The following is a 72,089-nucleotide window of genomic DNA, read 5'->3' as shown; positions in this document are numbered from 1 at the left end:
TGTCTTCAATGTTGGAACCGGTCCTTGAGAAATAGCAACATACGGTTTTGGTTTTTGCTAGTTCTACCGGTTTCTGGTTCCAAAAATCCACAAGAATATCGTCTCGTTCCCGACCCGACCGATTCCATCGGGTTCCGGTTCCAGCCAGTTCCTCGGTCCATATGTTCATCCCTAGTTAAAATCAAACGAATATTTAACTCACCACACGTATTGCCTCAGAAAACTCATTTACAATTAAAGAAAATAAAAACTATAAAAAAATTATGTAAGGATCAAAACCGTAACTTTAATGTGCGGAGTAACTCTTTTGTAATTCGTATATAAAATGTGATTTACAAATAACAACAGTTAACATATAGAGGATGTTTGGCTAAGCTTATTTTTAGCTTATTACCAGTTCCACACCGGTATAAGCTAAAAAGAGTGTTTGTATAAAATAGTTTATACCGATGTCATACCGACAATAAATCAAAATCCATAAATAAGACACAACTAACTTATCAGCTTATAAGCTATAAAGTATAAGTTGAAAAGTGTTTATAATTTTTCATAAGCTTATCCTAAAACCCTCATAGCATGATGACGTGACCACAAAGTATTAAAATAAAGTTTCAATTAAAACAATTATATATGGAAGAAGTGGACGAAAATAAGGTTTGATAATATATCTAAAGAAAATTAATAAAAACGAAAACTATTAAAAATATTATACAATGAACAAAAAACATAACTTAAAAATATAGTAAATGACTAAAATCATAATTAATAGTTTAACTTTAAAATTATGAATGATAAAAACTATTATATAAAATAATTAATGGAAGAAAATGTAAATGTGAAAATTTGTTATTACCAGAATCAGAATTTTCAAAAAGACTATTCTTTTGCATTTTGTATTTTATGTGTAATGTGGTCTGCTTCCGGCAAATGTTAATTGTTTGAAAGTTATATAGGTAAAAACGAAAGAGAGAAAAGAAAAAAAAAATCCCTTCAAGCTTCCTATTTTTTATCTTTATCACATGTCAAGCCCTTATTTTGTGGGGTTTTTTTTTCCACCAACATCGTTTTTTGGCCATATTTTTTTTTATTACCAAAGTTCTTAAAATTTAATTATCTACAAAATGAGTACAATCATAAAATTTGAAAAAAAAAATATTTTTTTATCTTTTACTTTATAAAAGAACCTAAAAAAATCTCTAAAAATCATAAAAATATTTTATAAAACCTTATTTAATAGTTTTTTTTGATAATTTTAACTAATTTATCTTTATCTTTTTAAAATATTGTATAAAATTTTATCATTTAATTAGTCTATTTTTAAACAAAATTAATCATCTAATACAAATATATAAATACTAATATATTGATTCATTATTTATGTAAATAAAATAAGAGAAATTATTATGTTATAGTTACAAAAATAAAATATAAACATTGAAAATATTATCTTATCATCATAAAAACTATATTTTATAAATGAGATGTTATTAAATATTTAATAAAAATAATTAATTAGTAAAAAAATAAAAAAATATTTAAAACTAGATTATAGCGAAAAGGCTAAATTGGAAATTATTAAAATAGAAGGGGTTACATGTTGAAGTTGTGAAAGTATATTGACTGCTTAATATTTATTGAATGGTCAAAATAAAAAAAGAAAAAAAAATTTCATCTCTAATGATATTAAGTGCTCATTTTAAAAATTATAAACAAACATTGAGCTCTAAGCCTGTCCGGAGTGGTAAGGAGAAGACACATGGGAGGCCGTGTCAGCTCCCCAAGACGCGTGAACAACCACTACAATTCATTCAACCCTAATTTCAAGCCTTTCAACAACAACATTCTCCGCAATTTCAACCCCAAACTTCCCACCATCACCAAACTTCACGACTATCTTAAGTTTCATTATCTCAGTCTAAACCTATAAACCTCAACAATGACGGCGACAACGAGCAGGTTGAAACCAAGTCGTAGAAGACAAAAAAAATCAAAAGATCCAAGGAAAAAGAAAAGTATGTAATGGACCGAAGAGGGGGAGGAAACTTTAGCTAAAACTTGGATTTTTCATATCACAAGACGAAGATGTCGGCAACGTGCAAACGAGTCAAAGCTTTTAGAATCGTGTTTTAGACCACTTCCACGCGTTATTAGGAAGACAAACGAGTCGAACATACGACTCAATCAATGCAAAACGGTGTGACCTTCGAGCGGCTTGCACCAAATTTAACGGCGTATTTGACAATATTAAAAATATACATAGAAGTGGTAGCAACGATTTCAACATTCTATTAACCGCGTTGTACCAATACAAAATTACCAAAATGGTAAACCATTTGCCAACCAAAAAACGTGGGAAGTTTGTCACAATGGTCCAAAATGGGTCATTTATCCGCATACGGCGCATTCGGGATCTACTATCGGCTCCAACAAAAGGTCGAGAACGGCCGAGTCGGATATTGGTGTTAACCTCGATCTCAACGATGAGTTTGATGCCACCCATGGGGAGGGTCCACCGGACGTCCAACTTCGTCAACCACTGGGAATGGACAAAGCGAGAAAGAGGGCATCTTTCAAGCGGAAAATCAACCAACGAGGACGTACTAGCAGAGACAATAGACAAAACTCTAAATTTTATAGACAAAAAAAATTGAATCAACGGAGGAAGCTCGTTGGCGACAATTGACACTCACTGCTCTTTAAATTATAAATACAGTGCCACAATTGAATATTGACCGGGAAAATTCAAGGGTGTTTTTAAAAAGGGTAAATTCACCAATTGTCCCTCGTGTATATGTCAAAAAGCGTGTTCAGTCCCTATTTTTAAAAATTAACTCAGACCGTTCGGCAGGTCGTAAAAAGTTGCATGTTTCGTCCCTGGTGTCATAAAAAGACTATTTTACCCTTATCATTTTCTTTTTTTCATTTATTTGTTATGTATTTCTAATTAATATATTAAAAATTTTATATAATAAATTATTTTGGCCCACCCATTTTAGAATACCAGTTGACCATCTCTTTCGTATATTTAAAATCTATACTCAACCACCGCCCACTACTTATCACCGCCGCTCCGCCGGAAAACACGACAATGTCGACGGACTTCCAACCACCTCTATAGACTCGAACAACCCTCTATCTCCATTTACCATCCTCACTCCACCAGAAACAACCAACATGTTAAATGATTTGACACGATCTACACAGTTGATGATGATGATGGTGTAGATCTGAAGCAACATCGTAGAATGAGACGATGGCGTGGATCTGAGACGATAAACATTTTCAAGCGAATAAGTGGCAATGATGGCTCTAGGGTTTCATGCGAACATGTAGTGGCGGCGGCGCACAAGGTGTGAGACTTTAGGAGGCAGTGACTTTGACGATCACGGAGGCGGAGTAGTTCCCGACGATGGCTTTCACGATCCACACCCGTTAAAACCCTCCTCTGGGACACATATGCAAGAATGTTGTATGAAGATCTTCTTTGGATGTTATTCTAGAGATCGTGTTAGGGGTTTTGTTAGTTGGGGTACCATATTCGTTTTTTCCAGCGGCAAGGATGTCACTAGATTCGTTTTCCGGCGACAAAGATTCACCACATTTGTTTCTGTTCATCGAGGTTCCCACCACCATCAATAGTTCCATTAATGCCCTTCTTCTTTATCCGTCTATCTTCTTCTCATCCCATTCTCTACATCCAGATGGTAGGTTTGATTTCCAGGTATGATTTATGGGTTTGATTTCGGGTTAGATTGTGGGTTTGGAAATATGAACTATTTGGGTTTCAGGTTGAATCTTCGTTTGATTTTGTCACACCCCAAACCTAAATGGCGGAAACGTCTGGGGGTGGATGACTTCATGTACAATATCATAACATAATGAATAATAGTGATCAAAGCCATACAACCATCATATTGATAATTAAGAAGTTGACATTGTATCCAAAACATTGTTTAGTTGATACCAAATACATATGACAAAAGTAAATAACGTGACGATGCGACGCCCCATCCTCAAAACCTTTTTTGTTACCTGTCTACTGATTTCCTGAGAATACAAGTGGTTTTGAAAAAGTGTCAACAATTAAGTTGGTGAGTTCATAAGAGTTTTGTATGAGAGAAATCAGTAAATTTTCCTTGTAAAAGTGATAGAGTGTGCTTTCAAAAAATCCAATCTTTTCTTTAAAAATGAGTGGTAAGTCTTAAACCCAAAGACCCAAAAATGTAAGTAGTGTTGTACTGGAAAATATTATTATGAAGTTTTATCATTATATAAACTTAATTGAATGTATGTTAACCCCGTAAACCAAATGTATTGTTAATACCCCATGTGAGTTACTATAACCGTGCTAGCGACTAGTGGCCTGCTACGGCGTTCTTCAGGCGTCAGAATGTTAGACATTTGTCCCCTAGACCTGCCGATCTAACTGTAGCTAACAACTTGGGTGCGAGGTTGATGGTCCCGTATAGATCTATACACAAGTGTCACGCTCTCTTACCGAGACTCTGGTTATAATTCAGGAACTTTAGTATATACTCAAGTAGGTACGGTGAAGGTTATGTCTCACAAAATTGTATTAATATGTTTACATCTAGTGTAATGAAAACCCTTTTCGCAAGTGAAAGTATTACCCTTCCATAGTGGTTACATAGTGTAAAAATAATTTTACCTTTAAATAATTATATGGTTCGTGCAAAATGATAAAGTAGTATTTGTGGCCCATAAACAATTCCAATTAAAGTTTATTATGAATGTTTTGTTAAGTCCATTTGTATAATCTAATGTATAAATACATGTAAGTTATCATATCTAGATGTTATAATCTTCATATCTAGATGTTTTAAAAGATTATAACATCTAAACACAAGTATAAAAACATTTAGTATGAGAAAGACAATTTCTAGTTTTTGACTTTTCTTTCCATATTTTTAGAAAAATCATTGTAAGTCGAAATTTAGATCTATAAACTCTCAGAGCTTAGAAAATGAGTCTACTTTGTCCATAATATTTTTCCCTGACCTTAAGTGGTTCCTAACGAGAGTGAAAACGTTCATTTTTACAGAATGGTCCGAAAATATTCTGAAATGATTGGCAGTTTTGTAAAAATCACCATAAATTGTTGAAAAATCGTATGAACGCGTGCGAGTAGTCCTTAAAAAAGGTATAGACCTGAACTATTTGCATATTGAATAGTTTTGAAATATATGAAGTTTAAACAGGGTAAAACAGTCCGTGAATAGACCACAACTTTTCTGTAAAAAGTTGATTTTTAAGCTTAGATATGTTTTAGTGACATAACTTGTATTTTTAGTTTGCAAAGTCTTTAGATCATCCAAATAGGATTAATTTGTTTACTTGTATCCCCCCCCCCCCACCCAACGCCCTACAACTTGGAAAAATCGAAAATGAAGGGGTATGAACTCACCTTCAGTGGATTTCTTAGTGGATAAAGAGATGAAGATGAAGATCCTCAAGCTTAGAACACTTGAAGATGGTATTACCCTATGGATAATAACACATATAAATGTGTGTAAATGTAACAAAACTAGTATTTTTATGTGTAAAATCACTAGATTTGTAACATCCCAATTTTCGAGTCCAAAAATTTTTGTTTGTAATTAAGTAAATTATATATTCGTTTACTAAAAACATTGTCAGTGCGAAAAATCAAATGTGTGTGTGATGCGCTGCTACGCCGCCGGCTCCTTTCCCTTGGATGAAGAGGTATCTAAAACCAAAACTGAAACTGTAAGCACAAAGCTTAGTGAGTTCCCCCATCATAACACGTACCATACAATCACATAGCATACATACTGTCGGGCAGTTCTGGGGTGCCCGACCTACCCATGTCAAGCCATTATGGGGTGCTGACCTACCCATGTCAAGCCATTTTGGGGTGTTTACCTACCGATGTCAGGTCGTTATGGGGTGCCGAATACCCTCCGGCCTATCTCAACCGGCATCGGGGACTTTTCGCCCATACCTCTATCATACAATAACCAAATATAATCATACGGCCAGGCATATCTAGGGTACTGACCTAACCTTCGGTCCTAACGACCAAGTCAGGGAAAATCTATTCCCTACTACTACCACTAACTCACATAGCATATCTCATAAGCATATCACATAAGCATATCACATAAGCATATGACATATGCATACCAAGATAATTATCACAAAGACAATTATCTACCAATTACTCTTGTTGGCGGGCCGACATTGTGGCCTTAGACCCACCCCTACTGGAAGGCAACTCACCTCGATGTCGTGTAGCGGCTGCACTGTCTTCGGTGTGAAAGTCGGCTCTCCTCGACTCCTCAATCCCTACACGACAACCCTTCTAAGTTATCAATTTGTACCCATAACCCCTTCAAGGGCCAAATTAAATCCAAGTTAAAGTCAAACCCTTGTGAAGTCAACTCTTTGGTTGACCAGACTCGCCGAGTTGGTCTGCCAACTCGCCGAGTCCCTTCGTCCACATAATACTACAAACTCGTACCCACTCGTAAAGTCTAGCAAGAGATCGACGAGTTCACCTTCAACAACACTTCAGTCAATCTTCAACCGACTCGGCGAGTTCTTCCTTGAACTCGTCGAGTTCATCTTCAGCATATGAATGCGTCCAGTCTATGACTCGCCATGTAACACCCAAGATCAGAAAGGCCAAGAAAAGGGAAGAAACCCTAAGTCAAGGAGTGGACGCGTCGAGCCCAGGAAGGAACTCGACGAGTCTGAGCGAGATCCGGGGGATCGAGTAAGTGATCAAATCGGCGAGTCGGCTCGTGAACTCAGCGAGTTGGGTCTGAACGAGGAAACCCTAAATTCGGGACTTGGTACCCTATTTAAGCATCTTATTCTCTTCCCTAGGGCTCATTTGCGGCCCCAATAGTTCAGGACCCCAAACCCTAGCCACCAAAATCATTTTTGGAGCAAGATCTACCCTTGGTGAAGTAATTTGGAGCTTGGAAGAGAAGAGATTCATAGTGGTGCAAGAGGAGGCCTTGGATCCAGAGTTGGTGGAACTTTTTAGAGCATTTGGAGGTAATGAATCGTTATCCTTGGCTTTCTCCTTTCTAGATCCATCTTTCATGAAGTTTTAGGGTTCCTTTGAGAGTATGTGATGAGAAATTGGTGCATAAGCTAGATCTGGAATTGAAACTCCAGATCTGAGCTCTTTTTGGATCGAAAATGCAGAAAGCCATGTTAGTTGCTATGAAAAAGCCTTTCCCCATGAGTGGAGTTCCTCTCTAGCTTGGTTTTTGGTATTATGAGGCAAGAAGCACGTAAAGTTAGCAACTTTATGTTGCTAATGGACTCTAGGAACCCAGATCTATTGTTTGGAGCAAAGGAGAAGCTCTGTGACTCGAAATTATGGAAATGCACATATGGACTCGGCGAGTCAGGCTAGATATCAGACTTAAATCACATAGCAACTCGGCGAGTCACATGGGTGGACTCGGCGAGTTGGATGAAGATAGGCAGGAACTCGACGAGTTGGAAGAACAACTCGGCGAGTCTGTTGAAGATTGCCTTGAACTCGGCGAGCTTGTTTTTGGACTCGGCGAGTCAAGTCGCGAAACCCCAAACCCTTCGAGTTAAGACTCGAATCAGTGAGTTGAGTGGGGACCCAGTGAGTTGGCCAGGTCAAGACTCGGAAATCAGTAGACTCGGCGAGTCATGGTCTGACTCAACGAGTCGAGTCGAGAAGGGAGGAGGTTTCTGAGCTCATGAACTCAGCGAGTCAGTAGGCTGACTCGGCGAGTAGGGTCAACCTGGAAGGATGACTTTGACCAGGACTTTGACTTTGACCAGAGTTGACTTAGTTGAATTTTGGAGGACTGTCAAACTAAGCGTCATGATTGATATTGGTAGTTCGGAGAGCTAGAGGAGTAGCGTCTCAGAGGGTTGTCGGTTGGCAGCCAGAGGGTTATCAACAGAGCTCAGCAGTTAAGGTGAGTTTCCTTCCAGTAGGAACGGGTCTAAGGCCACAATGTCGGCCCGTTTAGCTAGCAGTAGTTTCCAGATTTTGATCCGATGCAGTAGTTAGTATGTTTGATGCCTTCGTGGCTCAGACAGGATTTATGTGTTATGTGTTTCGGGCTACGACCCGATGCAGTATGCAGTATATGTGTTTTCATGCTAGTTGATATGTTTATGTTATGTGATGTTCAGTTAGTTTCGGACTTCGGTCCGATGCAGGGGCAAGGCCCCAGTTAGTCCGGACTTCGGTCCGATGCAGGGGCAAGGCCCCAGTTAGTCCGGACTTCGGTCCGATGCAGGGGACAAGGTCCCAGTCAGTTTCTGGACTTCGGTCCGATGTAGGGGCAAGGCCCCAGTTAGTCCGGACTTCGGTCCGATGCAGGGGACAAGGTCCCAGTCAGTTTCCAGACTTTGGTCTGATGCAGGGGGCAAGGCCCCAGTTAGTTCGGACTTCGGTCCGATGCAGGGGACAAGGTCCCAGTCAGTTTCCGGACTTCGGTCCGATGCAGGGGGCAAGGCCCCAGTTAGTCCGGACTTCGGTCCGATGCAGTGGGCAAGGCCCAGTATGTGCTTTATATGTTATTGTATGGTATGTGGTAGTTTGGGGGAGCTCACTAAGCTTTGTGCTTACGGTTTTCAGTTTTGGTTTCAGGTACTCAGTTTTTAAAGGAGGAGCTCGGGAAGATTGCAGTGCACACACCATAGTCAGTTAGCCTGGGAATGTTTTACTCTGATAATGAGATTATGTTTGGAATTAATACTCTAAAAATTATGTTATGACTTATGATACTCTTTTATAAATATGGTTTTAGTTATGTTTTAAAAGAAATTTTTAGTCGTGATTTTTGGGTCGTTACACGCCAAGTTGTATGAAAAACTCGTCGAGTCCATCTTCAAAGAATGGGAGATTGCCTTGGACTCGCCGAGTGTGTTCTAGAACTCGTCGAGTCCCATGATTCCCAGGTCCCTTAAGAGCCTAAACAACTGGGGAACCTTCCGCACTATCATTTGGTCCTTTGACAGAAGGGATTTGGTTATCATTACACCCCGACTCGCCGAGTCCAAAGAACGAATCGTCGAGTCCATCCTTGACCATTACTATACAGTCGATTTAAATGGGTTTTAACACATCAAAACTATAGATCTGGCCTCCTAATGTCCATTTTACTCGTAATGTCTCAAGATTGGTGCACATGCATGGGATCTTTGGCTCAAAAATCCATAAAAGATGGTCTACAAGATGCATAGGGGTGTTTATGGTAACAAAGTTGGCATCTTTATGCCATAAAGACCCCCAATGGCCCCGGATCTGAAGTCATAACTTTGTATTACACTTCACAACCTGAAAATGGCTTAGAAAGCCCTAAATATACCAAGATCCAAGCCCTAAAGATGATTATTTACATGGAAGATCAAGATAGGAGCTTTTTACCATAAATGAGCTGGAAATGGAACATAATCTCTGGATCTCCAAGCTCCTATTGGAACTCCCAAGCTCCTTTCCTCTTATCAAGCTTCATAAATCACCAAAATGCATAAAATGACCTTAGAACACTCAAACAAGGCTAGGGTTTCGATTTAGGGTTTGCTTTGGACGATGGGGGCTGAGTTGAGGGGTTATAATGTGTTTAAATAGGGTGCAAACCCTCAATTTAGGGTTTCACTCAAACATCGTCTACTCGCCGAGTCGGTCTCTCGACTCGTCGAGTAGACTACTTAAACTTCCCGCAAATCACGACTCTACTCGACGAGTTGGAGCCCAACTCGTCGAGTCCCAGAGAAAAACATAATAAATACTTGAATTAAAGACATACTAGGAATCGGGTGTTACAAGATTTATGGAGGAAATCTTACCAACTCAGACGTCTGAATAACCGGTGCAGGGGCAGTACAATCCCTGCTGAAATGCCCCGTCTTGCCGCACTTGTAGCAGCCCGATGATCCCAGTCTACACGCCCCCTCATGTGGCCTGTCGTATTTCCTGCAGCGTCCCGATCCTGACTGGCCTTTCGGCCTACCATATGATCCCTTGGGCTTCTTCCTCGAAGCCCCAAGCGACTTCCCCTCCTCTACTTTCCTCTTCCGGACATGCTCTAGATCGATCTCCCTCTCCCTCGCCCTGGCAATAATGGACTCCAGGGTAAGGAAAGCTGGAAAACTAACATGATCCCGAATGTCGGCTCGCAACATGTCATGATAGTGGGTCCTCCTCATATCCTCGTCTCCTGTATACTGGGGCACCAACAATGCCCTCTCTCGAAACTTGGCAGTGATCTCCGCCACAGTCTCCGTAGTCTGTCTCATGTCCAAAAACTCTCTGGCCAGCTGTTGAAGCTCTACCGCTGGCGTAAACTCTGCTCGGAACCGGGTCACAAATCCGACCATGACATAGCCTCAACAGCCGAGGCTCCCAATGAGTCACCAACAGACTCCCACCAGTCTCTAGCCCTGTCTCTCAAACACCCTGCTACATATCTCACCTTCAACCCCTCGGGGTAGAAGCTGGTCAGCTGTGCAGACTTAATGTCCGCAATCCATCATCTGGCAACAATGGGGTCCTTCGCCCCATGGAAATTCGGCGCACCACTATCCCTGAAGTCCTTAAAGGACAGTGTGCGAGATCCTGACTGACCAGATGTCATGTCACTCCTGAACGCCCTGAGGCGGTCCTCCATCAGCTCAACTATCCCTTCCTTGATCGACCCGAAAATGATGGTGGTCGACTCAAGGATGCCTCTGGTGATCTCTGACGCGATGAACTCGTGTAGCCTCTCATCTACTGGCTCGGAACCTGATCCCGAACCCGATCCCTCTCCAACACTACCAAATGTTGGCCTCTGACGTAGTACCATCATTCTACAATACATATAGGCAACCATTAGTGATACTGATACTTCTAAAGGGATCACATCTATTACAAGTTCCCTGGTCTTGCCTGAGTCCCCCTTAATTCGGGTACGGATCCTCTGCTTTCAGGAGTACAGACCCATACTACCTTCCATATCTATCCGTACCTTCCTCAAGGACTAACTTTGACTCCACCAGATCCCTTTCACCACTGATGATCCTCTGTTATTTCCATTCTAGGCTTGCCCTAGGGAAAATCTCTGACTCCACCCAAACCGGTCCTCAACTGCTGAGGGCCTCCTTGTAATGCTAGTTAGCCATTACCTGAATACCATCACATGTGATGAGGCTCAGATAATCCTTCGAGTGACATACTTGTCCCTACAACGATTAGACTCAAACAAGAGCTGCGTCATAGGGCCTAATCCAACACTCTGAGATTATTCAACCCTGATCACATGTAATGTGACTTATTCACCTAATGACTAACTCCCATCAGTCAGAGTCCCACATAACACAAAGCAAGCAACATTCGGACGCATGAAAACTACTCAAGCAAATCTGTCCTCATAATGAGAAGCTGAACTAGCATATAAGGCTAAGCTCATACTACCAGGCATAACCTAAATAGGCTATCCTACTACTGTCTACTCAATACTAGCATGTAATTCTCATAAGTTGAAGCACATAAAGCAGACACATAAGGCATCATTCCTAGATCCTTAGTCCTATTCTAGCATGTTGTTCTATTGAATCTGACAAACATAATATAACATTGTATGGGTACTTTGGGGAATACTTACTTAAGCTCGGCCGGTCGCGCACATCACACACTTGTTCTTTCTAAAAAAACTCTTCTGTTTTATTCTTTAGAAAACCACTTTCTTATAAAATCTTTTAATCCCTCAGTTTGAGTCCAGACGCCCCCGAAGGTGTGTCCGAATCCCTCAAACCAGGGTTCTGATACCAACTTGTAACGACCTAATTTTCACGCCCAAAAATTTCATTTAAATTAAGTGGTTTGTAAAACAATTGTAGTAAGACATCATCCAATCATATCATTTCATAAAACATATCTCGTGTCTGAAAACCAAAACATGAAAATAATAATAATGCCAGAGTACAATCCCAGAACATCTCATAATGCGGAAAACCAATGTGTGTGTGTATGATGTGCCGCTACCGCGCCAGCTCCTTCCCTTTCGCTGAAGAGGTACCTGAAAACAAAAATGTAAACTGTAAGCACAAAGCTTAGTGAGTTCCCCCATCGTACCACATACCATACAATCACATCACATATATACTGCCAGGCATTTCTGGGGTGCCCGACCTACCCGGTACGGCCATTCTGGGGTGCCGACCTACCCATGCAGCCATTTTGGGGTGCCGTCCTACCCGTGTCAAGCCATTCTGGGGCGCTGACCTACCCAAGTCGAACTATTCTAAGGTGCTGACTACCCTTTAGTCCTAACAACCGAACCTTGGGGACTATTTCACCCCCTACTACTACTGCCACATATATCATAGCATAATCTATTGTCAGACATATCTGGGGTGTCCGACCTACCCTTCGGTCCTAACAACCGAATCTCGGGGACTTTCCCCCCCTCCTACTACCTCTATCTCATGTAACATATCATGCTAGCAGCTAAACATATCATAACATACTGTTAGGCATATCTGGGGTGCCTAACCTACCCTTCGGTCCTATCAACCGAACTCTACCACTATCACATACCATATCACGCTAGCATATAACATATCAGGTAGTAACAACACAGATGAATATCACAAAGACAAACATCTAGCATACGATCCCTACTGGTGGGCCGACATTGTGGCCATAGACCCACCGCTACTGGAAGATAACTCACCTCGTAGTAGCTGCTGAACTGTACGGGAATCCTCTTACTGCTGCTGCTGCTGCTCTGGAAATCCTCCGGCTAAAAATTGTTGGATAAGGTGTCTAAGTCCATAACTTATTTGGTACATACTTGACCCGGCCCGGCATGGTCCATTTGGGTTGCACTTCACCCAAACGATTTATGGATAATTTTATGAGAATTGTATACTTACGATTTATTAATATATTATAAGTTATAGTATATTAATATGAAGTCATGTTATTTAATTAGTTTTAGTCTTAAATTAATTATGAATTAATTTAGAGATTAAAAAGAAGACTGATTAAATTATGGGCTATTATATTTTATATAGTGTGGGCTAATACTCATTTGTTAATGGGCTAAGCTAATATGAAAGTCCATGGATGATCCATGGAGCTTTTAACCCATGGATCCTTGGAAAGGAAAAGACATGGGCTATTAGGGTTTCACCCTAACCATGCACACTATATAAAGAAGCATATGATGCATGAAATGGGACACTAGGAGTGTGTGACTTAGTGGTGGCCGATTCCACAAGAAAGTATAATACTCTCTCAAAGTTTTCCAAGTGTTTGTGATGATTTGTGATTCCATTTGAGGCATTCACACTATTGGTGCTTGTCTCTCAAACTCCAAACAATCAACCATCATCAAAAGGTATGTATTTCTACTAGTACTTTTATGATTCATAATCCTTATGCTATGCTAGTTAGGAAGAAGCCTTGGAAGTTATTATTTTCATGTATTTTAGAAGAAAACATAGATCCAAGGTTTATTAGGGTTGCATGCACACTTAGGAAGTGTTAGATTGCTCAAAACCCAACAGTGGTATCAGAGCCTAGGCTTGTTTTCTTGAATACTTGATGCAGATTGCTGAAAATCGAAGTTTATGTGCTGTCTGCACAGCAGAATCGCCGAGCCCATGAAGGGACTCGACGAGTCCAAGACAAAATTCATCCAACTCGGCGAGTTGGTTCATGCACTCGACGAGTTGGAACCCCAGACAGCATATCTTCGAGTTTTGGTGCTGGAATTGGTCTAGAATCATTACCTTAAACTGTTTGGGACTCATAAAACCTGTTTTTGATGTGGTAATGATGATGGTGGACCAATTTCAAAGTTATAATCAAAATTTCAAGTTTATATGTGTTCATATGATTCTTGAAATTGTTGATGTGGATGTTCATGTTCATATGAGTTTTGTTAGATCATAGGAATTATTTGCAAATTGTTTGTTAGTTAATTCTTGATCTTAATGTGTTTTAATGGAATTCATAATTTGTCCTCAAGTTATGGAATTCCAAAAGGTTTTTTCTTTTAAATGTTTTTTTAAGAAGTCATAAGTTACACTTTAGAAGAGTTTTTCTAATAAATGCTTTTATGGACTTCATAACTTGTCCTCAAGTTATGGATTTCCAAGAGACTCTTCATTAAAAGTATTAAACACTTAATTAAAACTCATAAGTTATGAATATCCAAAAGTTTATGAATTGTTCAAAACTTGCCCTCAAGTTTTGGAATTTGTAAAGTCTCACACAAACTTTAATTCCATACCCTAGAAGATTTAAAAGTTAAAATTCTACCCTTATACTATTATAAGATTAATGGTTAATTATTATATATATATGTATAAGAACAAGTCGCTTTACCGTTAGTAGGCCTCATTCACGAAGTCGGTCTATAAGGTGGGTATAAGGTTGTTGCCTATAAAATGGCGACTTAATGGGTGTCCACTCTCACCCACCGCTTGCTTGATCGGTGGAGGGTCGTTAGCCGAACGGGTAGGACAATGACTTTAAATTCTCATTAAAAGTATAATGATTATTATAAAGTAACTAAATGTTTTATTTAATTCCCAGTCTTAGTTACTTTAGGAAAAATGTGAATTTGGTGCTAGCCCATGGAATTCACACTTTGTACCTTACCAAGTCGTTGGTGGAGCGTGTGTGGTTAACCGGCACACTAACTTGGACTAGTAAGGATCACGAAGGGTGACTTAATGTTTGTCATAGATCAATGGAGTGTGTGTGGTTAACCGGCACATTGATTGGGTGATAATATTAAGGGTACCAAGTGAATTGGTATGGTTATTCACACCTTGTTTTGTGATCCTCGGCATCCCAGTCACAAAATTTGAGAGGGCACACTCGAGATTGAAACATGCCATTGAAAAGTTCAATGAATCTCAAAAGATCTAGGAATTTCAAATCCAATTAAAACCTAATAAATTATTTCGTTTTTCATGGTGGAAATTGGTGAATCGTCATTCGCCTACCTTCAAATATTTTATAGCTTGGATTACGGTATCCCTCTTCCAAATTATAAAATATTGTGTTGGGTCCCAGCCTTAATACTTCATATTGGTTGTTATATTAAGGACTTTGAATCAACTAACTTGATTTTCTCCCATTATAGATGTCTGGTTCAGACAACTATGATCTTCCCAAATCTCTTGAAGATGGTGTCCCTCAACATCATGCTTCACTTCCTCCACCTCCTCCAATTATTCTCCCTCACCCACAAGTTCTTGAAAAGTTTAAAGTCACTCAATCCCTATTGGCAAGCATAGTCTATGTGTGCTCACATCTTGGAGATAAAGTCACATATTGACAAGCCGGGAGAGTTGGGTGTCAAAGTCCCGTGAAAGTTGGATGTTCAATCACTTTCTTAGTAACATAGTGAGTCTCTTTGGGACTACTATGAGACGGACTATGACATGACCCTTAATGATGTAATCTATTTGCTTGGTGTTGTGGAATCAGCAATGATTTGGAACACCAGTAAAGCAAATTTGATTAAAAGAACAACTTCCCAAGTCTACATGGACATTGACAATGGTAGCGTTGGATATCTAGAAAATGATTTCTCTTCCCAATGGAAAGGGGTCGGCTATAGTCAACTCGGTTGACCAAATAGTAAAGAGAAAGGCAAATTCTGAGATAGTCTCATGTGTCATTACCAAAGGGTCCATGTGTTTTGTTGCCAAAGGAAGGGGCATTGGTTGCGAAGCTGCCCTATTCACCTGAAAGGTCATAAGGTTGATCAAGTCAAGAGGTTTGACTCTACTTCAGTTAAAGTCCACTACTAACTCTATTAAGTTCCTATTTGGAGATTCATATTACATAATGTGAATGGATCACATGCTGATGTTTTTAAGAATCAAAGAAAAGATAGGAAGCTTAAAGTAAGTATATGTTGATTCTGATTGCAAAGGTGGGTTTCGATCGCATGGTTCGGCAATCAGAATTTTGAGCTGTTGCTTAAGAGTTATAATATATTGCTTATGAATAGATAACAACAAGGTTTTCATGTGGATTGTAAGGATAAGTTTTTCCGCAAAGTTTTAAAATAAAAGGAAAAAAAAGGGTTTTAATTTTATTTATTTTAAAAATATCCTTACAATGGCATCTGTGGAAAATTGTTGCTTATATGTTTCCAGTAATAGCAATATTGGAAAGTGGATTTGATTCTTTCATTTGTGGTAGTGTCTGAATTTACCAAATGAAGAAAGTTTTTCATCACCCAAGTTTCAATTGGACAGAAACTTGGAATCATACAAGTTGTATTGTATGATGAATGAGAATTTTCATCTTTGAAAATTAAGACTAATTCTTTGATCACATGTATATGTGAGTCAATTGAAGGACTAAGGAATTAGGTACACTGGGTGTGTGCTGGTCAAGGTCCACCACAAAGATTGATTTGTCATGATTTACTGAAGATTAGTAAATATGATTATACTTATAAGGTTAAATATAATTCTGTAACATTGGAAAGGTTACAATGTATGACAAAACAAATGAGAAGAATCAAATTAGACAGAAAGATAAAACTTTCTCAAATTTGAAAGGATGGGAGAGTACTTTAGTATCGTATTTCATGATCATCTTAATGATTATGAAACCATATCACAAATTCATACTCTAAGGACGTCTTAGTGCATTGTTATGGCTAAGAAGAGAGGTCATGAATTGTTGGATTGGTTAAGATCGAGAAGATGAGTCATACTTCATTCCAAAACAATTCTTAGAGTCATACTCCAAGATTGTAACATTGAGTGACATAAAGTAAGGTTTAAAACACTTATCAAATGTAGTGTAAAATGTTTCTACCCTTGTACACTAACATGGACTTGTGAGAAATGGCAAAGGTCTAAGAAATTGAGACTATGATTACGGCATCCCTTTTCATAGTTCTTGAAATTGCTTAGACACACATGTGAGCTATCTAATAAAGGGTGTATGAATCTAAATTTCAGAAGTCCAGCAGATTTCTGGAAATATGTCAGAGCTAGTGGGAGCATAAGTGTTTTGCTGATAATCATCATGTTAGTGGGAGCATGATTATTACGTTTAGTGTTGCAAGTTAGCAATGTTAATTATAGAAAACAAAGTTTCAATTCATGAAGTTGCAGGGGTTGAAAATTTGTTTTGCTATAATTAAGGGAGAGGAAATTATACTTCGTTTCAATTCTAAAGCTTAGATTGAGATTTTAATCATCTTTAGTCAAGAATATATATATGTATGAATTTTATGTTGGAATGGTTCAACTTGAAGAAATTCTATATATATTGCGTTTTCAAAATTCGATTATGATTACGGCATCCCTCTTCATAGTTAAATTTTGAAAAACATGGCAAATAAAAAATATTGTAGCAAAAGACTGGTCTAGTATCATGTCTTTATGTCAAACATCATGAATCGTGTCCCATATGCTTCGGATATAAGATCGATTGCATGTGCTATAATATTCATCTTTTCTAAATTTTCCAAATGCTTAAGGCATTGAGAAGGGAAAAGTCTAGAACTGGATATGACTAAAGTGATTAAGCAATTGTCGAGGACAAATCTGAGGTTCGCCAAAGATTGGTTGCTCAGGGACAGTTGGAAGTATGATGTAAGTTGTCGGAAAGGACCATATTGACATATTCTGAAAAGAAGTAACTCTTGTTCGGAAGTGATAGTCAAAATGGGACTATGGAAATGTCTCCATAGGTGGAACTTATTCAATCTATGTAAGATTAGAAAACCTTAATGCAAGAAGGATGTTCAAAGCAATGTACTTTGAATATGAGACTTCCGTTCCATAGAAGTTGACCTTCTTTGGAATACTCTGTAATGACTGGTGACAAGGTTTTGGTGACTTTGTGCATAATCATTACAAGAGGAACATTGCATAAAAGTTTAAAATCTAACGTTTTTTTTGTTAAATGGTAGGAATCGGGGATTCTCACATTTACAATAAGGATTTGGGATTGTGAAATGAGTATCATTGGAATCATGTTTAATTGATCTACATCACAATGTAAGGATCATAGACAAACATAGTGTGCATACTTGGAGTATGGCATAACTATTGTTTAGAAAAACAAAGTGTACATGCTAGGAGCATGGGACGACTGTTGTTTTATTCAAGTCGTAAGTTGATTGTTTGAGACATTATACAATGAATAATGTGTAATCAATATGGTGATAAATAAAAGGTGGTTCTATTTATATTCAAAAGGGTTCTGAGACCATATTGGATTCGATTATTATTGTGTTTCACTTTGCATGTTTTGACTTCCAAAATATCTAGGTTATTCTTTCCGAATGACTAAGTTATTTAAACAATCCACAGTCGTTCATATGTTGGAAGTAGGTATGAATCAAGACTATCATGAATCGAGTTTATAGATGGCTAAATGGGTTTAGTCATAGCAATGGTTGCTACAACATTCATGAGTGCTCATAAGTTATGAGTATTGGAATAAACCCACGCTCACTTGTATCACTTCATGGAATTTATCTCGAGTGATCGTGAGACGGTAATATCATATAAATCTTCAAACCTAGAGATATGAGTTGTTACCTATGAGTTGGTTGTGCATTGATTGCACGTAAACGCATCAGTAACTTGATGTTATAAAACGTGCCTTTGTGTACAATTCAACAAGTAGTAGAACAAGCATATGAGTCGAAGTTTATCTGTTCCTTCTAGAAATAGAAGCGATATCTGGGCCCCTCGATGATTTTGTTGTGACCTATGTACCAGCCGGTCAGAACTAAATTGATGTGTTCGATTAGGTTCTTTGTCAAACAAATCGAAAATCGGGAAACAAACTGCTGGACAATAAGTACGACGTTGTTCCATGTATTTGTTCGGCTGATATCATGAGAACAGAGGATTATATGATCACTTATCTAAAATGGCGCTTCATAGTTCAACAGAGTTTTCGAGAGCTACGATTGCTGGTTGGTTCCTGAAGTAACATACGCAAATATAGTTATTAGACTTATCCAAGTGGGAGTCTGTTGGATAAGGTGTCTAAGTCCATAACTTATTTGGTACATACTTGACCCGGCCCGGCATGGTCCATTTGGGTTGCACTTCACCCAAACGATTTATGGATAATTTTATGAGAATTGTATACTTACGATTTATTAATATATTATAAGTTATAATATATTAATATGAAGTCATGTTATTTAATTAGTTTTAGTCTTAAATTAATTATGAATTAATTTAGAGATTAAAAAGAAGACTGATTAAATTATGGGCTATTATATTTTATATAGTGTGGGCTAATACTCATTTGTTAATGGGCTAAGCTAATATGAAATTCCATGGATGATCCATGGAGCTTTTAACCCATGGATCCTTGGAAAGGAAAAGACATGGGTTATTAGTGTTTCACCCTAACCATGCACACTATATAAAGAAGCATATGATGCAAGAAATGGGACACTAGGAGTGTGTGACTTAATGGTGGCCGATTCCACAAGAAAGTATACTACTCTCTCAAAGTTTTCCAAGTGTCTGTGGTGATTTGTGATTCCATTTGAGGCATTCACACTATTGGTGCTTGGTTCTCAAACTCCAAACAATCAACCATCATCAAAAGGTATGTATTTCTACTAGTACTTTTATGATTCATAATCCTTATGCTATGCTAGTTAGGAAGAAGCCTTGGAAGTTATTATTTGCATGTATTTTAGAAGAAAACATAGATCCAAGGTTTATTAGGGTTGCATGCACACTTAGGAAGTGTTAGATTGCTCAAAACCCAACAAAAATTCCCACAAAACACTTAGTCAGAAACTGACATCTACTCTTAAGGTAACATGACCATTTTACCCCTGACCAAGTCAAAGTCAAAGTCAACTTGTAGTTCCTAGTTCCTGGTACCTAAAATTTATCTTAGTGTTTTTCATTTTTAGCCTTGGACTCGGCGAGTTGTAGATCCGACTCGCCGAGTAGAGACGGGATCTGGAACACGTTTAAGTTGGCGACTCGGCGAGTCCCCACTATCTGATGAAACCCTAAATTTCAAGGGTTTGCACCCTATTTAAACCCTCTTATCCGCCCCCAAGCTCGCCCCCTTCACCCTCAGAGCTCTATACTTCGTTCAAGCCTTGTTGCTTGTGAGTTTGAAGCATTTTGGTGTGTTTTCTTGAAGATTTGGAGAGGGAAGGAGAGTAGATCAAGAACAGAAGAAGGAGGCCAGGCATTCTTGTGTTATCTCAGTGATTTCCTTGAGGTATAACTCAGTTTCCCTCTGTTTTCATGTTTATTGTCTCTTGTAGCTCCATGAAAGTGCTTCTTGAGCCTTTCCCAAGCTTGTTTGTGTTTTAGGGTTGGTAATAAGTTGTTTAGCCTCTAGATCTAGGCATGATTGAGCTCCAAGAGCTTGGATCTACTGCCTTTATGGAGCCATATTGCATGAAAACCCTAGATCTACTCTTTTGGTGCATTTTGAGCCCTAAAACCCTCATGGGTGTTTATTTACACGTAAAGTTGGAAACTTTACGTGTTAATCAGGCCCTAGAAACCCATATCTATGAATGACATGAGCTGGATTCAAGCAAAATTGCGTGTATAGTATTTGCATGTGGCCGACTCGGCGAGTCGTTCATCTGACTCGGTGAGTCGAGTCGCGAGTCCCCGAGTTTTCCCCCTTTTCGTATTTGCGGGTTATAGTAGTGAGTCATTGGGTGTGACTCGGTGGGTCGGAAGCCAGACTCACTCATGAAGTAACTCGGCGAGTCAATGCCATGACTCAGCGAGTTCAAGGCAATCTTCTTGCCTCAAGAACAGACTCGGCGAGTTGTTTATACAGCTCAGCGAGTCTCAACATAGAGTGTTCTTCGGATGAAGATGAACTCGGCGAGTTGTTCATACAACTCAGCGAGTAGGATGAAGGACTATTGGCCTTTGGTTTAGAAGGAAAACTCGTCGATTCAATGCCTAACTCGACGAGTAGAGACGGGTTTATGGTCAGACAAAGGGATAGGGACTCGGCGAGTTGGCAAGCCAACTCGGTGAGTCGGGTCAACTGGCAGTGACTTTGACTTTGACTCTTGGTTTGGTTGGGGGGTAAATGGTCATTTTACCCCGAGGTCGGTTAGCAGTATTTGACTAAGGGTTTTGTGGGAATTATAGTCGGAGGATTTCCGGAGCAGCAACAGCAGAAGACAGTCAGTTCCCACGCAGACCAGCGGCTACTTTGAGGTGAGTTACCTTCCAGTAGCGATGGGTCTACGGCCACAATGTCGGCCCACCAGTAGGAGTTGTATGATAGATGATTGTCTCTGTGATATTCATCTAAGGTTGCTACTACCTGTGATACGTTTGTGTGTTAGTATGATATGCTCCTATGTGCTAGTGACAGTAGGGGGAGATAGTCCCCAGAGTACCAGTCGATAGGGCCGAAGGGGCGGTCGTGCCCAGCCATGCTAGATATATTATGTGATATGTGTTATGTGGTAGTAGTAGGGGGTGAAGTAGTCCCCAGATTCCGGTCGAGAGGACCGAAGGGGAGACCAGCACCCAGATATGCTAGTCAGTATCCGGTCGAGAGGACCGAAGGGGAGGCAAGCTCCCAAATATAGTATCCGGTCAAGAGGACCGAAGGGGAGGATGGCTCCCAGATATACTGGTCAGTATCCGGTTGAGAGGACCGAAGGGGAGGACAGCTCCCAGATGTACTAGACAGTATTCGGTCGAGAGGACCGAAGGGGTAGGTCGGGCACCCAAATATGCTTGATAATATATGTACGTATGTGATTGTACGGTATGTGGTATGTTGGGGGAACTCACTAAGCTTTGTGCTTATAGTTTTCAGTTTTGGTTTCAGGTTCGAAGGGGAAGGAGCTGGCGCGGTAGCAGCACATCACACACATGCTTGTATTCCGCATCATGAGATCTTCCTGGGGATTTGTACTCTGACACTTTTATGTTTTATAAAAATGTTTTCCAGACATGCACTATCTTTTGTGAAATGATATGATCGTTGAACGTTTTATTCCTAATGTTTTGCTAAGTACATGTTTTAAAAATGAAAATTTTGGCTCGTATTTTTGGGATGTTACACAACTTCTAGTTGACCTGACTCGCCGAGTTGGCTCGCCAACTCGCCGAGTCCCTATCCTTCCATTAGACCTCATACCCGTCTCTACTTGTCGGGTTAGGCGATGACTCGTCGAGTTTTCCTTCTAAATGAACATCGACTGAATCCTCATCCGACTCGACGAGTTGTATGAACAACTCATCGAGTTCATCATCAACTGATACACAGGTCCTATCCTTGACTCGCCGAGTTGTATGAACAACTCGTCGAGTTCATCTTCATCCTTAAGAAGATTGTTTTGGACTCACCGAGTCTGTCCATGCACTCGCCAAGTCCCATGAATTTCCAGAACAATGGCTTAGTCCAGAACTTTGGGTCACTCCTTGGGACCCCTCTTAAAACCTTTCCACACTCAACTAGGTCCTTATGACCCTCAACTGATATGGGACAGAACCTTGGACTCGCCGAGTCCAAGAACGGACTCGCTGAGTTGGTCACAACCACTCACTGATCTTCGATTTCTGATGTACAACCCTTGATCAAAAGGTAGATCTATGCTTCTACAATCGATCTAGCACGTAAAGTTACAACCTTTACGTGCTTGCATGGGACTTTAAGCTCAAAAGGTCCTAAAACAAGCTCTCACAATGCATGGGGCCTTCTTTGAGTGCAAAAGCCACTCCTTTCTGCCTTGTAACCCCTCTAGGGACCTAGATCCGAAACATCAACCTCAAACCATGCTTGCAATCATAGTTGGTGACCAAAATGGCTTAGAAAAGACCTAAAACTCCACACAATGGGATCTATCAAAAGAGAAAGCAAGGTATAGACTTTATACCTTCTGAAGTCTGCAAATGATGCTCAAAACCGAATCCTTCTAGCCTCCTCTTGACCCTTCAAGCTTTTCCTTCCTTCCTTGGATCACAAAAGCACCAAAATCACTCCAAATGCCTTAGATTGCTTCAATAACGGCTAGGGTTTGCTATGGGGGTCTTCTGGGAGCAAATGGGACTAAGGAGGCCGAGTTAAGGTGTTTAAATAGGGTGCAAACCCTCGGATTAGGGTTTTTGTCCAAAGAGGGTCTACTCGCCGTGTCTGGGACTTGACTCGCCGAGTCCACAGCTTAAACTCCGCGCCTCATCCCGCTTCTACTCGGCGAGTTGGTCCTTCAACTCGCCGCGTCCAAGACCAAATGCAAAATATTTAAAGATTTAATAAAAAGAACACGTACCAAGAACCAGGTGCTACAGAATGTTAGTTTTTATAAAAAGTGTGGCATTAAAATGTATAATTACTTAATTTGATTCATAAAAATTCAAATTATTAAAAGGGATTATTATAAATAAAGATAATAGTCTAATGTGTTGAAAGTATCATTTATACCAAAATAATATATGTTGGTTTTAGCGAAATTAACGTTGTAAATCCAAAATAGGATTTTGATTCAATAATCGGCAAAACGAGAGGTGTTTCATATCAATACTCGGAAATTGTATATTAGGGAACATCAAGATTCACCTAGAATTCTAATATGGGTCGAGTTGACTTTCATTGTCTTGTTGACTTGTTTGTCTTCTGTTGGATCTAAAATTGGCAGTTGTCACAGATTTTGATTTCTAATTGATTTCCAAATTCTAAAACCATTTGGTACATGTTTCGGATTTAGGAACTGCATGTGAAAGGTGAAAATTAGGGTGATCAGAGATGATGATCGGAATAGGATCAGATAAAGGCGGAGAAGAGCAGACCGGGAAAGGAGGATAACGGGTGTGTAGGGTGGGGTGAGGGGTGTTGGGAGCGGGGTCCATTTATTTTTTAAATTTTAAATAAGAATAAGTATTATCAGATTAAATGAAAAATAAATACATAAGGGCATTATGGTCATTTCAAATATGGAACGGACTAAAACTGCAACAAATTCGTCTTTGAGGGATGAAACGTGCAAGTTTTAAACAAACGATGGATGATCCAAGTTAAAATTTTAAAATAAGGACTAAACACGCTTTCTGGCATGTGCACGAACGACGATTGGTGTAATTTACCTTTTTAAAAATTTAATAAGAAGTTCTCGACAAATATCGCAACTAGATTATATGTTTTTATGCTTTTTAGTAATTTATGTTTAATTTTATATGTTTTTTTTGTTTTTTTAGTATTTTAGTTTTTATTTTCTATGTTTTTTCAGTAATTTATTTTTAATTTTCTATTTTTTCAGGTTTAAATTTCTATGGTTTTTTTTAATTAATGTAATGTGGTTTCAATTAATGTAAAATATTTTATTATGTTTTAAATTATGTTTTTATTTAACCTGATCATAAAAAAACAAAAATAAAATAAAATTGTGGAGTAGTAACCATTTCCTATGTCTAGTGGGTTGGTGGTGAATCTGACGTGACGGAAAGGTGGCAACACTTTTTTGGTGGGTTGGTGGTGACTATCCCCATAGCCTAAGGTTTTGTTTGTTTTATTAGCAAACTTCTTCAGACCTCTTATTAATGTTCAACGCAACACACACCTAACACTTTTTATCTCGCAATTGTTTGTTTTCTAGAAGTCTTCAAAGTAAAAAACATTTGCGCGTGTTGTGTTTGGCGCAACACTTGTATTGTCTCTTTCAATCTCTTCTTCTTATTTTTCTTGCTGAAATATTAATTATATGTTGCTGAAATTTTATTTTACCTTTTTTTTTCGTTGTTTTTTTGTTTAGTCTTGTTGAATTTTTTTTTTTAATTTTTTATATTGAATAATGATAATTTCTTGATAAAATATCATTATTTTTTGCTGAAATATCATAAATTCTTGTTGAAATGTCATATATTATTAATTTTTCGGTATTAAAAAACTATTTCAGATTATAAAATACGTTTATTTTAATTTTTTAATATCTGCATCAACATGTATGTGTTAAAAAACAAACACATTTCTTATTACAGTCTACAGCCACTTAGTCCATCTCTTCTACTCCAAAAGGTTACGGAGATGGTCTACAGATTTCATAAATTCAAAAACCAAACACCTAGCAGTAAGCGAAGAAGTGAATACATTTAAACCATGATGACTTTTGGTGACCCAGAACAGAATGACCCAAAAGTAATGGGCCTAATTTTTCAATATGGTTTTGACCAAAGCCCAACGTACACAGTACTTTCCCGGTTTACGCCCACACACGTTAGGAATTTCTCAAGGGTTTAAGAGTGAAGTAATCACGATACTCTTTATCAGTCCTCATAACTCAACAGCGTTTCTAGGGTTTTCTTTACTTTCTTCTTTCCTCTTCCGGATACAAAGATGAGGTAACCTTCTGTCCCTCCTACTTTTTTGCAGGTTTCAATCTAATTTCTCATCGATCTTGAGTTGTCCTTTTTGTACTTCGTCGTTTGATGCTGTATTGTGTCGTGTTTTACCTTTTATGAAATCTCATATGATTCCTGAGTAATCATGCTCTGGGATTTTGTAAATTAAGTACATGTATTACCATCCGTGTCTCCCCTAAAAGGATTAGCAGAATAGCGGCTTGGATTTCTTTTTGGGAGTTGAAACATTGACTTGGACCGGATAATTTTGTTTATTTGTTAATTTGTTTGATGGTCGTAATTTCTTTGTACTTCACCGTTGCTGCGATGTCGCTTATTTGACTTGCTCTCCTGTAATCATGTTTTAGGGCTTGGAAAGGTGAAGTACTTGATTAGTATTTATGTCTCTCATTTTTAGATTATCATTGTCAACTGCGAGTCAAATTTAGGGGTTGACTCATGAGTTGACACGATAACTAGTTGTTTTTGGACAATTCATTCCATGGTTGTCAAATTTTCTGCATTTTGTTAGTTACAGATTGTTTAATTTGTAAGTTGTGAATAATATTTTTGCAATTATTCTGTGTTCATGCTTTGGCCTTTGAAAGTTACATGTTCGATTAGCACGGGTCTCTCACTCTCTCCTGATTATCAAGATCCTTTTGGTGGAAAATGTTTATGTGGTTTTGTTTCCTTTCTGTGTGGTATACTGTAAAGATTCCTGTGGACTTTTTGACCAATAATTGAACCATAATAGAATTTTGGTACAACAAAATTATGATGTATAAATAGAACATAGTATTCTATCTTTTAGAGAGGTTCATTTTGTGTCTTATTTAAGCATATCTTTTGCTTCCTTGTGCTTGGTTCAATGATTGGTGTATCCTAATAAATTCAAAAATATTTTGAGCTTTTTTAGTCGTCATCCAGAAGTTAAGTGGGCTCAGAGAGAGGATAAAGTTTACATCACAGTTTTATTGGCGGATACAAAAGATGCAAAAGTGAATCTTGCTCCAGAAGGTGTTTTTACATTCTCTGCTTCAGCTGGTCAGCATGAGTATGATCTTAAGCTTGAGCTTTTTGACAAAGTTAATGTAGACGTAAGCAGACATCTTTGTATTTAATCTCATTTTGACTTTTGTTTTTAATCTTTAGTAAATTAATCTTGATCTTGTTATGTTGTGGATATGTAGGAGAGCAAAATCAATATAGGTGAGAGAAGTGTGTTTTGCATTTTGGAGAAAGCAGAGGCGAAATGGTGGAACAAACTTTTGTCTGGAGATGGCAAGACTCCACATTATGTGAAAGTTGATTGGGACAAATGGGCTGATGAAGATGATGATGCAGGTATTGTGATTGTTACTAATTGTGTCACTGTCACCCACCGTTTCTATATTTAATCATGTTATATGTATATTGTATTCACAAGTTTAATTAAAATATGTTTTTTAGGTCCTGCTGCTGACCTTGACATGGGAGGAATGGATTTCTCAGTAAGAAAATAGCTTCTTAAAATATGACGTATTATTAAAGTTTCTTTCTTTTATATCACTAATGACTTATCCTCATACAGAAATTCGGTGACATGGGAGGCATGGGAGGTATGCCTGGCATGGGTGGCATGGGTATGCCTGGTATGGGTGGCATGGGGATGCCTGGAATGGGCGGCATGGGGATGCCCGGTATGGGCGGCATGGGGATGCCTGGTATGGGTGGCATGGGCATGCCTGACATGGGTGATTTCTCTATGGGTGATGACCTTGAAGACAGTGATGATGAAGGTAACCTAACCTACCTGTTGTTAACATACTTTTTTTTTTTTCTTCTTCTTCTCATTAAGTGATGTATGGATTTACCTAACTGTCACTGGTGTGTAGGTCAAGAAGCAGAAACAAAGACGGGTGCAACCAGCAAGGAAGCAGGAGAGGAGAAGACAGAAGCTGCTGCTGCAACAAGCTCATAGATACAGTCAGATGCTCTTTGGAGTTGTTGTTGAATTTGGATGATTTAGGAAAAAGACCATTTATGGTTATGGTGTGTGCTCCAAAGACTTTGGATGTTGACTAGAAAAAAAACATGAATATGGTTTCTGCTTCTTCTTAGTTGTTAGGAAGGTGGAAACCATACTACTATCCCCCTTTACTATTGAACTTTTGAGTGTTGTAATTTTGTAGCGGTTTCATATCATACTCTTTCTTCTTCTTATATCTAATTGTTTCTCCTTCTGTTGCTATGTTAAGTTTCACACCCTTTTTTAATTCAACTCATTTACTCAATCAGTTTGCAACAAAGATTCACATGCCCAATTCCCAATTAGTTGTCCCATGTCTTTTTAGAAACTCGTTTGCCAGATGATACATGTTTAGGTATGGGACAAAACAGGCTATAAACATTTAATGTATTGAATCAAATTATAATAACAATATCATTGTGGCAAAACTTTAAAATGTTTTATGTGGTTCGATAAATGTGTGCACGTTTTAGATGTTTTTCTTCATCATTCACTAAAAATGTAAATATTATTATTGTATGAACTTTGCTGAAATTGCCACCTTTAATTAAATTGGCACGACCAAGGTTATCATCAAGTTTGTGCTATCATAATAGAATTTAGTTATGTATTGTCATAACAAATTTTATTAACATGATCTATTAACTTTCATGTGTATTTTAATACATTTCAAATGTTCCTTGTTACTGTTTGCATTTAAAGTTTGGTTCTTTGATAATCAATAATGGCAAATTTTATGTTTTTTGGAAATCTGTTTTTTGTTTTTGAAATTTTATGAGTATATTTTTATTTTTCGGTAGAAATTTTGAAAATGCGTTTTGATGTGTGTTATTTTTTTATTAGTTATCATTTTCGACTTTATGTTATTTCCAATAATACATATGTACACACATCCCAACCACACTACCCTAACTCTACCCACCCTACACCTACCATAACACCGATCTGCACCCTCACCCACCCTACACTATTGACACCCATACCTACAACACCTACCCCTTCACCCTATCCACATATCTACCCATCTAAACACAGCCAACTACTACACCCAACCAACCCTTAACCCTTTAATCCCCACCACACCCCACTTTAGGGGTGAGGTGCAATGGGTGTGGGTGTGGGTAGGTAAAGATGAGTGAGTGGGTGTAGTGTTGGGTGGGTTTGTGGGGCAAGGTAGGATTGGTGGTTGGGTAGGTAGGGTGGGAATGAGTGATAAGGGTGGGGTAGGGTATGTAGGTAGGTGGATGAAAATAAGGGTATTGTATGGTAGGATAAGATGAGGTGATGGTTTGGATATGTTGGGGTATGGGTATGGGATAGGTAGGAGATGGGTGGGAGTGAGGTGAGGGTGAGGTGGGTGGAGATTAGTATATGTGTTGTTTAAGAAAAATTGGAGCAGGAAAATTATGGTAAACAATGTTTATTTGTTTTTTAAATTTTTTCAAGTTATTTGTAATTTTGGAAAATGAAATATTTTCATTTTCTAGGAAAAATTCTGAATAAAAAATGTTTAACTACATAAGTTTTTAGAATTTTCATTTTTCTTAGATTTTTTTCGGAATACACCTTATTTTTCCATGACTAAACGGTGGCTAAGTATTGGTATATACATCTCAAATATTTGGTGGATATACATTTAAATGAGTCAAAATATGTGGTTAGTCCATGTGGTTCGCCAAAAGAGACATGGTGAAGACAACTATGATAGCTCATACATGCTTAGTCTATGTGGTTTCATTTCTTGTGTGGTTAGTCATTGTGGTTTCATATTCTTTCAAAATTAGTGTAAAAGTACTATTATACCCTTTGATTTATTATCTTGTGTGGTTAGTCATTGTGTGTTGATTTTTAGGTTTGTGGGTATGTGTGTGTGTGTGTTAATTTTCAGATCTGTAGGTTTGTGTGTCGATTTTCATGTGTGTGTCCATTTCATGATCTACATTTATGTATGTGTATGTCGATTTCTATACGTGGTAATAGTGATGGTGGCGATAGATGCTAGTGACAAAGAGTGGTGTGTGTGTGTGTCTTCATGGAGATGTTCATGTGTGTGTTCATGAAGATATTCTTGAGTGTATGTGTGTTCATGAAGAACAAACCAATATGGGTGGTAAAACCTTGGTAGAGAGAGAGAGAGAGAGAGAGTTTCTTTTGGATTTTTATATTTTTAATCGACAAATAAATAAAAAAATATTCAAAAAATGTAAAAAGAATTAAAAAGCGGTAGAAAATTCATTATATATATGCAATATGACCAATCACACAATAAATGAAAGCATAAGGGTTAAACACATAGCGGTTATAGTATGTTTTGGTGAACCACAAGACCAATCACATAATTATTTTTTGGATGATTATATAAGTGGTTTGGTTCCTTGATCATAGTAACGGCAAAGCTAAGCTTTGGTACGTATATGAAACGTAGAAAACCATTACATTTGTCTTGTTTAGTCCTTTTTTTTCCGTATAGTTGTACTTACAGAATGTGTTCTACCTAATTTATTTGTAAAAAGTTAGCTTGACTTTTCCAAGTCATCTCATCAACATGTATGTTTTGACACAACAATACTAAACTATACATACCAATATATCAGTTAAAAATCAATATAACACAACGATAATCCTTGCACAGTGATGATTATATACTTTACACATGATTGGATTTTGTTGTATTTTTTTGGCATTTAAGTAGTTCATTTTGCAAATGGTTTGATACTGTTTTTTAAAACCAAAATATTGATGGATGACTTCAAAATTTAGATCGCTTTAAGAAAGTGATGTAAGCGAATCACTTTTTGAAAGTGTATGGTGACGAGTTATGTACACAAAGAATATTTTTATATATTGACATTATTATCCATATAAGAAACAAATGTAGGGAAATGTACATAACATTTTCAAAATTGTTGCAATATTGGTTTCCTTGCCAGTCAACAATTCATTCAAAACAATAACAATAACACCACATTTACGGAGTATGTATTGTTATGAATTTGTTCATCCTATAGTTGATTATTTGTAAAAAGATATTAATCACTTATAGAAGATGCTGTTATTTGACAATCTTTAAATAAAAGTACACTCACATAGATTGTTTTATTGTCTCCATCCGACCATCACAAAAAAATATAACTAGTTATTCTATGCATGTTGTTTAGTTGCTATGTTTAACTCTGACAAATATCAATATATATAAAACGTTAGAAAGATGTTCAAACAGGTTTCGTGGTGTAGTTGGTTATCACGTCAGTCTAACACACTGAAGGTCTCCGGTTCGAACCCGGGCGAAGCCAAGTTTTATTTTTTTCAGTTACAACTTCTAAACACCTGTTCTGCTCATCTAGATTAATGTGACACTAAAGACTACAAGTATTGTTTTTTTTTTTCTCCTTACAAGAAAAAGACACTGTCGAAGTTTATCCTAATTAAAAAATTTCACTCGCACATAAAATAAAATTGAAGTCGCTTGAAGGAATCACACTGTACATAATATAAATCGATCTTTAAGTATTATCATATATCTAATTATTAGCATTATAGTTTCCTTATAGATAGGGCTGATGATGTGTATATATATTAAACCAAGCAGGTGGTTAACGAGCTTATTGCTCTTAAACTAGTGACGACCCTATTAGAAAAATCAACCCGATGAAGATGGCATGGAGGTTTGTGACAGAATGAGAATGTGGATCAATACTGTGTCCCTGAAGCTTGCATGCATGGTATTTTTGAGTGTTTAGGTAGGATTCTTCACTAATCACTAAGGGGGTATTAGAGTTTTTTTGACTGCAAGGTCTCAAGAATAGCAAGTTTCAGAGGCATCCAGAGTTGGACTTTGTTGAGCTAGAAGATTAGTTGTCACATACATCACTCTTAATAAAATTGATCCAGAGATATTTTCATGGTGGTGGATCCTGAGAAGGAAAGGCGTTATGGAGTCTTGAAAACAACCATTGTTGGGGATGAAGAAGAGGAAGCAAATTCTCTTTGATGACCTCTAAGACAGACTCACCATTTGTCCTCCGTTTCGATTCGATTACATTAACAGGGGACTATCAACACATGCATATCTTATTAGTAGTTATGTTTGTATTTTTCATACTTTCCTTATAGATAGGGATCTCATGTGTGTATATATTAATTATTATTAAACCCAACGGGAGAAGAGAATATTTAATAAAGGCAAGGAAGATTACTGAATCTTACATTAAGACACAACAGAATCAGCGTCTATCAATTTTAATGAATTCATTTGCATTTTGCATACCAAACATAAAATGTGTACAATATAAGTAATTCTAATGATTGTAATCACAAAAAAGAAATTTAGAATATCACAAAAGATTTATTCCTAGCTAGCAACAAGGAAGGAAGATGATGATGGAGCTTGGCGTCAATTTCAATTTGATGACTGGTTTTTAATGGTTATCGTCCATAGAAGATCAGAATCAGATCGCACGCTTACAATCTCTCCTTTAACAATGTTTGATGTGCTCACTAACCCCCCAAATCTCATTTCCGTGTTATCTGTAGTGTGTAAATAATAATAATAATAATAATAATAATAAATACCCCATCAATTCATCTATTATGATTTTCACAACTATTTTAGATATATTTCACATAATCAAACAGTTAGTAGATTTGTTTGGTATAAAATCATAAATTAGGGATGTCTGTGTCTTACCAAGATTCCATTGAAGCCCTGTGGTTGTAGAACTTCCGGAAGGGGCGCCAATGGGAATAAGACCACAATGTGGGCCCTCCACGGAAGAGTGGATATGAATCTGGTGATGTCGGTTGCTTGGAAGAAGTTGAATAAGACAGTCATCAGACAAGAGAACAATCCGTGTTGTTGAGAAACGGCACAAACTGTTAATGTTTCCCATTTCATGGTCAAACCTTCCACCAAGTGCACCAGCAACAAGTATGCACAGCTGTAACAACACATAATCTATTACAAATTTTCCTTTTTCCAACTACATCTACATAAAAACATTCATCATTTCTACTTACATTTGACTTATCATCATCAGACACAAAATCAAGTACATATGCAATGCATTTATGTAAATCTGTGGTGTCCTGGTCATCAGAATTATCCACAATCATTGTGCCCTGCATTTTGAGGTGTAATTAAACTCTGTAAGATTCCTAGAAAATTGTTTCCATTAAGATTATACACAGCTTACCAGATTTTTGTAGAAATTTAAAACATCTGGTCGGATAGAATCCATGTCTCCTTTAATTACATCCGGCTTGTACCTAAAAGTAGATGCATATCCAGATTATTACAAATTCAACTGTTTCAAGGTGGGCCTATAAATCACACACACACAGTTTCAAGAACAATAATTCACAAGTTAAAAGCTCATTTTCTTTCTTTAGGATGACCCCCCTCTTTCTTCATAGGACTACATAGATGATGACTTTAATGTTCCCAAAACTAACTGTTTACTTTCTATAGGAAAAGATATGCAAGTTAACACATATTCTTTCTTTATGAAGACCCTCTGGCTCTTTCTTCATAAAATTAAAGAGGTGCTGACTTTAATGGTGTGCCAAAAGTGATAGTGGGACATACGATTAGAACTGTGAAGCCCACTTCCACTTTTCCTTTAGTAAAAAGCAAATCCAAGTCTCAGAAGCATAAAACCAAACAGCTTACAGGCAATCAGTAATTACACAACAACTTGAGGGAAGAAACATGTAAAACCTTTCTTGGATTACAGAAACGCTGTGTTCATCAGAGCATAGTTCGGGCATGTTATCGAATAAACGGTTAGCTCCACCATCAGCACAAAGACGAATTTTTGCTGCTCTACAACAACAACAGCAACAATCATAAAAACCCTATAATCACTATGACCATTCGATTGAACAGGAACGAGTATAGACTTACCGTGTTGCCAGAGTAAGGGTGAAAACCGGGGGAGACGTTGGTTAAGGATGATAAGTGCGTACGTGGTCGGAGAAGAGCCGTTTACGGCGTCGGTTATCGTCGGTGGCAATAAGAAGCTTGAAGAATGAGTCATGAGTAACTTTTCTGACATCGGATGAAGAAAAACGCAATCTCACAGAATCACAGAGGAAAGATAAGGTGGGAATCAAGAAAAATGATCACTTCTGACGATACATGTCGGCGCGGTGATTGTTTATTGAAAGAAACTTGGAGCTTCTTGGTCATTTATTCTGATTTCTGGGGTGGCTGGTGGTTGAAATCTTTGATGTACAGCGAACATGGAAATTGAATACTATTTGGGGAATTGGGATCCACAATTTTCAATCACGAAACGTGGAGACTATTATATTAACAAATTTTCCATCTTCTATATATTTTCTACGCTATTCGTTTTCTCTTAATATATTAAAAATCATAATGACCTTTGCAAAGTAACAAATTTTAGTTATATATATATATATATATATATATATATATATATATATATATATATATATATATATATATATATATATATATATATATATATATATATATATATATATATATATTAAAGTTATTTTTATACTCAATATAATATTGACTTTATTGAATAGTATTAAAAAAATATCGATATGAACAGGTGCCGTGAATTTTGCCGGTCTCCAGTAAAATATAAGTTTTCCATCCATTTTTTAAAATGTCGGTCATTTTCTCCGGAAAAACATCGATTTTCCAATGAACCTAGAGTTTGTTCATATATATATATATATATATATATATATATATATATATATATATATATATATATATATATATATATATATATATATATATATATATGACTTGGAGTTTTTCATTAGGGTTTTTCAAGATCTCAAGAACGATGTGGAGGTCAAACTCGTTTCGGGTGTTCATAAAGATCTGAAAAATCAAACTTAGGGTTTCTCGTTTCAAGTTTTTCAAGATCTATAACTCGTTTCTAGGGTAATGAAGAACAATATCAAGAAATCAATTTTAAGAACTCAATAAAAGGTTTCGATTCTCAAGAACTCAACACACATGCATCTAGAAATTCCTTTCTAGAAAGGGTTTCGTTTTCAAAAAAGGATTTCAAAATTTCGTTGGAAAACCCATCATTGGCATGAGAAAATGATTGGAAACTTCAAAGATTGTCGGATAACTCATATTTCGCCGGAAACGACATTGAAAACCAGCAAAACTCACTAAGACCGGTCACATTGGTGTTTTTTTTAAACAAATTCAACAAGTTTAATGATATATTAAGCACAAAACTAAGTTTAGTGATATAAACAAAAGCTACGATTGGTTATCCTTACAAATCATTATCCATATATTTAAATCACATATTAGTTAGTAATTATAAGTAATAATAAATTGATGAATAGTGCATATGATTAAGGCTGAAAGTCAAAAGTATAGGGTTACTTGGATATCCGCTTATATTGCACTATTTCATACATTGTTGATTGTTTGTAGAAATATCATGGTTAATGTACAAATGTATTTCGAAGTGTTTTGGTTTTTTGCATATACCATGTTTTTTTAATAAACTATAATCCAAGCCAAGGTAAGCAAATTGGAACATTTTGTTCACAAATACTTTTGCCTTAGTGGTTTTTTTGCTCACAAATGCAACATTTTGTTCACTTCATCAAATAGTTTGTTATCCATTTATAACATTAACCATAATATCAAAATCAATATTTATTTTCTCAATGTGATTGAAGTATACATGTCCATACCAACGTGTTAAAGGTTGTCCGTGACAAACACAAGTTTTTTTAATATGAAAAGGTATAAGGTTAATTGAAAACCGCTTACATTACTCTACTTACTGTTGGTACAGATATCATGGTTAATATACAAATTTATTTCCTAATATTTTAGTCTTTTACAAATAGCATTGTTCATTAAAATAATAATAATAATAATAATAATAATAATAAATCAAAGGTAAGCAATTTGAGCATGTTGTTCACAAAATACTTTTACCTAAATAGCTTTTTGTTAAGAAAATGTTTTAATTTTGATGATATATGTATTTTTCAAATAACGGCATTTTTTAACATCTCAAATAGTTTGTTATCAAATTGTAACATTAACCATAAATATCAAAATCATTATGATATTTATATTCTCAACACAAAACAAGTATGCATGTCCAGTCCATACCACTGTGTTAAAGGTTCTCCATGACAAACATGAGTTTTTTTTTTTTCTTTTAAATACGAATGAAAGACACATGTCAACATCATGTGAAAAACAAAAAGCATCGACGACAAAAACATGAATGGATTCATAGCCTATGAATTTGCATATATTGTCTATGGAGGCTGTGTCATGCCTCCACTTAATGAGTGATATGAAGAGCTTGGGTACTTTTGTTTTGTTTTAACATTCATTATGATACTTTGGTTTGGCAGATTGTTGTTAAAAAAGGTCAGCGGAACCTGTCAAATAACTTTCAATGATTTGAAATCCGAAAGAAGTAAACGTCTGATTAGCAGTAAATGAGATGGAAATAATAAGCATACCAAGGTTAATAAAAGTAACTTCAACCAAAAAAAAAAAAAGCCAAAAACTGAAGTCCATTAGTTTAAAACAAGATTGGAATGGCACTGAATGTAAAATAAAACAAGCAAATTAGTTATTAGTCTCTACATAGATAGATACAGGAGGCATAAAAAAATTTAAGAATAGCAAGGCAAATGAAATAAATATGGATTTGAAATGAAAGCAAAGGGGGGAGGCAACAACTAAATATATATTATATATATAATACACATAGGAGAAAGGCTCAACTCAGCGCAATGGAAAAAAATCTCTTGGGTGACAAACCTGCAAAGGAATTTCCGTTGATACAGGTCGTGTTGTATATGAGGGTGGGGTGGGGTGAGGTGGGCATTTTATGATAGAAAAGTAAACCAACAAGTCTCTGTCTGTCTGTCTGTTTTTTTTTTTTTTTATCTCAAACTAATTTGTAAAAAAGTAAACAAAGGGAGGACTGCTATACACTTTGATAGTTGCTGATTCATACACTCGTGTGGTGTGGTGTGGTGTCTACATGAAGTAACTGAGAAGCTTTTTCTTCCTGGATCCACCTTCGCCGTATAACTCATTCCATTGCAGAAGCTCGTTCATATTTGCTGACTCAGACGACACACTCGCGCATACCTGATAGATAATACAAAAATATATCATCACCATTCTTTTCACTTTTACTAAATAAATAAATAAATAAATAAGAGTTTGAATAGATTACCTGGTCATGTGCATACTTAAAATCATCCAAATTTAGTGGGCGAACGTCCACACTGCTTCGTAAAGCAGGTACCGGCTTATTTTCTGCCAATGCCAAAGCTTTCTCCTGCATAATAAGTAATAACAATGCACCAAATATTAATTAAAATAAATTAATAATAATATAAAGTTATAAATATAGAAAACAAACCTTCTTTTCCTTCTCTAATATCTCTCTAATTGGACAGTGGGCAGCTGTCACGCAAAGATTCTGAAATGAACCAAAAAAAAAAAAAAAGAGAGTAAATATATGAAAAAGTAAAAAAGGTAGTGTAGCATGGAAGTGGAAGGAAGACCTTCAAATCACTTCCTGAGTAGCCATCTGTCATATTAGCGACTGCTTGAAGATCCATATCGGGTGCCAGCTCCTCTTTTGCCAATATGACTCTTAAAATTTTCTCCCTGTTGGCGGCATCTGGTAGATTTACCATCAACCTGAAAATTCATTTTGTTGATATTATTTATATGTTAATAAAAAATATATGTATATAATTTATGTTGTACCTGCGAGGCAGTCTCCGGATGACAGCTTCATCGAGGTCAAAAGGCCTATTGGTTGCACCGAGTACAAGTACCCGTTCTCTATCTTTTGTACGAAGGCCATCCCAATTCACCATGAACTCGTTTTTCATTTTACGCATTGCTTCATGCTCCCCAGGGTTTTCACGTCTTCCCAGCATGCTGTCCACCTACCAACCATCATCATCAATCATTATCATACATAACTCATACCTCATAAACCATCAATATCATATACACCTACCTCATCAACAAAAACAACACTGGGTGCGATTTTACTAGCAAGGCTGAAAACTGCTTTCACATACTTCTCTCCTTCACCAAACCACTTCACACACATCATCATCAGTTATGTTATCTACCAAAAAACAATACTATTTCTTATCTTTTAAATAATTAATTAATAATACCTTGGACGTTATGCTTGACATGGATATGTTGATGAAATTTGCACCAGCCTCGGTTGCAATAGCTTTTGCAAGCATTGTTTTACCAGTACCCGGGGGTCCAAACAGCAAGATTCCTTTACAAGGCTACACAAAAACATAATCATAAACACAACATATTATAATTATTATTATTAATGAAAAAACATCAATATAATATAACAACTTCAACTTGTGGTGTGGTTACCTTTGTTAGCTGCCCTTTACAGAACAACTCAGGCCTCTGAAGAGGTAGCATCACCAACTCTTTCAAGGTATCCTTCACAGATTCAAGAGCTCCGATGTCGTCAAAGCTAACACCAATATCACCAGGAGGAATAACTTCACCAAGCAGTCTCTTCTCAAATTCGTTTTCAGTAACCACATCCTGGAATTGGAATAAATAAAATTTGTTTATGTCATCCATCACACATTAACGAATTATTACATGCATAAAATGTGTGTATAACTGTAATTAACCATAACCCACCTTCAGGGTCTTTTTAGAACTTTTGCTCTCGTTTTGAGTTCCTTGCAGTATGTTGATCCCATACTCGAGACTGCAAACCACATGAAAAATGTATAACACAAAAATAAGCATGCATGCTATTGGCTATTGCTATTTGCTAGTTAGTACCTTTCATTGGAAATCACAGGTTTAGCATCTTTAGCAGAAGCTTCACAACTCTGCATAAAGTGATGACTCAGAGCCCATCCAATAACTTTCTCCACACCTATCAACATATCCAAAAGAGTGAAAATTAATCAAAAAGCCAAATTGGTAAGAATCAGAGATGTACTACTCTACTCACTTTCGTTAGTCAAGGTTTGATCTTTTACACAAAGTTCATCAAGGTTGGAGCACTCAAGACCGACTCGACTCAGAACCTAAACATCATGACATCAGAAATATAATATAATATAATTATTAGAATAACAAAAAAAAAATTGTGAATTTTGAATACTTACTGCACGGATGTTGACAATGTTTGACTGTGATTTTAAGGTCTCTATGTCACGATCCAGTTGTTGCTTCCAGTCTGAAAGCAGCACTTCATCCTACCATCATCATTATCACAAGGTTAACTGAGGTCCACCAACAATTATGAAAAAATATATATATTCAAATAAATAATTACCTGAGGCATCTGTATGGCAACTTTGTTTGGGAAAAGTCGGGTGAGCTGCTTCATTGTTTTGGGAGTTTCCTTGCTTCTATCATGAAGTCTACTAAAACTATCCTGAATGATATGATATATAGGAAATTTTTTTATTACATTGAAATATATATATATATATATATATATATATATATATATATATATATATATATATATATATATATATATAATACATGTGATGTGATTAATTTATAGCAGTAGACAGTAGTAGTACCGGGAAAGCCAAGTCAAGCAATGTGGTCTGATTGCTCCCAAACTTTGTGAAGAGTAATCCACCAGGATGAGACTGGAAAATTAAAATGTTATTATTATGAATATGATGGAATGGAATGGAATGAAAATCTAAAAGGAAGACTTACTTTCTCCTTGCGGCTGTCCATTTGAGTATGTGAAGCAATGACAACCACATTAGCAGGTGCATTTTCAAGCTTGCTCTTGAAGGAAGCATACGCCTCTGGATTTCCCAGCATTGATTTCTCTATATCTTTCACAAACAAAAGCAATGAGCTGCTTTTACTTTCTTTTACAGCAACCTGCATACAAACACACTTTTCAACTCACTCAACCATCAACCATGTCAGTTGCTACAAATTAACCTTCAAAGCTTCTTATGCAATTTTAGGTTTTTAGCTTAGCTGTGCCCCCCTCCCGTTTGCTCCATACAGCATAATACATATGTGATATGTCAGGCAGCTACAGTTTCTTTTTCACTTAATTACTTAATCTGATATTCTGATGCCTATATATATATATATATATATATATATATATATATATATATATATATATATATATATATAGAGGGTTACTGAAGAAAGAACTTAACATTTTACAAATTTGCCCTCACTTATTTTTTGTGTTGCCCTTTTTTCAACTGCTTCATTACCTACAAGCATTTGAGCAGTCCTAATGCCATTTGCAGCGCACATTTCTCATCAACCACTCCATTCAATGTATCAACTCATGATTTTACATATTATATGATATCAAGTGTAGTAAAGGAAGGGCTTACCAGCTTCAATCAAATTAATCCAGGGATGTTAGACTATATTTTTGCAAAATAGAGTTTATATTATTAAATAAGTAGTGTCTATTGATATTGAGATATTATAAGTTTGTCCTCACATCCAAATTCCCTAAAGAAGCCCACCACTATCTAACGCCCATATGACCAGGAATTTCATTAGGTTCTAACATCCTTGCAGAATTACACACTTGCTCTATTTTACATACATATAATATAATATAATATAACTTTGTTTCCCTTATAGGCACAATTCTAGCTATGTTCTACTCCCTAGTGCTTCTTTTTGGTTATAACATCATCCATTGTTTTGGTTATACAACTTAAAAAAAGAAAGCATATTACTTGCTTTAGGTTTTGATTGCATAACAACTTATTAAAACGATACAAGAGAGTGTCTCTATCTCCCCTCTCTTTGAAACATGCACTGTGGTTGGCTCTAACTTAAAAGACAAGTGAACTCAGACTCCCATCCAACCAAGAAAACTGTAGAACCTAAAAAAAGTTTCTATGCCAAGTCTTTAACAGTAAAAAAAGTTTCTAGTGTTCCTGTTGAAACTAAACTTTTTCTAATTACAGCAAGCACAAATTTTATGAAAGATGAATGAATCTTGAAGTCCCATACCTCATACAACTTCAGTTTCATGCTAGATTGAAAATATAACCAAAGAAAGAAATATGATCATTTCAAATATGTAAACTACTGTATTGTATAGAAAGAATCACCTCAAAAAGTTCATTAATAGCGAGCTTCTCAATGTCATCGGCACTCGAAGAATCAAGGCGAAGCGAATCAGCTGCACATATAATCCAACAAAGGAATAATAATATCAATTTAGTTTTCACTAATAATGAACAATAACCTAAATATTATTAAACAACAATATCCAATAGTTGCATGTACCAGAACAAAAAAAGCCATGATCTTCCTCACAAATTCCTCCAAGATCGTTCCCTTCTTGAACTGACCTATCAAATCTGACTCCAATCTTGGAAGACCCATTCTCCTCAAATGGAAGTAAAACTTTGCCCTTATAACCATAAGTTGGCCCCCTGGGGAAATAAATAAATATCTTTGGAGATCAGAGATTACAAAATATCAAGAATTTCAACTGAAGCTAAAATAAAATACCTCAAGGGAGTCTGCAAAGGAGAAAAACCAGATGACAAGGAACCCACATATTTAACTCTATCACCTTTCTTGAAGGTGTAGCTTTTTGATGATGCAGTAGATGCCTCCTGCTTTGGCTGAGCATGAGAGCCTGTGGTAGATCCACCAACTATATCAGCCTCAACACTTGATGTCGGTTTCTTCGAGTGCATAGCCCCCGCTTGTGGGGCCCGTTTAGCAAACACACTTGCTCTTTCAGGCCTAGTACTCTCTTTTAGTGAAGTGTCCGTTTCCTTAGCAACTGATCCCTGTTACCCAAAAAATTATCAAAATATCTATATATAGTCAGTCATTAAAAAGGAATTGTGATTGTGAATTGGAAGATAGAAGACTTACACCAGGTAATAAAAGAGAATCAACTACAAGCAGTCTAGCATCTAGATGTTTAGCAAGAGCCTTTGCCAATGTTTCTTGATATATCTCTGAACCTGTGTTGTGTTGTGTTGTGAGGACACAAAGTTAAAGAGTATTCAAACAAGAAAGACTTTTCTGTCCTTTCGATGTAAACCAATTGAACACAGTACCTGCTGGACCAGATAAGAGTATTCTAGGGCACAAAGTAGGCAGATCTGAGGCATACTTCACAAAATCATTACGTTTCAGATGGAGATATGTGGAGGCAATCAATACACTTTTTGTTGTTTCACTGCATGTTTCAAAAGAAATAGTAATGTAACCAAAAAAGCTAAAAGAATAATAGTTATTTTGCTGAGAAAGCCAACAAGCGTCATCTTTCTTATTATTACCATCATCTTTATTTGTTTGGTCAATATGTTTGATAGCAATTAACTAAACTATATTTTAATTACTCTAATAAATTATGTTAGCTGCAATTTCCAGCCTTTGAATCAACACAACCTAAGCCAAAAGATGGCTATAAATCTGAGCCACGTTCTTATTCAAAAACACCCTTGGATTGCTGTCTCATACAGTCATATGCAACAGAAAGCCTTTCAACCAGTGATGCAAATGAGGAAACTAAGTTAGTCCAATGACTACTTGTTCAGTTTTTCCTGATACTCACATTTAAAGTAGAAAGAGTTTGGCCTTGTTCATTTAGTTCTCTAAAGGAGTACAAATCGAATTATAACAACAGCTTTTGGTAAGCTTCAAAAAGAACTAACAAAAAACTGAAGAAAAGCACATAGAATCACATATGTGATCCACTTTATTTGTGTCACGCTACATGGAAGACCTACTCCTCTTTGAATGTCAAGCAAGCTAGAAAAAAAAAAACTAAATCCTGAAATCTCCAATTACATGATGATTAATATATTCACAAAACAAATCATCAGCCAGAAAAGGATAAGCCAAATACAGACAGAAGAAAAGTGGAAACCAATGCATCATCTATGAGCATCATAACCTACTCGGGGATGCAAATCAGAGCAAGTTTGATCCTTAACCCCTATGCTAAAAACATTAATCTGTGAAGGCATCCTAAACTAAATTACAGTTAAAATATTGCCACAAAAAGGTTCTACCATGTTTGTGTTACATTAAAAAAAAATTAATAATAATAAAAATATCATACTATGTAAGAAGGTGTTTCTTTTTTACTTAATGAGCTTTATGGGTTAAGTACTAAATCTGGCCAGCTATACATCGATGTTTCTTTTTTACTTAATCTGAACAGAATGACTTCAAGGGGTTTACAAAAAAACCAGGCTTGATATGTTACGACACTAACCCTTTTACCTATTTGCCCTTCTTATATCTTCCACACAAGTACCACGTTAAAGTTGATGAATATTGTTAAAACTGATGTATATTGTGAAAAAATGTTTGTTAGAATGTAAGGGTAAAATGATCATTTAGCTTCATTCAGACGGTTTATTCGGTATTTCAGTCTAGAAAAACTAAAACAGACCTTATGTATACAGCCACGACTTGATAAGAAAAAAGAAGCAGCCCTTAAGTGTCAAGCACCCTAACCTGGTATGGCTCATAGACATCATCTATTTTGTACAATCAAATCTATTATAAATTCTATTGATAGTAATCATCACATGCAATTCTCATCATCCACATGCCTATAGGCCTAGATTATTGTTGCTTCTAAAAGAATGGATAAATCCATCAATTCTCTAAATTCACAACAATGATAACCTGTACTACAATAGAGGTCTTAAGCTTTTCTCACAAGTTTTTAGCCAGTTAAAGATCATGTGATGACCAGATAGGGAAGTACAAAAAAGAGAGAATAAAAAAGTAAGGCAGTGGTTGCACCTTAAGTAATATGGGAAATCCTTAAATGTAACTTCAATTGCATCGGGGCTGAGAATCCCTTGTTGTAAGCTATCTTTATATGTTTGACGCCTTGCTGCTAATGAGATGGGTGGATCAATTTCCTTAAGCAGTTCTCTAATTTCTTTCCTCTCATCAATAATTTTCAAAATATCCAACTCAGAAGCAGTGGATCCTGCAAGCATTCTCAGTAATGGCCTTAATTCATGAGTTGCTGCAGGGCCAGGGGCATTCCCTGTGTCCCCAACACCAACACCATCAATATTCTCATTAGCACCCTTCTCACTCGATGGTGCCACATCAGCAGCATCTTTCATTTCAGTATCAGATGCACGATTATCACAGACAGAGGGTAGATTTGGCATTCCAGTTTGTAAGCCTTTGCCTTTACGAGAAGGAGGGGGGAGAAGAGATAACTCTTTCTGAATACTAGACAAAGATGCTAATATTGAGGCTCCTGCAACTGCTGATGGGTCTCTAGATCTTGCCTCAAACTGTAACCCTTTTAATGACCCACTATGTGCTTCTAATATGCTCATGGGAGGTGCCACATCTGCACCAACATTATCATTCGATAGCTGTTGAAATATATAAGCATGCCTTCCCGAAGAGCTAAAAATCACTTCATCTCCAGCTTTAAGTGGTAAGGTTGACCTTTTAGTGCATGTCTTGCCATTGACTTTCACAACACCTTTGCCACCAGTGATTTCAAGTAAAGTGATTGATGCGCCTCCTTGCTGTGACTCTATGTGCCTCAGGCTACACAATGATTTACTGATGTTGGGATCGCCGATCCACAGGTCACATTGGCGACCTTGACCAACAGTGAAAATGGGACGATCCATAACAACATGAGGGTTCTGGACATCAGAAAAGAAACACATTAGACTCTTATGATTGCATGTAAATAACAGTTGAAAGACCTACTACCTGTGAGCACTGGGAAAGAAGCTTTCCCCACGCAACCCCAACATTAGATTTTGACTGTCTTTTCTTGGTACGATTCAACACAGTTGAACCACCATTCGCCTTCGTCTTCTCTACATCTATTAACGAATCACCTACAAATCAATCCGAAAGAAAGAAAGATCAAGAGCTGTAGAAAGGTATCCCAGTCCCCGCAACAAGTTTTTACAAATTCATGTAACCTCAATCCCACCTAGAGACATAGGCGAGACTAACGGCTGTCCTTCCACTTGAACAACCGGAGATTTTTCAGGAACGTCAACACCGGGCACTTCGTCACAGGCATCGGAGTCTTTCTTGGACGGATCAGAAGATCGGACCTCCTGTTCTTGAGACTCGCATCCACCGGATTCCTTCACCACCGCCTCAATGGGCTCCACCGGCGTCCCGGTAGTAGACGAAGATGCCGCCTCCGCTGCCTGCAACCACCGATCGCCAAAAATGAAATTTTCGATATAAAATTCAACAGAAACAAAGTCTTTTACAAACCCCCAATTAACGATACCTTTGATCTTTTCCCGGTTGGGATAGGAGACGAACATGGGGATGATAGCGTGCGTTTCGAGGAAGACGAGCTCCGCCTTGTTTCCACCATGGTTAATTTGTCTCCGTCGATTCGGAATTCGATTGCAGAGGATTACAAAGAAGAAAAAAGGGGAAATCTGTAGACAAAACTGATTTTCCTATATATATGAAGATGAATGACGATTAAAATGGAAAAAAGATTATAATATTGATTTGGGAATAGGGATAAAGATAGAGAGCTGGGCAACCAAAAGGGCTGCAAGTATGATTATATATGAATTTTACGGAGGGGGTTGTTAAGCGGCAGCAAGTGAAAAGGGGCAAGTTTGGGGTTGAATGTGGAGTGGGTGGGTAAAGAATATGGTCTATTTATCAATTAAGGGTCTTCAACTCATAGATATTTTGTTAAATACAATCAATATCTAAATACTTACATATTTAATGTTAATACACAAATGAAAACAATATCGGCCTTAACAAGCAATTTATCAATTTGTATATTAGATGATCCTAATTGTATTGTGTATCGTGATAGAGTTGTCGGTATCTGTTTTTATATATTAAATTTGTTTTTGGTAATATTTAATGATGTAGTTTCTAATGTTTATTTAACTCGTTTATGTGTTACATGTGAAGTTTTCTCCCGATAAGTATCTATGGTTCTTGAGTTGTTTAACGCAAGATGTTTTTCTACATCATGAGCAGCAAAATGTCATTGAGAACATAGACATCATAAAACAAATGATCTATGCTTGTTTGATCCATTCATGGGTAAGGAACAAGGTAACTTTGTGTCCATGTATGTCATCAGTTAAGTAAGTACATTTATAAATGGTGTGCTCGTAGCAATGAAACTATGACATGGACATTAAAGTCATGTCGCCTTGTTGTGAAAACAATTACATGAATATTATAAAATGTCTCATATTTGTAATTAGTCGCAAGACTTGAGTAGTTCACAACATGTAGTTAGGTCATATAGATAGGTTATATATGAAAAACAAGTTTGTTTCATAAAAAAGCAAATGTGTCGCTCCAAGTTAAACTAGGTTTTAGGGCTAACAATCTCAGTCAGATCCACCTATCGACCGCATGTGAAAAAACTTGAATGGAACTTTCGATTTAGTGTTATTTATAACTATTGGTATAGTAACGTCTCAAAACCCATAACTAAAAATTTTGTTTTTATATTAAATAAAACATCAGTCAAATGTGTTTATCAAAACCATATAGAAATCATAATGTATCAGTAGTCATCCACAATAATACATCATAGTCAATAAAGCGGAAAATCATGGTGTGTACGATGTGAACATCTCAAGCTCTTCCCCTTTGAATCGGAAGTACCTGAAACATAAACAAAAACTGTAAACACATAACTTAGTGAGTTTCCCAAAATACCTCATACCATACATAACCGGACGATCTGTGAGAAAATTCACCTCAATCTGTTGATAAATAACTAGTTGCTTGGCTACAGAACCGGACGATCCCACACTAAACACAGACAAATCACCCTTATCTAAATTAGGTTATAAACCATAACCGTCGGTCTAAAATCCCAGACCCACACTCCTAGGATAAAAGACCATTATATCCTTCCTATAATGGGCCTAACCAAACTTGGCCCAATAATACAATAATGGCCCTTAAGCCCCATAAAGGCCCAACACATACAACTTAAGGCCCATTAGAAGAATCTTGAGGTTCACTCATACTTTAAACAGGCAAAGTCCCAAAACCTAACTAAGGCCCAAAAGTCCAAAGCATAACTAAAGTCCAAAAACCCACTGTGAGGCGTACACTCGGCGTACGCATTGTACGCTTGGCGTACTCAACCGCCAGTACGCACAGCGTACCACTTGGTAGGCCCATCGTACTAGGTTGCTTGCCACCCTAATCCATTTAGTTCTTAGTTTATTCAGCTATAAGGTCCAACTTTCAGATCTCGTCCATTTTAGGGTTCTAAATACATAAAGTTAGCTACTTTAAACCTTAACATGTCTTAACGGAACCCAACATCTATTTTTGTCCAACAATACACATAATAAGAACTCAAACTCTTGCATGGGCCAATAACAACCATCAAGATGACATTTTTATGCATCAAGAACAACAAAGAGGCTAAGATCTAATATATCTAACTCCTGGAGTTGCCAAAACTCACAAAGGGAACCCATGGGACCAAATAAAGCTCACAAACAAGCCCTAAACTCTAACTATCAAAATGAATCATCAAGGTAAGAAATTTATACCTTCTCTACCTCCCAACGTTGATGAAGACTTTGGATCTAAAAGCTCAACCTCAACGCATGCTTGATCTCCAATCTCCTTTTTCTTGAATACACACAAAAATGCCCCAATATTACATTCAAAGCTCATGAACACTCAAAGGATGTGTTAGGGTTTCAATGGGACGAAATGAACAATGAAGGCTAATGAGGGTAGAGGTTCACATGTTATAATGATGTTTAAATAGAGTTCAAACCATAAAAATTAGGGTTTGACCCAGGCATACGTATGTCGCGCGTACACCACGTATGCCTAACATACATGGTTAAACCCCCGCGACTAAGCGATCTCGTACGCTAAGCGTACCAAAAGTACGAGGGACCAAAATTGCCAAAATTCGTAAACTTAAGGGACCAAAGAATAAGTACTTGGGATCGAATGTTACAAATTTCCCCCACTTGAATCAGACTTCATCCTAGAAGTTTGCTAGTGCAAACAAGTCAGGGTAGTTGTAGCACCTGGTTCCTGGTACGTAAAATTTATCTAAGTATTTTACATTTTTTAGCCTTGGACTCGGCGAGTTGTAGGCCCAACTCGCCGAGTGGAGACAGGTTTGGGAGCACGTTTAAGTTGGCGACTCGGAGAGTCCACATTCTGGACTCGGCGAGTCCCCGTTGTCTGATGAAACCCTAAATTTCAAGGGTTTGCACCCTATTTAAACCAACCTTATGCGCTCCAACCTCGCCCCCTTCACCCTCAGAGCTCCCAACATCGTTCAAACCTTTATTCCTTGTGAGATTGAAGTGCTTTGGTGTGTTTCTTGAAGGTTTTGAGAAGAAAGAAGAGTAGATCAAGAAGATAAGAAGGAGGCCAGGCATCCTTGTGTTATCTCAGTGATTTACTTGAGGTATAACTCAGTTCCCCTCTGTCTTCATGCTTATAGTCCCTTATAGCTACATTAAAGCCCTCCTTGAGCCATTTCCAAGATTGTTCACGAATTAGGGTTTGTAATAAGTTGATTAACCCTTAGATATAGGCATGATTGAGCTCCAGGAGCTTAGATCTACTGCCTTTATGGATCCATATTGCATGAAAGCCCTAGATCTACTCTTTTAGTGCATTTTGAGCCCTAAAACCTTCATTGGTGTTTATTTACACATAAAGTTGGAAACTTTACGTGTTAATCAGGCCCTAGAAACCCAGACCTATGTATGGCATGAGCTGGATTCGAGCAAAATCGAGTATATAATGTTTGCATGCGACAGACTCGGCGAGTCGTTCATCGGACTCGGCGAGTCGAGTCGCGAGTCCCCGAGTTTTCCCCCCTTTTCGTGTTTGCGGAGTGGAGTAGTGAGTTATAGGGTGTGACTCAGTGAGTCGGAATCCAGACTCACCCATGAAGGAACTCGACGAGTCAATTCCCTGACTCGGCGAGTCCAAGGCAATCTTCTTGCCTCAAGAACAGACTCGGCGAGTTGTTCATACAACTCGGCGAGTCTCAACATAGAGTGTTCTTCGGATGAAGACGAACTCGACGAGTTCTTCATACAACTCGGTGAGTAGGATGAAGGACGTTTGGACATCAGTTTAGAAGGAAAACTCGTCGAGTCGATGCCAAACTCGAAGAGTAGAGACGGGGCTATGGTCAGACAAAGGGATAGGGACTCGGCGAGTTGGCAGGCCAACTCGGCGAGTCGGGTCAACTGGAAGTTGACTTTGACTTTGACTCTTGGCTTGGTTAGGGGTAAATGGTCATTTTACCCTAAGGGTCTATTAGCAGTATTTGAACGAGTGTTTTGTGGGGATTATAGCCGGAGGATTTTCGGAGCAGCTGCAGCAGAAGACAGTCAGTTCCCACGCAGATCAGCAGCTACTTTGAGGTAAGTTACCTTCCAGTAGCGGTGGGTCTACGGCCACAATGCCAGCCCACCAGTAGGATTTGTATGATAGATGATTGTCTCTGTGATATTCATTTAGGGTTACTACTACCTGTGTTATGTTTATGCGCTAGTATGATATGATGTTATGTGATATGTGTTATGTGGTAGCAGTAGGGGTGAAATAGTCCCCAGTATCCGATCGTGAGGACCGAAGGGGTAGGTCGGGCACCCAGATATGCCCAGCAGTATCCGGTCGTAAGGATCGAAGGGGAGACCAGCACCCATATATGCTAGTCAGTATCCAGTTGTGAGGACCGAAGGGGAGGCCAACACCCAGATATGCTAGGCAGTATCCGGTCGAGAGGACCGAAGGGGTAGGTCGGGCACCCAGATATGCCCGACAGTATATGTATGCTATGTGATTATATGGTATGTGGTACAGTGGGTGAACTCACTAAGCTTCGTGCTTACAGTTTTCAGTTTTGGTTTCAGGTACCTCTTCTTCGAAGGGGAAGGAGCTGGCGCGGTAGCGGCCCATCACACACATGCCTTGTATTTCGCACTATGAGACCCTCCTGGGAATTTGTACTCTGACATTATTATGTTCTATAAAATGTTTTTCACGACATGCGATAACTTTTATGAAACGATATGATTGATGAATGTTTTAATTCTAATATTTGCTAAGTATATGTTTTAAAAATGAAATTTTTGGCTCGTATTTTTGGGACGTTACAAGTTGGTATCAAAGCCCTGGTTTGAGGGATTCGGACACACCTTCGGGGGTGTCTGAACTCAAATCGATGGATTAAAAGATTTTAAAGCAGAAAATATTTTCTAAAAAGCTAATTAAAGAGTTTTAAGAAGGAACGAAGTGTGTGATGTGTGCGACCGGCCGAGCTCAAGTAAGTATTCCCCAAAGTACCCATACCAACTTATGTTATGTTTATCAGTTTCAGTAGAACAGCATGCTAGAATAGGACTAAGGATCTATGAGTGATGCCTTATGTGCCTGCTTTATGTGCTTCAGTGTCTGAAAATTGCATGCTAGAATTGAGTAGACAACAGTAGGATAGTCTGTTAGGGTTATGCCTGATAGTATGAGTTTAGCATGGTATGATAGTTCGACTTTTCTCTATGAGGACAGATTTGCTTGAGATTGTTCCCTTTTTGTCTGAATGTTGCTTGCTTTGTGCTTCGTGGGACTCTGAGTGATGGGAGTTAGACATTAGGTGAATACGTCACGTCACATGTGATCAGGGTTGAATAATCTTAAAGTGTTGGATTTGGCCCTATTGCGCAACTCTTGTATGAGTCTAACCGTTGAAGGGTCGAGTCTGTTACTCGAAGGATTATTTGAGCCTCACCACATGTGATGGTATTCAGGTAATGACTAATTGACATTACAAGGAGGCCTTCAGCAGCTGAGGACCGGGTAGGGTGGAGTTAAAGATTTTCCTGGGGCAAGCCTAGGATGAGTATAGCAGTGATTAGCAGTAGTGAAAGGGACCTGGTGGAGTCAAGGCAGCCCTTGGAGAAGGTACGGATAGATGTGGAAGGTAGTATGAGCCCGTACTACTGAAAGCAGATGATCCGTACCCGAACCGAGGAAGGCCAAGATAAGACCAGGGAACTTTATAGTAGGTGTGATCCCTCCAGAGGTATCAGTATTGCTAACAATTATTATTTATGTATTTCATAATGGTGGTACTACGCTCGAGGCCACCAGTTGGCAGTACAGGAGAGGGATCGGGTTCGGGATCAGGTTCCGAGCCAGTAGATGAGGGACTACGCGAGTTCATCGCGTCAGAGATCACCAGAGGCATCCTTGAGTCGACCCCCATTATCTTCGGGTCGATCAAGGAAGGGATATTGGAGTTTATGGAGGATCGCCTCAGGGCATTCAGGAGCGACATGGCATCTGACAAATCGGGATCTCGCACACTGTCCTTCAAGGACTTCCGGGGCAGTGGTGCGCCGGGTTTTACAGGGCGAAGGACCCCATAGCTGCCAGACAATGGATTGCAGACATTGAGTCTGCACAGATGATTAGCTTCTACCCTGAGGGGTCGAAGGTGAGGTTCACAACAGGGTGTTTACGAGATCGAGCTAGGGATTGGTGGGAGTCCGTGGGTGACTCGTTGGGAGCCTCGGCTGTCGAGGCTATGACTTGGTCGGACTTCCCGACCAGGTTCAGGGCAGAGTTCGCACCGGCTATCGAGCTTCAGCAGCTGGCCAGGGAGTTCTTGGATATGGGACAGACGATGGAGACTGTGGCGGAGATCACCGCCAAGTTCCGGGAGAGGGTGTTGCTGGTGCCCCAGTACGCGGGTGATGAGGATATGAGGAGGACCCGTTATCATGACATGCTACGAGCTGATATTCGGGAGCATGTCAGTTTTTTAGCTTGCCCTACCCTGGACTCTATGATTGCCAGGGCAAGGGAGACGGAGATAGATCTGGAGCACATCCGGAAGAGGAAGGTGGCAGAGGGGCATGTTATGGGGGCTTCGGGGAAGAAGCCCAAGGGATCGGATGCGGGGCCGAAAGGCCAACAAGGGTGGGACCATTATAAGAAATGCGGCATGGCGCACGAGGGAGCGTGCAAGATGGGATCGTCAGGCTGCTACAAGTGCGGCAAGTCAGGGCACTTCAGCCGGGATTGTACCGCCCCTACACCTATGACGCAGACGTCTGAGTTTCTGTGTTTCCACTGCAAACAGAGGGGCCACAAGAAGGCCAATTGTCCCCAGTTGACAGCATCAGTGCCGGTTAAGGCGCCAACTCCAACTACCCTGCGGATTACAGATGGCCGGCAGGGCAAGGCAGAGGCTCCAGTGGTGAGGAGCCGGGCGTTTCAGCTGACTATAGAGGAGGCACGCGTTGCACCCGATGTGATGACGGGTTTGATTCTTTCCCTCTATTTTATTTTTATGATGTTATGTTATTGATATGTGCCCTGTGTTTATGCGTTAGGATCGTTCCATTTGAACGGTATCCCAGTTCAGGTGTTGTTTGACTCGGGTGTCACCCTGTCATTTGTTTCCCTTGCGCTTAGCAAGAGGTTTACTGAGTCTTCAGGCATGTTGGATTGCCCTTTAGAGGTAGAGATTGCCGATGATCGATCGGTACGAGCATCAGTAGTGTTCAGGGATTGTGTTCTGAGGTTATTTGAGGAGCGCTATTTGGTGGATTTGGTTCCCATCCCGTTGCGGGGGAACAAGGTGATTATAGGCATGGATTGGTTGAGCCCTAATGGGGAGGTGATAGATTGCGCATATCAGCTAGTGCGGATCAGGATCCCGAGTGGGGGAGAGTTGGTGATCCACGGCGAGAGGCCACAGCGTGGACCTGCAGTATGTTCAGCAGCGAGAGCTAGGCGCTACCTTCAACAGGGTTGCGAGGGATATGTCGCGTATGTTATGGATACCCGGGAGACGGGTAAAGCGACGGTGAGAGAGGTTCCAGTGGTGCGAGACTACACTGATGTGTTCCCGCAGGAGCTTCCTGGAATACCTCAGGAGCGTCAGGTAGAGTTCAGGATCGACCTAGTTCCTGGTGCGGCTCCGATAGCCAAGGCACCCTATCGGTTGGCTCCTCCCGAGATGCAGGAGTTGTCTACGCAACTGCAGGAGCTGCTAGACAAAGGATTCATTCGACCGAGCAGTTCACCCTGGGGAGCCCCGATCCTGTTTGTGAAGAAGAAGGACGGGTCGCATCGGATGTGTATCGATTACCGGGAGCTGAATAAGGTGACGGTGAAGAACCGTTACCCACTCCCGATGATTGATGACCTCTTTGATCAGTTGCAAGGAGCATCTTGGTTTTCCAAGATCGATTTACGTTCGGGTTATCATCAGATGAGGGTCAGAGAGGAGGATGTGCAGAAGACCGCGTTTCGGACGCGTTATGGCCATTATGAGTTCGTGGTGATGCCGTTTGGGCTCACCAATGCTCCTACCGCGTTCATGGACCTCATGAACCGCGTATGTAGACCGATGTTAGATCGGTATGTGATAGTTTTCATTGATGACATCTTGGTTTATTCCAAGACGTAGGAGGAGCACGAGGAGCATCTGAGAGAGGTTTTGGAGACCTTGAGGAGGGAAAGCTTGTACGCCAAGTTCTCCAAATGTGAGTTTTGGTTGCGCGAGGTGCAGTTTCTTGGGCACCTCGTCAACCAGAACGGGATTTCAGTAGACCCGGCCAAGGTGGAGGCCGTGATGAGGCGGGAGGTTCCAAAGTCTCTATCCGAGATTCAGAGTTTCCTATGATTAGCAGGCTACTATCGGAGATTCATTCAGGATTTCTCCAAGATAGCCGTACCCCTGACCCGGTTGACTAGGAAAGTTGTGGTCTTTCGATGGGGGCCTGAGCAGCAGGCCGCGTTCGAGATTCTGAGGCAGAGATTGTGCGAGGCACCAATCTTAGCCCTGCCTGAGGGTGTAGAGGATTTTATGGTATACTGTGATGCGTCTATTTCGGGCTTAGGAGCAGTATTGATGCAGAGGGGACATGTCATTGCTTATGCCTCGAGGCAGTTGAAGCCTCACGAGGCGAACTACCTGACACATGATTTAGAGTTGGGGCGGTGGTCTTCGCCCTCAAGATTTGGTGGCATTACCTCTACGGGGTTCGATGTACCATTTACACGGACCACAAGAGTTTGAGGTACTTTATGGATCAGCTGAATCTGAACATAAGGCAGCGTCGGTGGTTGGACGTGGTAAAGGATTATGATTGTGAGATCCTTTATCACCTGGGGAAGGCCAATGTGGTGGCCGATGCGCTTAGCCGTAAGGCGGCACCGATCAGGGATGTGTGTATGAGGATGACGGTGGTGACTCCACTGTTAGAGCAGATTCGGGAAGCTCAGCCGGAGGCTATGAAGGAAGAGCATCAGAAAAACGAGCGAATAGTGGGTCAAGTCGCCTCCTTTGATTATGATAGTCGAGGATTATTGACACTACACCGTAGGGTGTGGGTGCCGTATCACGGAGGCGTGCGCCAGGTCTTGATGGGGGAGGCACACAAATCCCGATTCTTTATTCATCCAGGGGCGACAAAGATGTATAGGGGTCTTCGTCTAGACTATTGGTGGCCCTGCATGAAGCGGGATGTGTCGTGGTACGTCGAGCGGTGTCTGACCTGCAGGAAGGTCAAGGCCGAGCATCAGAGACCGCACGACAAGATGCAGCCATTGGATATCCCATTGTGGAAATGGGAAGATATTACGATGGATTTTATCACAAAGCTTCCCCGGAAGGCGCGAGGAGTAGATTCGATTTGGGTCATCGTGGATCGGTTGACCAAAAGCGCCCATTTTATTCTGATTCAGGAAAGTATCTCGGCCGAAAATTTGGCCGATATCTATATCAGGGAGATAGTGGCGCGGCACGAGGTGCCAGTGTCAGTGATATCAGATCGAGATGTGTGGTTCCCTTCCAGGTTTTGGAAGAAGTTTCATGATGAGTTGGGCACTCGTCTGCATTTTAGCACCGCCTTTCACCCACAGACTGATGGTCAGAGCGAGCGGACCATCCATACGTCGGAGGATATGTTGCGTGCTTGCGTGCTAGACTTCGGTGGTCGTTGGGATACCTACCTTCCCTTGGTTGAGTTCTCGTACAAAAACAGCTACCACGTGAGCATTGACCGTCCCTTATTCGAGATGTTGTACGGACGGAGGTGCAGGACCCCGATATGTTGGGGTGAAGTTGGCCAGTGGGTCATGGGGAGCACCGAGGTGGTGCTCAAGACGACCAAGAGAATCCAGCAAGTTCGGAGCCGGCTTCAGACTGCGCAGAGTCGGCAGAAAAGTTATGCCGACAAGCGTCGATCAGACCTGGAGTTCCAGGTCGGGGATATGGTTCTCCTGAATGTGTCGCCTTGGAAAGGCGTCATTCGATTCAGGAAGCGGGGCAAGTTGGGCCCGAGATACATTGGTCCGTTCAGGGTGGTAGCTCGGGTGGGCAAGGTGGCATATAGGTTGGATTCGCCAGCCGAGCTCAGTCAGATCCACAGCACATTCCATGTCTCCCAGCTGCGGAAGTGCCTAGTGGATGATTCAGCGGTGGTGCCGCTAGAGGATATACAGGTTGATGACAGCCTGAATTACATTGAGCGCCCAGTCGCAATCCTCGACCGGAAGTCGAAGGATCTGAGGAACAAGAGGGTGGAATTAGTAAAGGTGCAATGGCAGCACCGAAAGGGTTCGGAATGGACTTGGGAGCCGGTGGAAGAAATGATGGAGTATTACCCTGAGTTGTTTCAGGATCGAGCAGCAGACTTCGAGGATGAAGTCTAAAATAAGTGGGGGAGATTTGTAGCACCTAGTTCCTGGTACGTAAAATTTATCTAAGTATTTTACATTTTTTAGCCTTGGACTCGGCGAGTTGTAGGCCCGACTCGCTGAGTGGAGACGGGTTTGGGAGCACGTTTAAGTTGGTGACTCGGAGAGTCCACATTCTGGACTCGGTGAGTCCCCGCTGTCTGATGAAACCCTAAATTTCAAGGGTTTGCACCCTATTTAAACCAACCTTATACGCCCCAACCTCGCCCCCTTCACCCTCAGAGCTCCCAACATCGTTCAAACCTTTATTCCTTGTGAGATTGAAGTGCTTTGGTGTGTTTCTTGAAGATTTTGAGAAGAAAGAAGAGTAGATCAAGAAGATAAGAAGGAGGCCAGGCATCCTTGTGTTATCTCAGTGATTTACTTGAGGTATAACTCAGTTTCCCTCTGTCTTCATGCTTATAGTCCCTTATAGCTACATTAAAGCCCTCCTTGAGCCATTTCCAAGCTTGTTCACGAATTAGGGTTTGTAATAAGTTGATTAACCCCTAGATATAGGCATGATTGAGCTCCAGGAGCTCAGATCTACTGCCTTTATGGATCCATATTGCATGAAAGCCCTAGATCTACTCTTTTAGTGCATTTTGAGCCCTAAAACCTTCATTGGTGTTTATTTACACATAAAGTTGGAAACTTTACGTGTTAATCAGGCCCTAGAAACCCAGACCTATGAATGGCATGAGCTGGATTCGAGCAAAATCGAGTATATAGTGTTTGCATGCGACAGACTCGGTGAGTCGTTCATCGGACTCGGCGAGTCGAGTCGCGAGTCCCCGAGTTTTTCCCCCTTTTCGTGTTTGCGGAGTGGAGTAGTGAGTCATGGGGTGTGACTCAGTGAGTCGGAAGCCAAACTCACCCATGAAGGAACTCGGCAAGTCAATTCCATGACTCGGCGAGTCCAAGGCAATCTTCTTGCCTCAAGAACAGACTCGGCGAGTTGTTCATACAACTCGGCGAGTCTCAGCATAGAGTGTTCTTCGGATGAAGACGAACTCGACGAGTTGTTCATACAACTCAGCGAGTAGGATGAAGGACGTTTGGACATCAGTTTAGAAGGAAAACTCGTCGAGTCGATGCCAAACTCGAAGAGTAGAGACGGGGCTATGGTCAGACAAAGGGATAGGGACTCGGCGAGTTGGCAGGCCAACTCGGCGAGTCGGGTCAACTGGAAGTTGACTTTGACTTTGACTCTTGGCTTGGTTAGGGGTAAATGGTCATTTTACCCTAAGGGTCTATTAGCAGTATTTGACCGAGTGTTTTGTGGGGATTATAGCCGGAGGATTTTCGGGGCAGCTACAGCAGAAGACAGTCAGTTCTCACGCAGATCAGCAGCTACTTTGAGGTGAGTTACCTTCCAGTAGCGGTGGGTCTACGGCCACAATGCCGGCCCACCAGTAGGAGTTGTATGATAGATAATTGTCTTTGTGATATTCATTTAGGGTTGCTACTACCTGTGTTATGTTTATGCGCTAGTATGATATGATGCTATGTGATATGTGTTATGTGGTAGCAGTAGGGGGGGTGAAATAGTCCCCAGTATCCGATCGTGAGGACCGAAGGGGTAGGTCGGGCACCCAGATATGCCCATATGCTAGTCAGTATCCGGTCATGAGGACCGAAAGGGAGGCCAGCACCCAGATATATACTTGGCAGTATCCGGTCGAGAGGACCGAAGGGGTAGGTCGGGCACCCAGATATGCCCGACAGTATATGTATGTTATGTGATTATATGGTATGTGGTAAAGTGGGTGAACTCACTAAGCTTCGTGCTTACAGTTTTCAGTTTTGGTTTTAGGTACCTCTTCTTCGAAGGGGAAGGAGCTGGCGCGGTAGCGGCCCATCACGCACATGCCTTGTATTCCGCACTATGAGACCCTCCAGGGAATTTGTACTCTGACATTATTATGTTCTATAAAATGTTTTTCACGACATGCGATAACTTTTATGAAACGATATGATTGGTGAATGTTTTAATTCTAATATTTGCTAAGTATATGTTTTAAAAATGAAATTTTTGGCTCGTATTTTTGGGACGTTACAGTAGTGCTCCCTTATCTCGCTCTCCGACTCCCATGTCCACTCAGAGCCCTTTCGGTGCTGCCATTGCACCTTTACCAGATTCACCACCTTATTACGCAGAGTCTTAGTTTTCCTGTCAATAATCGCAATCGGCCTCTCCACGTAAGTCAGACGCTTATCCACCTGAATATCATCCAACGTAATCACTATTGAATCATCAGCTACACATTTCTACAACTGTGGAAAAGTGTTATGGATCTGACTGAGCTCATATGAGAAATCCAGTCGATATGCAACCTTGCCCATCCGGGTTGTAATCCTGAAAGGACCAATTGTAACAATTGGTAAAAACCGGTCAGTGTTAGACGGTCAAACTACCGCGAACCGCTATGTATTAATGACCAATTGTGTGTAATTTTATGTTTATATGTATATTAAAAATATTATATTCATAATTACCTTTTAGAACATCTCAAACTCCTCAACCCATTTATCTCTGAAAATTCGAATCGAAAATCACTAAAACTTAAATTTATTTTAGACGTTAAAAATAAATTTTTGCATCAAGTATATTTGAGAGTTGTGGATAAGATATTCTAGTAGATTATGTTCTCCTGATTACTTGGATATAAAGAACATCCAAAACGGAGGTCGTTTGAGAAAGCTACGCCTCTTGAAAGTTACAAAAAACAATATTTATCTAATTTTACTGAAATAAATTGTGCAATGTTTCGTTTGAAATAGCTACAAACTCGAAAATCACTTTTGAGAACGCTTTTGAATTCAGACTACAGTCTATTATTTTATTATATTTTTATAATATTTTTAACCTCGACCAAAATCAAATTCGTAAAAATTATCGAACCTATCCTATTAATCACGAAACTTTAAACATAAATTCACAAAGTTGGTATACCGGAATTAAAATCCATAATAATTTCTGAAATCACCATGACAAGAACAGTAAGCAGACATTTTAGAAAAATTTTACAAAAAGAGATTATGACACAAAAATATATTATAGAAATTTATTACCCAACAATTTACTTTACACAAAACATTCAAGAAATCTTATTTATTTATTTCTTTTGAAAAAAAACCAAGGTTCTAAAAAATTGGTCTTGACGTCAAAAGTTTGTACCTGCTGCCAAACTTTACTTAATTATATATATATATATATATATATATATATATATATATATATATATATATATATATATATTAATTATATATAAATTTATAGTCTTAAATCACGCCTTACAAACGACGTGACTCGCAAAAGATCGAAAAAACTTATAACTTGACGTTGCCGTAAAGCGACGTCTTAAATTATTTAGAAAATTCTCAAAAACAAAATCATTTACAATCTACAACAATCTTTGCAAAATCAGATTTTTTATTTTATTTTAAACACTTTTGCACAACTCTTAAATTGGCACCCCTCTCTCTATCACGTTTCTTGGATACCACCAGCAAAAGAAGAAGAACCGGTGGCTGCCACCACCTCCGCAGCTCCCCTCCTCCCTCTTTTCCCCTTCTGCAGACGACCACCACACCCAAACACCTCCTTATTGCCCAGCTACTACCTCTAGTCGAGATTAACATCCTCCGACGAGGATTGGCTATAGAAGGCGTCACGCTGGAAAAACAAAACCAAAAAGGAGGAGGTTGTTGCCTCCGTCCCTGCCTCCAACAACCTCCATTTTTCCTTCCCCTTTTGTTTTGATGAGATAAACAGGTCCCAAACACCATTTGAAAATCATGGTTGATGCAATCTTCTTTCCTTCTTCATCTTCTTTAATAAGTTGTCAAGGGAAATCACTCACCGGAAATGGTGTTTTCCGGCCACCACGGATGACAACAACTCTCTTTCCCTCTCCACTCGTTCCTGTCGAGTATCACCCAAACACCCCCTGCTTGTTGCCAATTCCTTTCGTCAATCGCAACCCACAACCACCTCACTTATTGTTGAACTTGTTGCTGCCATCTATACCCCTCAACAACTCCACCGGAGAGCCAAGGGGCAGTCATCGCCTCTAGCTGCCGCCTCCATTCATGCGTCCCTTTTTTCGATCAGACAAAGGCAGAGGACCGAAGTCATTCTTCCTTCTTCGTGTGTTGTTGACCGATCAGATCGGAAGAAAAAAGAAGACGCCGACGATAGCCTTCTATCGGCATCCCACTCGTGATTTCCCAATTGCCACCCGAAGAACCCTCGTCATCCTTGTTTTCAGTCAGTCGGAACTACCCAACACCCCTAAATATCGACCGATGTTGTTGTTTCGTTCCTCTAGCCTTGCAGATTAGACCCTTAGAGGGTCGCCGGAGATCAATCTCTCTGCTCCTCCTCGTGATTGGATCAACCACCGCCGGAACCCTTTTGATTTCGGCTTCCATTGTTTCCCCATCCCGATCTGTTAAAGGAACGAAGATGAATATTTGTTCCCCTCTTGTGATGTTTGTTTACTTGACAAGAATAACCCCCCATTGGTATTAATTGATACAAATCAGCCCTTATTTGAGTTAATCAAATAAGCTCTTCTTTATTGTTTATATGCCAAAACAACCCCTTTTGTGAAATATATAGCAAATCAGCCCCTCTTTGTGTTAAAATGACCAAAAAGCCCCTCATTTGTAATACTTGATCAAAACCAACCCCTTCATAAATTATAAAAGATCAAAATTGTTCTCTTTTGATAAATTAATTTCAAAACGAACCCAAAAATGTTTTAAAGTCCAAGAAAGGCGACTTCGCGATTATTCACGAAAAGTTTCATCAAAACGAACCTAGATCGAGATCATGCATCGAATATGAGTTTAAGATATGAGAGAGCTTCGTCGAATCCATGTGTGGGAGAATCGATCAGAATTTTCCATGAGTTAGGAAGGGTGTGGAACTCGGGCAAGTTTCACATCCTGGCCAGAAGGTTAGACGACCCGATGGTCGTCTGGTTTGAAGTGGTGTAAGATGGGAGTTTAGGAAACTTCCAACAGCTAGTCGGCGCCGTCTTTTCTATGCATAGAAGAATTATGGATGGATCCAGGTCGAGGGTTGTGTAAGAGCCTCGTTGCATATTATTGTTAATGAAGACTTTGGGATTGAGATGGTTTGGGTGTGGTGAAACCATGGGTGGTAACCATGGTTGGTTAGAAGTGTTGTAAGACTGCGATGGGATCATAACATTCATCATTTGAGCTAGCCTAGGTGGTCACGAGTTTAAGGAAGGATCAATTCGTGCCTTGGGCACGACGGGTAGGATTTTTGAGGAGCATTTATCTGCTTTAGGTTGAGGACCATCGGGGTCCGAAGCGGAGTCGGGCCTGTGTAGATCTAGTTTAGGTGGGACCCATGGGCAAGGCCGCTCTGTGATGTAGTTTGGGTGGGACCCATGGATGAGGCCCATGTGTTTTAGGCAATACAGGTAGGACCTGGTAGAGACCGTTGGGTCAAGGTTTTGGATCTTGGGTTACAGGATTGAGTGTGTGATCATTAAGTGGCACGGAGGGATGTTAGGCGGGGTAGCCTTGTCATTTGATCTCTTGGAAACCTGGTGGCAGGAGCAGGTGCAAGACTGGTAGTCTTAGCGATGGTTTGGGAATCTTTATATTCCGGTTTAGTGAGGGGTTGTCGTGAATCAGAAGGTTTTGGGGAAAATGCGAGTGTAGATACTTAGATTTTGGGTTATAAGTTGTGTACCAAGCTGAGTCTTGGTCTGAACTCTCATAGGGGATCGTGGGTATTTGTGTGCAAGGTCTTCATTTCAGTGGGATATAAATTAAGGAATATGCATGCCAAGGGTATCGTTTGAAGGATTCAAGATTAAAGGATGGGTTCAGATTCGAAGGTAGATGAGACTCTTGTGGTTGTTTTTTGGTTTGGTCTATCTGTATGGGGGTCGGGTAAGCATGGCGTTTCGAAATTTCAACAACAATAGATTAGTTCAGCGGTTTAAGGAATCAGTTTCTTGTTCAGCACCAGAAGGTTTATCTCAAAAGTTGTCTTATGTTGTTCATTGTGTTCATGGAATTGCTATTATCATGATTAGTCTTTATTGAAGGATTATCTAATTCCTCTGACCAATTAGAATGGAATTAGCAATGGTTCTGTATGGGCAGTCTGTCAGGGAGTCAGAGCATCTTAAGACTTCAAATTTCAGGTTGAGTAGCGTGGTTGTTTTACATGGGATTGTTTTTGGTTGAGAAGGGATTCGTTCATCTTCTGGTTGGAGAGCCATGTTAGGGTTGGTTTCGGTTGCCTTAGGAAGGTTGTGTCATGCTCGAGGTTGTGGCTGTGGTGCTCGGGTTTTTTTGTCATGCCAGGATGGTAAGAAATGATTTCGAGGACAAAATCTAAGTTAAGCAGGAGAGAGTTGTAATGCCCTGTTCCGAATCGTTTTCCATTTCGGGGTGATGATCAAGGATTGGGAATTAACAGACTTAGGACCCTTGAGGAATTGAGATCTAGACTCATTTGGAAATGGATGATGTAATTTAGATGATTCGGGTGTTTGGTTTGGGTTTTGGAGCCAAAGGGTATTTTGGTAATATGTCAGCTCGGGCTTTTATGAAAATTGGATTTTTGTTCGGGAAATTGTAAGGCAAGTATGAGTTGATTAAAGCGTAAAGCTTCTCGTTACCTTTTCATGGAAATAAGGATCGTCGAAATCGGATTTATAATGGGAAGTTATAGCCTTTGGAATATATTAGGGTTTGAGGGAAACCCTGGTACGCGGGGTGTTCCTAAGGAGTACGCAGGGTGTACTGGTGCGAGGGTCGGTACGCGAGGCATACATTGGTGTACGCTTAGCATACTGCAAATAGTGGATCGTGGATGCGAGACCTCGTACGCTGGGCGTACGAGGAGTGTGCGGGGATTATCAGGAGTTAGTGGAAAACCCTAGTTTAGGGTGTTATTGTTGGGTTTTGAGCATTCTAACACTCCTAAGTGTACATGCAGCCCTAAATACCTTGGATCTATGTTTTCTCTATTATACATGCAAATATGAATTTCCAAGGTATTGTTCTAACTAGCATAATATAAGGTACAAATAATATAAAATCTAGTAGAATTACATACCTCTTTGTTGATGCTTGATTCCATGTAGCTTGAGAGCCTAGTGCCCCAAGTGTGACACCTCAAATGGTTCACACAACACCTTAAGCACTTGGAATAACTTAGAGAGAAATTAGTACACTCCTAAAATCGGCTTGCCCTCTATCTAAATACACTAGTGCAGATTTTCCCAAGAAAGAGATCATTATATAGTGTGTTACAATTAGGGTAAACCCTAATTGTCATGCCTTTCCATTTCCTTGGATCCATGGGTTCAAATACACCATGGAGCATCTTATGGGTTTTAGCCCAACTTGATAATCCATGGAGCATTAGCCCACTATATAAGTATGATGATTTACACAATCAACCCATATATTTAATTAGTCTTCTTTAGATCACTTAATTAATTCTAGATTAATTATAGATTAATTCTTGATCAATACTAATTAAATAATCTTATTAATATATTAGAACTTATAATACATTAATAAAGCTTAAGTGTTATTTCTCTCATTTTAGTCTACCCAAATGCATGATGCCATGCAACCCAAATGAACCATGCCGGGTCGGGTCAAGTCTTACCAATTATAGTTATGGACTTAGAAATTAATCCAACAGTCTCCCACTTGGATAAGTCTAAAACTATTATTGACCCGACTAGCAATCGTAGCTCTCAAAAGCCGCTGTCGAACTCTAAACAAATCAATGACGCGTCCATTAGATAAGTGATCATATATTCCTCTATTCTTGATATCGTATGGACTGAGACATGGATTATAATCATTCTCTCTGTCCATCTGTTGTTTCCTGATTTCCGATTTATGACGACTGACTAATTGAACAAATCAAATCAGTCCAGGCCCGGCCGAGCACTTACGTTTTGTCATCACTAAACCATCGAGGGGCCCATAGATATCGCTTTTATATTATTAAGGGTAAAAGGAATGGATAAACTTCGACTCATATGCTTGTTGTACTACTTGTTGAATCATACACAAAGGCATATTTTATAACATTGAGTTACCAATGCGTTTACGTACAATCAATGTATAACCAACTCATAGTCAACAACTCATATTTCTAGGTTTGAAGAATAGAAGATATTATCGTCTCATGATTCACTCGTGATAAAATCCATGAAGTGAATCCAAATGAGCATGGGTTGAATCCAATACTCAGAACTTATGAGCACTCATGAATATTGTAGCAACCATTGCTATGTCTAATGCACCTTAGACAAATCATACAAGCCAAATTCATGACAGTCTTAAATCAATACCTACTTCCAAAGTATGACTGACTGTGGAGAGTTTGAATAACTTAGTCATTCAGGAAGAACGACCTAGTTATTCTGGAAGTCAAAACATGCAAAGTGAAACACAAAAAAAATATTTAATCCTATATGGCCCCAAACTCTTGAGTGTAAATAAAAACCCTTTTATCTAAGCACCATATTGATTACTCACTATTCATGTTTCGATTTATCAACTAAATGCTTGAATTAAAACAATAGTCATGCCATGCACCAAGCATGCATGCTATGTTTACCTATGGTCCTTGTTTTTGTGAAATAGATCAATTAAACATGATTCCAATGATGCTCATTTCACAATCCCATCCCCTTTTTTAAATGTAAGAATACCACACTCTTGCCATTTACTGTAATCTGTTAGATTCTAAACTTATATGCAATGATTCTCTTGTAATGACTATGCACAAAAGTCACAGAGACTAGGCAACAGACATTACAAAGTATCTCCAATGGAAAGCAATTCCATGGAAATGAAGTCTCAAATTCAAAGTACATTCCTTTGAACATCCTTCTTTGCATTAAGCTCTTTAATCTAGCACAGATTCAAAGAATAACTTCCACATATGGAAACAATTCCATATTACCATGTTGACCATCACTTCTGAACAAGAGATGCCTCTTTTCAAAATATGTCAAGTAGGAGGAGTCAGTTTTCTTTGAAGATCGAGGAATCAATCTCCCAATTATGCCATTCGGAAGAAGTATGGTCCTTACTCTATACTTCTAATTGTCCATGAGCAACCAATCTTTGGTAAACCTCAGATTGTCCTCTACAATTTGCTTAATCATTTTAGTCATTTCCAGTTCTGTTCCTTTTTCCATCTTAATGCCCTAGGCATTTGGAAAATTTAGATCGGATTATAGCACATGTAATCGAACCTATACCCGAAGCATATGGGACACGATTCATGTTGTAAAATTTTAATTTGCCATGTTCTCATAATTCGAACTATGAAGAGGTATGTCGTAATCATAATCGAATTTTGAGAACGCAACATATATAGAATTTCCTTATGTTGAACCATTCCAACATAACATTCTCATATATCCTTGGCTAAAGTAGATTAAAATCTCAATCTAAGCTTGTAGAATTGGAATGAAGTATAAATTCTCTCCCTTAATTATAGCAAAACAACTTTTTTCAAGGCAAATTGAAACTTTTGTTTTCTATAATTAACATTGTTTACTTGCAACACTTAATATAATAATCATGCTCCCACTAGCATAATGATTATTATCTTACTAGCATAACACTTATGCTCCCACTAGCTTTAACATTTACTTAGAAATCAGTTGGACTTCTAGAAAAACAATACTTTATTGACTTTCTTACAAAAGTTCAAATTTATGATACTAGATTGCTTTGATAAGACTTTATCAAAAACATACACCTTTCCTTAGATAGCTCACATGTTTGTCTAGACCTTTTGCAATTCTCAGTAGTTAGTGTGGCGGTTAACCACACACGCTCCACTAACTATATGAGAATGCAAATATCACAACCGAACCCCATACAGATAGTGACGCCAGATCTTGAGGGCGAACACTACTGCCCCCAGCTCCAGATCGTGGGTGGGATACCTCATCTCATGAGGCTTCAGCTGCCTCGATGCGTATGCTATCACATGCCCTCTCTGCATCAGCACCACTCCCAGCCCCGATATCGACACGTCACAATACACCACAAGGTCCTCCATCCCCTCCGGAAGGGCTAACATCGGGGCTTCGCACGGTCTCTGGCGAAGTGTCTCGAAGGAGGCATGCTGCTCTGGGCCCCATGAAAAAGCAACACCCTTCCAGGTCAACCTGGTGAGTGGCACGACGATTTTGGAGAAATCCCTGATGAATCTCCTATAATAGCCAGCCAACCCTAGGAAACTCCTGACTCGGTGGGGGATCTCGGCACCTCCCAACTCATCACCGCCCCAATCTTGGTCGGATCAACCAATATCCCATTATGGTTAACGAGGTAGCCAAGGAACTGGACCTCTCGCACTTGGAGAATTTGGCGTAAAGCCTATCCGTTCTCAAAACTCCAAGGATCTCCCTCAAATGCTCCTCATGCTTCTCTCTGGATTTCGAATACACCAATATATCATCGATGAACACGATCACCGAGCGGTCCAACATCGGCCTGCACACTCTGTTCATGAGATCCATGAACACCGCCGGTGCATTGGTGAGCCCGAAAGGCATCACCACGAACTTGTAATGCCCGTAACGAGTCCTGAACGCTGTCTTCTGAATATCCTCATCTCGCACCCTCACCTGATGATATCCAGACCTCAAATCGATCTTGGAGAACCAAGATGCTCCCTGCAACTGATCGAACAAATCGTCGATCCTCGGCAACGGGTAACAGTTCTTGACCGTCAACTTGTTCAACTCCCGGTAATCAATGCACATCCGGTGTGAACCATCCTTTTTCCTGACAAATATGATAGGCGCTCCCTACGGCGAACTGCTTGGTCGAATAAACCCTTTCCCCAGTAGCTCCTGAAGCTGCGAGGATAACTCCTGCATCTCTGGAGGTGCAAGGCGATAGGGCGCCTTGGCGATAGGTGCTGCCACCGGAACTAAATCGATACGAAACTCCACCTAACTCTCAGGAGGCACGCCCGTCAACTCCTCCGAGAAAACATCCGGGAACTCTCGCACTATCGGAACCTCATCAACTGACCTCGGCCTCCCTGAATCAACCCTCGTATCCATCACATATGCCACAAACCCACTACAGCCCTGCTGTAGACTCTGTCTCGCTCTAGCGGCCGAACAAAATGCTGACCCAGAACATGTACCCTCATCGTACACCGTAAGAAATCCCCCATTAGGGTCTCGTATGGTCACCTGTTGTCGCTCGCAGTTGATAACCGCTCCAAATTTGCTCAACCATTTCATGCCCACGATGACACGGACATCTCCCATCGCAATAGGAACTAAATCAATCAGAAACTCAACGCCGAAAATCTCGAGTACACACTCTCGGATCACCTCGGTGGCATACACCGCCCTCTCGTCAGCTATGGAAACTCTCAGAGGTCGACTCAACGCCTCTCGGATAATACTGATGTGGTGACTAAAAGCCAATGTTACAAAAGACCGACTCGCACCTGAGTCGAATAACACCAAGCTAGGTACATAACTCACAAGAAAAGTACCTACGCATAACATAATATAAACACAATATCTCAAACATCAAAATAAATATATGAAAGAATACATATCAGCCACGACATCGGGTGCTGCGCGGACCTCCTCCGCGGTCAATTGGAAGGCTCTGCCTCGTGCCTTCGGTGCCTCGGCCTTCACAGGCCGATTGTTTGTAGCTCTCACTGCAGCAGGGGCGGATCCCTGAGATGCTCCCTGAGCCGTCCCTCGTAACTGTGGACACTCTGCCTTCCGGTGTCCGGTCTGGTTGCAGCGAAAACATATTGCAAACCCCTTGGGGCAATCCTTGGCCATATGCCCCTCCTTGCCACATTTGTAGCAAGACCCCGCTCTGCACACCCCATCGTGGCTCTTGCCGCACTTGCCATAAGTGCGGCCCCTCTGACTCCCAGATCTCGAATCAGCGGGCTTGGCCTGCTTGGCTACCGGCTGAGACTGTGCTGGTCGTTGATCTCTCCCCTGAGACTCAGCCTCCTCCCTAGCCTGGCTCTCCAGCTCTATCTCCCTCTTCCGGGCATTTGCCTGAAGCTCAGAAAATGTCCGGTACGTCGAGTTCGCCACGAACTCTCATATATCCCTCCTCAAAATGCTTAGATATCTGCTCATACGTGCCTGATCGGAGGACACGTGCTCTGGGCAGAACATCGCCCACTCATGGAACATCCTCGTAATCACTGTAACAGACTCAGTACCCTACTTGAGGGTCAGAAACTCCTGGGCCAAACGCTCGCTCTCCATCTGAGGAACGTACTCATCTCGGAACATAGCAGTGAACCTCTCCCAGGTCATTGCAACAAGCTCAGCAGGCGAATAGTGCGCCGTCACAAAATTCCACCAGTCCTTCGCTCCTAAGCGAAGCTGGTTCAACGCGAACCAGACTCTCAAATGCTCTGGAGATGAGCAAGTAAAGAAACACCCCTAGATGTTTGAAATCCACCTCATCGCTGGAATTGGGTCCTAGGTCCCATCAAACTCCGGTGGTTTTGTGTTGCTGAACTCCCGGAACAATAACGTATCACCACCCTGCGGCCTATTCCCATCTATAGCTGCAGTGGCCGCAGCAACCGCAGCCTCAGAAAGAGTAGCGTATCTCTCTTCAAATGTCTCTATCAGTGTGGTATTGATAGACCCGAACATCTCTGATATCTTTTCCCTGATGGCCGCAGTCACCTCCTCATGAATGATCCTACGGATCTCCTCATCACTAGTACTGCTACTCCCTGGTGTGTGGCGTGTTCCAACCATGATCTCCCTCTGAAATATGACATAAGAATATTAGGGACTCGCTTGAGTATATCCACACTCGATGACTCCACCCTACTTGTTACTTAGTACTCTAAGGATTCTTACTTGGACTGCGCACTGACCCGGTGTCTTCAGTAGTACGGGCCCAATACTACCGTCTACACCACATCAGCATTCATCCCAAGTCCTCCTCCCAGAGTCCCAAATCCCAAGTACTCTACTCTCTTTAATCATATGCTACTCATTAGCATTTCTCTCATAAGCTCCTCGCTGCTATCTAAACACTCTCAAACATCCCTAGCAACAAAACTCCTAGACTAAGGCATCACATATCATGCCACTCTAGTCCTAATAAGAATACCTAGTCTACTCTAGCATTCATAACATAACTCATCATATATCATAACATAATATATCTCATAACACTTATTGCAAGGGTATTTTGGGAAATCACTGTTAGGGCGCTGGCTGATTGTACACACGGCTTTGCTCTGTTTGTCTCAAAACTCTTTTTACTCTTCTAAAATTGTTTTGTGATCAAATTTTTTCTCAAATCCTCGGTTTGAGTTCAGATACGCCCAAAGATGCATCCGAATCCCTCAAACCAAGGCTCTGATACCAACTTGTAACACCGTAAAAATTAAAACAATTTATTTTCATTTTCAAAGCACATTTTCATTCACAAATTATAAATAAAATCTCATTGTATCATATCTCTGTTCCACAAAACATTTCCCAAGATCGAAATACATAAAAACTCTAGGTGTGTGTACGAATCATGTCGGCACCTTCCCACGCTCCTCACTAGTACCTGAAACACATAACACAAAACACTGTAAGCACGAAGCTTAGTGAGTTCCCCAAAATACCACTCTAACACATATTAGCCACTCAAGGCTATAACTCTGCTAACCCTCTAGTCAGTGTGTCTCAGTGGGACCCTCCAGTCCCAACTCTCTGTGGGCCCTTTAGCCCTAACTCTAAGGACCCATTGGTCCTATCTCTGGAAACTCTGAATCATGTAGATCACATATCACAATAACACATAATTAGCATACAGATACATTGGCACATAACTCAACAGTACTCTAGTACATAACTCTGTTACCACACTAGTTAAAGTATAGTGAGAAGACTCACCTCAGATGTCTCGATAAATCTCTGACTCGATATAAATATGATATAGCCTCCGCCTAATCACATAAAGTAAATACTCTCATAAATATAACTCTCGAGACTAGACTCAACCCTCTATTGGCACCCTCATAAGGGTAAAAGACCATTTTACCCCTCACTTGACACAAAGACCCCATTGTTGACCAAACCCTCAAAGTCAACAAAGTCAACGGTCAACTTTGACCCGACTCGCCGAGTGCACTTGGGCGACTCGGCGAGTCTACGCGTGTCCACTACCCCTCTAGTCTCGCATGACACGTCGAGTCTTTCCCCTACTCGATGGGTTACACCTGGCATGAATCGCGGGGCTACCCCGACTCAACTCGCCGAGTCCCATTATGAACTCGGCGAGTTCCGCCTTGAAATCCAGTTCTCTATTTCCCTCTAACTCACTGAGTCATTCCCCCAACTCGGCAAGATACTCACTGAGTGAACTATGGGAAAACCCTAGCCCTACTAGTCGAGTCTGTTATTGGGACTCGGCGAGTTCATGCCATGCTCAAGCTCAAATGACCTCCTGAGGTCAGATGCGTTCCTCTAATCTATAGATCTGGCCTCCTTAAGCCATATAAGCACGTAAAGTATGGATCTTGATGCCCATGCAAAGACCCAATGGATCTATTTGAAGAAATGGCCTCAATATGTCACCCTAAGCTCATATTACCCAATGTCACCCCATAAAGATCAGGGAGTTAAGGTCTCTAGACCTTTTTGGATCCATATCTGAAGCCTCAACACGAGAAGGGACCAATTGCACCATTATTCACACTCTAAATGAGCTAGAAACCCTAACTCTCAAGGATTAACACCCAAAACTGAAGAGGGATCGAAAATATACCTCAATATGAAGTTCTTAGGCTCTGAAATCTGCAGAATAGCACCCTCTTCAGCTCCTTCTTGCCTTGGTCATCTTCTTCTTGCAAAAACACCCACACTAGGATAAAATGGCCTCTCCCTCCTCACAAACGCTCTAGATCGCTTAGGGTTTCACTCAGGGGTCTGGTAGCCGCACTTGGTGGCTATAAGCCCCTTTAAATAGGTCTCAAACCCCGGGGATTAGGGTTTCATTAAACAGTGCGGACTTGTGGAGTCCACTAGTCGACTCGCCGACTCCGGTCATTAATTCGGATAGAAATCGCGATCCTACTCGGTGAGTCTAAGCGTCAACTCGCCGAGTCCTTCCAAAATCTGCAAAATAAATGAATAATAATTGATGGTGTGCCTATGGCAGCACAGCAGAACCATGTCCAAGCCCTAGATCCGGGCACACCAGCCAGGCTTAGCGCTCGCTGGCGCCCCCGGGAGCGAAACGGACAGGCGGAAGGCTCGCGCCTGCCAAGTAACGCTCCTAGCTCCAAGACAAAAGATACGGTCAGGAGATAAAGGGCAGGATCAGAGCATTACCGTCGGAGCCAATGAGAGCGCTCTAGCGGTTGAGGACGCACGACCCTCCAATCAGCGCCTCTGACCTTGTCTCCTCCAAAAGTGATCCTGTTTGGTACGGACCAGGCAGGAGCGCTAGGTATAAAAGGATGTGCACACAAGACCAGCGGGGTAAGCTCTCTAACCAATCCTGAGAGAACAAACACAAACCCTAGAGTCATCCTAACTTAACCGTCGGAGCGTTCTCCCGGGAAGCGGCTGACGGCCCTTGTTCTTTGTAATCTTGCAGTTATAATCAGGGAACCAAGAAGATCTCATCCCAGAGTCAGAAGCAAGGTCTCATCCGGGGCAAGGTTCCATCATTTGGCGTCATCCGTTTGTGAGACGAAGAGCACAAACAAAAGCACGAAAGCAAGCATCAATGGCGTCCAACGGTAGTGAGGGACGACCAATTAGTCCCATACGTCCCATGACGACGTTGGACGAAACGCCACTGCCTACAGCGACCAACATGCCAGTTTTGGGCAAAGGAAGTTCTACAACAACCGCCAGAAATATTTCGCAACCGTTGTTTTCTCAGCAAGGAACAACTCCGGTGGAGCTACTTTTGCCTACACAGCTTCAGATGCCGCCGTTCTTTGCGCCTCCGCTGCAACAGGCGCGAACAGTTCACTCAACTGCACCTCCGTCGAGCCATATTTTCAACCTTTCACCGTCATTCGTAACACCTACATCGTTCCAGACGACTGGTGGACAGAGTTCCACAACGCTACTACCACCATTGGCGCAAACCATGATGAACCATTCACCACCCGTCTACCCGACGGCTGGAGCATGGACTGGACCGACTATTCCCCCAAACAACAGCTTACAACAGCCGATAATGATCAACCCTGTTACATCCATGCACCCTTTCTCCACTAGCTATCCCCTCCAGTTACCATTCCATCCATACCCCTTTTATGGACCAAGTTCAGGCTACCTTACGCCCCTACAACATGGAATGAGTTCTCAATACCAACAAGGGACGTCGACTGCTCCAAACCATAATGGTTTTTCCCAGAGCGTAACATCTCCGTTTGTTAAAGAGCTGTTGGATTACGAAATACCAAACACTGCAAAGCTCCCGACGCTTAAAACGTACAATGGGACTACCGACCCACATAGTCACATTGATACATATGAATGGACGATGACGTCGCTAAAGCTTAACGAGAAGTTTTGGTGCACATACTTCCCGCCGACGCTCGATGGCAACGCCGGCACATGGTTCAAAATGCTACAACAGGACAAAATTTCAAACTTCGTTCGGCTCAAGTACCTCTTCCTCACCAACTTCATGCAGCTACGTAAATACAAAGGCGATTCTCATTCAATTATAGGCTGTAAACAAATGGAGGGGGAGACTGTTCGAGAATACTTTACAAGGTTCATAAATGCTACGCTGGATGTACCGGGGCATGACGAAGGGCTCATCGTTGGTGCTTTCACATGGGGATTCCTGCCTGGGCCCCTCTCGCAAAAACTCATGGGAAAGAAGCCTCTAACACGAGCTGAGTTGAAAGAAAGAGTGGAGCGATACCTACGGCAGGAA

General features: G+C 40.0%; 3 protein-coding genes and 1 non-coding gene across 5 annotated transcripts; 2 read left to right on the top strand and 2 right to left on the bottom strand.

Annotated features, from left to right (window-relative positions):
- Positions 1 to 25,184: 25,184 nt before the first annotated feature.
- Positions 25,185 to 27,571, top strand: LOC111920531 (uncharacterized protein Os08g0359500). Its single transcript, XM_023916118.2, has 6 exons — positions 25,185 to 25,338; positions 26,258 to 26,438; positions 26,532 to 26,685; positions 26,791 to 26,831; positions 26,912 to 27,119; positions 27,216 to 27,571. The coding sequence occupies exons 1-6, from the start codon at positions 25,334 to 25,336 to the stop codon at positions 27,299 to 27,301; spliced, it is 675 nt and encodes a 224-aa protein (XP_023771886.1). The 5' UTR covers positions 25,185 to 25,333; the 3' UTR covers positions 27,302 to 27,571.
- A 2,997-nt stretch (positions 27,572 to 30,568) lies between these two features.
- Positions 30,569 to 30,642, top strand: TRNAV-AAC (transfer RNA valine (anticodon AAC)). Its single transcript has one exon. It is a non-coding gene; the product is annotated as a tRNA-Val (tRNA).
- Positions 30,643 to 31,578: 936 nt separating this feature from the next.
- Positions 31,579 to 33,662, bottom strand: LOC111920530 (thiamine pyrophosphokinase 3). 2 transcript variants are annotated; one of them, XM_023916116.3, is made up of 6 exons: positions 33,252 to 33,662; positions 33,066 to 33,165; positions 32,542 to 32,614; positions 32,366 to 32,467; positions 32,037 to 32,286; positions 31,579 to 31,876 (listed from the first exon to the last, which is right to left on the bottom strand). In XM_023916116.3, the coding sequence occupies exons 1-6, from the start codon at positions 33,400 to 33,402 to the stop codon at positions 31,749 to 31,751; spliced, it is 804 nt and encodes a 267-aa protein (XP_023771884.1). In that variant the 5' UTR covers positions 33,403 to 33,662; the 3' UTR covers positions 31,579 to 31,748. The 2 variants fall into 2 exon arrangements, with proteins under 2 accessions (XP_023771884.1, XP_023771885.1); XM_023916117.3 differs by having other exon boundaries at positions 33,066 to 33,170; positions 33,252 to 33,391.
- Positions 33,663 to 35,909: 2,247 nt separating this feature from the next.
- LOC111920529 (uncharacterized) lies at positions 35,910 to 44,961 on the bottom strand. Its single transcript, XM_023916115.3, has 24 exons — positions 44,653 to 44,961; positions 44,341 to 44,566; positions 44,112 to 44,242; positions 43,164 to 44,041; positions 41,459 to 41,580; positions 41,271 to 41,362; positions 40,896 to 41,182; positions 40,668 to 40,816; positions 40,490 to 40,560; positions 39,099 to 39,272; positions 38,954 to 39,025; positions 38,698 to 38,799; positions 38,528 to 38,617; positions 38,371 to 38,446; positions 38,196 to 38,292; positions 38,049 to 38,118; positions 37,767 to 37,946; positions 37,544 to 37,666; positions 37,378 to 37,461; positions 37,119 to 37,303; positions 36,911 to 37,049; positions 36,766 to 36,825; positions 36,577 to 36,681; positions 35,910 to 36,488 (listed from the first exon to the last, which is right to left on the bottom strand). Exons 1-24 carry the CDS (start codon positions 44,740 to 44,742, stop codon positions 36,375 to 36,377), a joined length of 3,717 nt encoding a protein of 1,238 aa, XP_023771883.1. The 5' UTR covers positions 44,743 to 44,961; the 3' UTR covers positions 35,910 to 36,374.
- Between the last annotated feature and the right edge of the window lie 27,128 nt (positions 44,962 to 72,089).

The sequence above is a fragment of the Lactuca sativa genome, chromosome 9 (genome assembly GCF_002870075.4).
Source record: "Lactuca sativa cultivar Salinas chromosome 9, Lsat_Salinas_v11, whole genome shotgun sequence".
NCBI classification, from domain to species: Eukaryota; Viridiplantae; Streptophyta; class Magnoliopsida; order Asterales; family Asteraceae; genus Lactuca; species Lactuca sativa.
This window is presented reverse-complemented; position numbering and strand designations above follow the sequence as displayed.

Coding starts and splice junctions, on each gene's coding strand:
- LOC111920529 (XM_023916115.3), bottom strand. CDS start 44,742: ATGGTGGAAACAAGGCGGAGCTCGTCTTCCTCGAAACGCACGCTATCA. Junction 41,363..41,458: donor ACTCTTATCTGGTCCAGCAG/GTACTGTGTTCA, acceptor AACACAACACAG/GTTCAGAGATATATCAAGAA. Junction 38,447..38,527: donor ACATTGTCAACATCCGTGCA/GTAAGTATTCAA, acceptor CATGATGTTTAG/GTTCTGAGTCGAGTCGGTCT.
- LOC111920531 (XM_023916118.2), top strand. Junction 26,686..26,790: donor TGATGAAGATGATGATGCAG/GTATTGTGATTG, acceptor TATGTTTTTTAG/GTCCTGCTGCTGACCTTGAC. Junction 26,832..26,911: donor TGGGAGGAATGGATTTCTCA/GTAAGAAAATAG, acceptor ATCCTCATACAG/AAATTCGGTGACATGGGAGG.
- LOC111920530 (XM_023916116.3), bottom strand. CDS start 33,402: ATGTCAGAAAAGTTACTCATGACTCATTCTTCAAGCTTCTTATTGCCA. Junction 32,615..33,065: donor GTTTCTGTAATCCAAGAAAG/GTTTTACATGTT, acceptor ATCTACTTTTAG/GTACAAGCCGGATGTAATTA. Junction 32,287..32,365: donor CTGATGATGATAAGTCAAAT/GTAAGTAGAAAT, acceptor GTGTTGTTACAG/CTGTGCATACTTGTTGCTGG.